The 60,948-nt window shown below is 42.0% G+C and overlaps 11 protein-coding genes across 11 annotated transcripts; 5 read left to right on the top strand and 6 right to left on the bottom strand.

Annotated features, from left to right (window-relative positions):
- Positions 1 to 1,666: 1,666 nt before the first annotated feature.
- Positions 1,667 to 4,377, top strand: GCK72_017888 (uncharacterized protein; the record flags this gene model as incomplete). Its single annotated transcript, XM_003112739.2, has 6 exons — positions 1,667 to 1,800; positions 1,874 to 1,981; positions 2,039 to 2,186; positions 2,419 to 2,683; positions 3,429 to 3,505; positions 4,114 to 4,377. The coding sequence occupies 6 exons, from the start codon at positions 1,667 to 1,669 to the stop codon at positions 4,375 to 4,377; spliced, it is 996 nt and encodes a 331-aa protein (XP_003112787.1).
- A 4,378-nt stretch (positions 4,378 to 8,755) lies between these two features.
- Positions 8,756 to 9,199, top strand: GCK72_017887 (uncharacterized protein; the record flags this gene model as incomplete). The annotated part of the gene is made up of 2 exons (XM_003112328.2): positions 8,756 to 8,990; positions 9,063 to 9,199. The coding sequence occupies 2 exons, from the start codon at positions 8,756 to 8,758 to the stop codon at positions 9,197 to 9,199; spliced, it is 372 nt and encodes a 123-aa protein (XP_003112376.2).
- A 749-nt stretch (positions 9,200 to 9,948) lies between these two features.
- GCK72_017886 (uncharacterized protein) lies at positions 9,949 to 10,389 on the bottom strand (the record flags this gene model as incomplete). The annotated part of the gene is made up of 1 exon (XM_003112273.2): positions 9,949 to 10,389. The coding sequence occupies one exon, from the start codon at positions 10,387 to 10,389 to the stop codon at positions 9,949 to 9,951; it is 441 nt and encodes a 146-aa protein (XP_003112321.2).
- A 2,520-nt stretch (positions 10,390 to 12,909) lies between these two features.
- GCK72_017885 (uncharacterized protein) lies at positions 12,910 to 13,872 on the top strand (the record flags this gene model as incomplete). The annotated part of the gene is made up of 4 exons (XM_053732297.1): positions 12,910 to 12,964; positions 13,015 to 13,228; positions 13,276 to 13,727; positions 13,775 to 13,872. 4 exons carry the CDS (start codon positions 12,910 to 12,912, stop codon positions 13,870 to 13,872), a joined length of 819 nt encoding a protein of 272 aa, XP_053581210.1.
- A 1,082-nt stretch (positions 13,873 to 14,954) lies between these two features.
- Positions 14,955 to 15,873, bottom strand: GCK72_017884 (uncharacterized protein; the record flags this gene model as incomplete). The annotated part of the gene is made up of 3 exons (XM_053732296.1): positions 14,955 to 15,055; positions 15,103 to 15,364; positions 15,748 to 15,873. 3 exons carry the CDS (start codon positions 15,871 to 15,873, stop codon positions 14,955 to 14,957), a joined length of 489 nt encoding a protein of 162 aa, XP_053581209.1.
- Positions 15,231 to 17,140, top strand: GCK72_017883 (uncharacterized protein; the record flags this gene model as incomplete). The annotated part of the gene is made up of 3 exons (XM_053732295.1): positions 15,231 to 15,316; positions 15,932 to 16,186; positions 16,912 to 17,140. The coding sequence occupies 3 exons, from the start codon at positions 15,231 to 15,233 to the stop codon at positions 17,138 to 17,140; spliced, it is 570 nt and encodes a 189-aa protein (XP_053581208.1).
- Positions 15,906 to 22,509, bottom strand: GCK72_017882 (uncharacterized protein; the record flags this gene model as incomplete). Its single annotated transcript, XM_053732294.1, has 5 exons — positions 15,906 to 16,602; positions 16,797 to 17,136; positions 17,199 to 17,381; positions 20,448 to 21,006; positions 22,270 to 22,509. 5 exons carry the CDS (start codon positions 22,507 to 22,509, stop codon positions 15,906 to 15,908), a joined length of 2,019 nt encoding a protein of 672 aa, XP_053581207.1.
- A 442-nt stretch (positions 22,510 to 22,951) lies between these two features.
- GCK72_017881 (uncharacterized protein) lies at positions 22,952 to 24,278 on the bottom strand (the record flags this gene model as incomplete). The annotated part of the gene is made up of 3 exons (XM_053732293.1): positions 22,952 to 23,028; positions 23,764 to 23,939; positions 24,097 to 24,278. The coding sequence occupies 3 exons, from the start codon at positions 24,276 to 24,278 to the stop codon at positions 22,952 to 22,954; spliced, it is 435 nt and encodes a 144-aa protein (XP_053581206.1).
- Positions 24,279 to 24,339: 61 nt separating this feature from the next.
- On the bottom strand, positions 24,340 to 25,562 carry GCK72_017880 (uncharacterized protein; the record flags this gene model as incomplete). The annotated part of the gene is made up of 3 exons (XM_053732292.1): positions 24,340 to 24,522; positions 24,571 to 25,257; positions 25,311 to 25,562. The coding sequence occupies 3 exons, from the start codon at positions 25,560 to 25,562 to the stop codon at positions 24,340 to 24,342; spliced, it is 1,122 nt and encodes a 373-aa protein (XP_053581205.1).
- A 466-nt stretch (positions 25,563 to 26,028) lies between these two features.
- GCK72_017879 (uncharacterized protein) lies at positions 26,029 to 27,247 on the top strand (the record flags this gene model as incomplete). The annotated part of the gene is made up of 4 exons (XM_003112397.2): positions 26,029 to 26,233; positions 26,279 to 26,524; positions 26,570 to 27,147; positions 27,197 to 27,247. 4 exons carry the CDS (start codon positions 26,029 to 26,031, stop codon positions 27,245 to 27,247), a joined length of 1,080 nt encoding a protein of 359 aa, XP_003112445.2.
- An 18,548-nt stretch (positions 27,248 to 45,795) lies between these two features.
- GCK72_017878 (uncharacterized protein) lies at positions 45,796 to 46,149 on the bottom strand (the record flags this gene model as incomplete). The annotated part of the gene is made up of 1 exon (XM_053732291.1): positions 45,796 to 46,149. One exon carries the CDS (start codon positions 46,147 to 46,149, stop codon positions 45,796 to 45,798), a length of 354 nt encoding a protein of 117 aa, XP_053581204.1.
- Between the last annotated feature and the right edge of the window lie 14,799 nt (positions 46,150 to 60,948).

Genomic DNA, 60,948 nt, shown 5'->3' with positions numbered 1-60,948 from the left:
ATTTGATGAAGAGTCCTTCCTCCTTCTCCAGATGATGTCATTCCCTCTTACATCAGTTGTTGCTCAATGGACCTTCCTCTCTCCATTTAATTATCTATTTCCCTTTTTGTTATTTCAGATGGGAGAGGCAGAGTTTTTTTTTTCAAAAACGGAACAGTTTGCACGTATCCTACAAACCCTTTTGTAAAAGTTTCTTTGATTTCGATTCTCTACAGTCAAAGTAAACAGACATCATTTTTCATTTCCCCACAAACTCTCAAAACCAGGATGCAGTTGTTCAGTTTTCAAACACAACACCTGGTCAAACGAGACATTTCAAATTTAATATCCGCATTTGATATCTTCTGACTTTCAACTGAATCATATCATTCTATCTCCCCCTAATCTGCAAATTTCTCTAATTCCAGAGAACTGGAATTTGATAATCTGCATTTCCGTCAGTAGTCATAGTTCGTGTTCTTTAAATTCCAGAATAGAGATTGTTTATGTCTTCTTCCCAATTAGGAACTACTGTTTTTTTTCTTTTCTCGACACTAATCCAGCCTCGTAAAAACTATGTTCAAGTTTGTTCGGTTTCTTGATTCCTTTTTACACTATTTTTTCTCACAATAATCCAAATTGGGAGGCGATGAGGCGGAGTGAGTGAGAGGACTGAAAGCGGATCACTCCCCAACATACATAAGGATATCGGAGTCAGAGAAGCGTGCGGAGAATCTATAAAGAGGCATAAAGGAGTGAAAAAGAAGACGAAGGGACGGAAAATGCAAAGTGGGGGAAAGGAGAGAATAGAAAGAAGAGAGATGGAGAACAAACATGTGTACTGTCTCCCTGTCTCTCTAACCTCTCTGACAGTCTCCCACTCTATCACACTATCTAGTTCACGATGTGAAGCCTCTTCTATGTCGTCAACAGACCGACCGACCGACTGCGCTGATGTTTGCCCGTCGAGGCGACGTCGCGGGTGCCGCACGCGATTCTCTGCGTCTCTCAATACACATCTAACTCTCTACTCCGCCTTTATCGCCTCAGGCAGGCTCCTCCTTCTTCATCTTTCGCTTCGTCAGCGCCCATTCTATTTCCTTCTCTCTTCTCCCTCTCCTTCTTCTCGCCTCCTCTGTATGTGAGCGATTCGATTCGCACGCTCGCATTACAGCGGCCCGAGCGGGCAGCCCGCGGCCTCGTCGATAAATCGAGGAGAAGAAGGAAAGAGAAGGAGAAGACTGGTCTGGTTTCCACTAGGACTAGAGGCAATGTAGATTCAATTCATTCGATTCTGTTCCGTTTCTCTTTCCTCTCTCTCGTACTTCTTTTCCTTCATCATCGATTATCGATTCTACACTTTTTGTACAGTTTGAAAGAAGAAAATTGCAATTATATCAAATGATAAAACCCATGAAAACAGGAGAGAGTGTTTCAGAACATTCTGGAAAAAAGTTTCACAAGACACAATGTTTTGAAAACAGGTGTCACACTTGAACAACTGTTTGATTAGTACTAAAGCAATATATAAACTGTTTGCTCACTCCTTTTCTCTTTTTATTTTTCTTCTTGATATTTTTATTCTCGTCTGATAAGATATCGTTGCTAGATCTCTTATTGATATTCCTGCTGCTACTCTGAATTCTAAATAATTTCAGAGTATTAAAAACCACCCCCGGGTCAAAAAATGGTGTTGTTTTTTACGTCCTGTCCAACCTCATCACTGGTGAGCCAGTCCCCCACCCCGTCGTCAACGATATCGACGACAACGACGTCAGATGTATTCTTAGAACATCAGAAGTCGCAGCCGATCCCTGTTAGGTAAGTTAGGATCCTGCGTTGGAATCTGAATCTGAATCTCAATTCTTCAAAATATGGAATTGTGCAATTTTAGAAACAACGGTCAATGGGACAACAGCGATCACCTCTCGTGTTCGCCGCTCGAGCGATTCCCATCTCCGCTCGCCACGTCAGCGGAGTCTGTTAACTCGATCAAGTCGAGGTAAGAAAATATACTAAATACTTGCTGAAATAAGTACGAAACCGATGAATACTACAGTTGCTCGTCGCGCTCATCGGCCGAACGTGAGACGGAACGTGCTCAACGTCGTCAATTGCTCAATACCAGCCTGAGTAAATTGCGTGAGGAATCAAATATGCCACTTCGGAAGCATCTTTTGATTTTCAACACCGTCAAGACAATCCAGGTGAGAGATTTGTGGGATGATAACGAGTTTTTTCAACGTACAGCTGAGCTCCGACTTATGGATCAGCTGGATTCACTGAAATGATCATGGATTTTAGAAGGGTTTTTGTAGAATTAGAATTCCATTGACGCAAACCGCAATCTGTGGTTTTATTTTTTGAGAAAATCCTGTAGATTTAGTGATATCACCTTATTTGGGATTTTGAGTATTTTCAAAGAAAAAAGAATTCCAGAAAGACTTGGATCAACTGGACGATGAGGAATTGTACTGCTCTCTTGTGGGTATGTCGAACGAGACGACAACGGCGATGCTGATGGAAGTCGATGGTACCGGTGACGAGTGTTGTTGGGGCAATGAGAAGGATTGCTACAACAATGAAATGATGATGATGATTACGAACGCCAACGATGTTGTCGACTCCGCTGTCAACTGCGGAGCACCTCTGAAACAAGAGGAGCGCGGCGCATCGTCCGACATCTGCGGAATGATGTTTGGAGGTAATAGATTACTTTTGTTGGTTGGTGTCGTATTTAGAATACTAAGAATCTCTCGTTTTTCTTCCTCCTTCTTCTCTTTACGAGGAGCGGGGCCCCTTTTGCCCTGTCGTGATTTATGGAGCTTGTCTTTTGCGCCGCGACGCCGTCGTTTTTGTTGGGTGGTGTATCGGCGCGCGCGGTAATTATGTACGTCCTTTTTCCTTTTTCCATATGGTCACAAAGAAGGATTGAATGGAGGAAAACGCATCACAAAACTGGTTTAGTTTCGTTCTGTTCTGACAAGAAAAAGCATAAATAATTGAGGCGATTCTGGTGTTTTGAGTACTGTAGTGATAGAGGAGTCCAGTGGGAAAAATCACCTAATGTTCTGAAATTCACGCAACAAACTAGTCATCGAATACTACAGTACTCTCTCCTTTTTCTCTTCCGCTTGAACAGATATCTTCATGTGTGGGGGTGTCTGTTTTTTTCACGACTGAAAGCTCAGCGTGTGCATAAACACGCACACACTTACGTCATGCCTAATTTGAGCCAGGCTCTTCTCTTTTTACGACTAACGAACACTCCTTTTTCGCAGCTCCAAATGCTATAAACAAGATATGTATGTGTGGGGGTGCGCCTCTATATTTTTATCGGTTTACGTCACGAAACCAATGGGGAACCCAGATGAAGAAGGAGATTAGATTAAATATGAATTCGAATAAGACGATTGGAAATGAAATGAAATCATTGTATCTATTTTCAGACGATCTCGAGATGGAGGAGACCGAGACAAAGACCTGGTCCTGGTCGACTGGAACATCGATCTTCGATTCTGTTCAGGTATGTTTTGTGTCTTATTTCTTTTCCTATTCAGCTCTTTTTTCTCCTTCCTAGAAGGGAGCGCCGGACAGACTAAACTTCAAAGTAGAATGTCTGCGTCTCTTTCTCTCTAGTCACGAGACTTGTTTATCGGGCCTTTCTCTCGTCTCTCCACACTTCTAATTCTGTCTTCTCAACGTCATAATCGTTGGCAGGCGGTCTGTGGTGTGGCCTTTGTCTGCGTCTCTTTAGGCAGTTAGGCTTCCGATTGGGGGTAGAGAAAGAAGAAGAAAAAAATAGAAGAAGGAAAAGAGAGGTCGAAAATGTCACATCACGTGTTGGAAGGAGGAGGAGATGTATGTGTGGCATGAGAAAAAACGAGAGAATTTTTGAAGGACACATTGAAAGAGTAGGGGGACATACGGATTGGAGTTTTTTGAAAATAACCTTGTGATTTACGGGGGAGGGAGAAAAAGAGAAAGAAAGAAAGAAAGAAATGTCTGGATGCAATTGAAACTGTCAAATCATGTGCATTCATTGTTGACTCATCAACAATTGGTTGAGAAGTATGACTGAAGAATGGGGGAATACCTTTTGTAAGGACAAGTGTCATTAAAAAGAATTTACAGGAATCAAAATCTGGCTCGATGGACGCTCTATTCAAGTGGTCCTCTTCTTGCTCCGACGCCGCCTACTCTTCACCGATCTCCAACAACTCATTCGGTGGATGGGCCAACTCTTCGCCAGTATCTGGCGAGAGCCTCTACGGTCTCTCGGACGATTCGACATCTTCGTGGTCCCACGGAGCCACTGGCTTCGACATGTGGGGTAACAGCGACCCACTCGGATCGGCTCGCTTCGACATGCACAATTTGCTTCTTTTGCAAGCTTAGATAGTTTGAGTAGTATCAAGAAGCAGTACAAAGAAGAAAATCAAGTCGTCGTCGAAGAAGTCGTTAGAATTCGATCGAAGAAGCTCGCCAGTTAACATCTCAAAATCAAACATCAAAGGACACACCACACAAAAGTTAAGAACTCTCTTTTTTAAATTCTCAAACTCTAAACCCACTCCAACACAATTCTTGTCATCTACCTTTTTCTCACAGCATATCCTGTACAATTCATCCATTTACTTTTAATTCATTCCCAAACTCATTTAGTGATTAGTTTTGTTTGGCATGATCTTTTTCATGTCATTCATATCGTTGTGAATAGTCTCTAGATTCCCTTTTTTATAATCTAATATTTTGGTGTACTACTGCCTAGTGATCTCCCGACCGGGCCTATCTCCCATTCTCTCTATTCGGTTCTCTCTCATTCAAAATGGTTCTCTTCTACACTTTTCCTTTCTATTCTGGTTTCCAAATCTCAGTTTTTGCAACCCCTCACAACATGTGCATTTCTTTCTTTTTTTAGTCTCAGCTGTTTTAGTTTTCCGGTGTTTACAATTGTTGAGCGTAATGTAATAAGGCAAGTGTACATAGTTATTTTTCCCTCTTTGAAATGTGTATCATATTATGGTAACTTGTTTGTATTCAAATCATCACTCACCTTGATCCATCTCCATCCTATGCAATCTCGGTTAAATTTACGTGTTCCCCCAAATTCCATCAAATGTGTGAAACGACAAAACCTCTCGATGGATTGTCACGTCAAGGTTGACGATCCCTTCCGGTGAAATGTAACTATACAGACCAATACCATGACGTGGCAATCTTCATGTGGTTAGTACAAAGAAGCCTCCTCTCATTGAACAAAACGCGGTTATACTCTTATCCCATTCTCATTTTGCCTTTTCTTCTCATCTCTTTGGTTCCCCCTCGTCTAGTCATCATTTCCCCTCTATCCCATTCAATCTTACCGTACTTGTTACACATTTCTCTGTTATATCTGCCCCTGCCTTAAAAATCTCTTTTCCCATCCATCCGTTCCCAAAACGAGTATTTGTTGTTTCCCCCACTATACACACACAAAAAGTTTAGGAGTGTAGTAGGTTACTGTAGTTAGGCTACTCAAATGTGTATCTGCATTTTCTCTTATCTAGAAAACGTCCGGGTCTACCCAAAAACTGTTCCATCTCTCTCCACTTCGTTTTGTTTTGTTGTCTGCGTTCAGGGATTGTTTTATTTTCTATTTCACATCTCCACTACCAAATCATCATTGTTGTTTTCTTCCCCTTTTCCGTTTGCCACCTCCGGGTCACAAATCATTTTTGTTCCAAACTTTTGCTATTAATTTTTATTTTCTCATCATTTGGCGAAACCGGTATTTCATTCCATCTCCATTTCCCATCTTCCCAAATTGTTCTCCCCGTTTTCTTCCCCCAAAAATGATAATGATTCAGTAGTCCCTCTCCATTTAATTTATCCACCTTTCTTGATTCCCCAATTCCTCCAACTCGTATCCATTTGCGCCGCGCGCAATCTCCTTCCCTTTTCTCAGCTTTACCATTTTCTGTAAGTGCCCATTCATCTCATCTCCTCTCTCTTTTTTCCCTTATGTTCTCTCACTCATTTTTGTATATATTTCCCTCTCTAAGGATCTTGTTCCATTAGTGAGTGTGAGTGAGATTTCAGTGAGTGTGTGTGACTGATTGCGCCGAAACTGTATCAAGTCTGAAAAGTTAGGCGCGCGCGTGTGGCGCGAGTGTTTCGGTTGGAATTTGTTGGACTCAGAAAAGAAAAGGATGTAATTTTGTAGAGAAAAAGAATTGAAAAGAATCCAACCTTCACAACAACAAACAACCGAACGCTTCGATCCACGACCCCCGTGTTATTTCTAGATCCCAATAAGATCTGAGAAACTATACCAACTTCCCCTAAATCTTTTAATTGTATATTCATCTACTCGCCTCCAGAACCTCATCCCCCTCAACATTGTATCACTGGACCCACCGGTGTCAAAGATGTTCCAACTTTTTCAAAATCTTTGACCGGTGAGACAGATCGACCCTCCAACTCATTCCATCATCTCAAAAAACAAAACATGCCAAAAGAAATACATGTATGAACGAAACAAAACAGACATCTTCCCGGATCCCAGTCATTTTTCCCCTTAATAGTAATCTAAGCCTTAATATTTTCCCCCCACAAACTCTCTCAATGTGCAACCTGTCAAAAACACAAAAAGCTCTTTAACATGGATTTAGTCGTGTATCGTGTATAAAATTCTCATTCTTGTCTGTCTTACCATCCGCCCAAAACATAATGTGATTCCCCACCTCCACTAATTCTCAGTCAAATTTTGCATTTTTGTGTTACCATCTCTCTCTTACCATCAAATCAACGTGTGTACCGGTGTACGTTTGTGAGTGAGTCTACTCCAAATTGGAGTCTCACGTATCGACGGTGTCCTTTCTTTAATCCGTGTTTTATTGACTTCTTCCTCTTCCCTTGTTTCTCTTTTTCTTTACTCTTCTCACATTCTCTCTCATCCATTCTTATTTCCACTCTAAAACCCGATCAACTCAGTGTGCTTTTGCCGAAAAATTTCTCTCGATTGTGTCGATAATTTATGTATTTTTGTTTCCTTCGTCTTCACATAATATATTGATTATCCGACCTGTCATTTCCCCCCATTAGTGTCTTACTTTCCCCCCTATCCGTTCCCTTTTTACGTTTGAACTCGATTTCATACGCGGTGTGAAGGCTATAAATAAATACGTCTCTTGTTAGAATCAATCGTTTTTTTTTCTCATTTCAATCACAAAGAACAAGACAAAGCGATTAACAAACAGAAGAAAAATTATAATGAGTGGAAACAGTACAACTAAAGAATTCAGACTTGATAAGGACAGAAATTCGATCGGTTTGGTGGGTGAGCATCTGAATGCAATCGAAAAGGAACAATACATTGTTAAATGATAAGATTTTGTACGGGCACTATACAACATTATAATTAGAATTTCAGAAGGGGAAATTAAGTTTGAAGTTAAAGACATGATTCTGGGCAACATTTTAGTCCAGATCTTAATCCATTCGATATTGACTTGTGTTTGGGTCTTCGAACCTTCTAGAGGGAAGAAGAACTGAAACTGTTTTTTAATAAGAAGGAACTCATGAATGCTTTAAAGGTTTCATTATTTACATATTACACCTCTCTCAAACATCTTGAGAAGATAAGTGTTCTCAATTTGATTCTATTCCAATTCAGTAGAAAGATCTCTTTGAACTCCGTTCATGCTTTGTTCAAGAGATCAGATAAATTGTCATCAAATAAATTGATTCTTCGAGTTTTCTTCATATCATCCTCAGTTTGTGACTTGTGTCTGATCTTCTAATTAACGAAGTACTCGACAGAACCAAGTTTGTTATTGAGAGAGATCTCGATCAAAACATGTAAACTGAAGTCCTCCTGGGATTGAATTATACGAAAAATGAGAAAAAATATCGTCTAGTATTAGTACAAAATTGTCTATAAAAGATGGACTCAAATGTAATTTATATCATTATTGCTTCATTTCTCGAACGAAATGAGCTGGGAAGATATCCAGAACTCGGCTCAGCTCTACTCAGCCCTTCTGGCTATTCCATTAAACCTTCTTCTCATTTTTCTGATCATCAAATACTCACCAAAAGAGATTGGAGCTTATAAATATCTGATGATATACATATCAATTTTTGAAATCATTTACGCAATCATCGATGTGATTGTTTCCCCAATTTGTCACTCTTACGGATCCACATTTCTTGTGATGGTAAACTTGAAAAAGACAAAAATATCTGGCTGGATCATCAGAATCCTTCTGTGTAAAACATTATATTTTGTTCAATCAATACAAAAGATGTTTCAGCTACTTACGCTGGTTTATACGGATGTTCAATGGCAATCTTTGGAATTCATTTTGTATACAGATACTTTGTGGCCAAGGGATCATCACTTCTCAAAACATTTCAATCTTGGAAAATAGTTATTTGGTTCTCTATACCTGTCATTATTGGTACTACCTGGAGTCTTCTCACTTACTGGCCATTAGCAAGAAGAGAGGCAACTGACCGATATGTGAGGGACAACATCAAAGAAACATTTAATCTGGAACTAGAGGACACTGAATATATTGCTCCTTATTTCTATGAGCTCGGAAAGAACGACACTATGAATATTTATTGGCCAAGTTTCATTGGAATTGGTGTGAACTTATGCATAATAGTGAGTCAACTAACCAAAATCTTAATAAAGCAGAGAGAGTTTTAGAACGCTTCAATTTTCACAATTGTTTATTTTGGCTACAAATGCTATAAAATTTTGAATTCTATCATTCCGAAATCTAGCATGTCTGAAAAGAATCGTCGTCTTCAGAATCAGTTATACGTTGCTCTCGTTACTCAAACTCTGATTCCTGCTATTTTGATGCATGTTCCAGTTTCTGTTATCTATATTTCCTCTTTTGTCTCATTAAACCTGGGATCAACTAGTGGAATTGCTCCACTTACTATTGCTCTTTATCCATGCCTTGACCCGCTCCCAACAATGTTTATCATCGGTCAATATAGATTTGTTTTGTATAGTAAGTAATTCAGGAATTCCAGTGACCCAGTTCTTTCAACCGCGAAAAATTTCCAGAGTTTGAATATTTCAGATTGGTTAATGTGGATTCCAAGAATGTTCTGTTGTAAAGAGCCACTTCCGGCAGCAGAGTTTCAGATGTCAGAGAGAAACAACACATTTGATGATCTCACCACCGGAATAACTACTACTGCTTTGACTCAGACTTGATCTATACCAATTACAGACAAAATAGTTTTAGAATACTTTTATCGACTCACAAAAAAATTATTTTCAGCTTTCCTTTCTTGAATAAAATTTGTATACTTTATCAACATTTGCTATTGAGACACAACTCGAACAAAACACAAGAGAGAGAGAGTTGGGAATTTGCTTTACGAACGAGGATTAATACCGGAATGTGTATGAAATATAAAATCAGTTCTGATACGTGTTATGGGATGTTTCAGAAAGGAAAACTATGTTAGATGCGCTCAACACCAAAAATATTGATTCAATCGATAAACATTTATTCGTCCTGGAAACCCAGTAAACAACTATATTTCGTCCAAGATAATGACTAGATATTTGTTACGGTATAAACAACTGAACAAACCTGTGACCACAAGGAACATCAGACGATTGTACGACGGATGTTCTAAAACTTTGAAGTGCACCGTGTGTACCGTAGAACCACACACAGAACTTGTTATTGGAAACTGAATACGCCCTAAAAACATACAATGCCGAACTGTAGGTCTCAACGGAATCAATTCTACGAAAATCTGAAAATTGAATTGAGGAATTCAGAGACAATATAATTACACAAGTCAGCGAGAATTCAAATGTGAACAATAATCCAACGCAGTTAATTTATTTTTGAACATTTATTCGATTAATTGGAAGAGTGAATAAAGACGGTTTTTCTGCAATTTGGACAAAAACAATTTGAAAAAGTTGGCAGAATAAGATTTAAAAAATTAAATGTGACCCCATGCAGAGACATTATAATCTTCAGGGACTTTTGAGGTCCTTGTGGAACTTGCATCGTCTGCGTGTCCGATCTTCGTCAAGTCCTTATTTTTAACTTTCAAAAACAACTTGATTGGGGTCAAGCAGAACTTCTTCAATCCTTCCCGATAGTTTTTAATAATGAAAATAGTTGGAAGAGGATCTATAACTGGATATAATGCAATAGTTATAGAAGTCAAATTGCTGAAGTTTCCCAGACTGATATTCAAAAGTGCTCCAGAATAAGTTATGAGAAGTGGGAGATGCATCAGAGTAATTGGGATTACTGTTTGGAGAACCAAAGCAATAAAGAATTGATGTTGAAGTGTTCGAAATTGTTTTGAGAATCCGCCTGCGTGAACACCAGCAAGCGACTTATAGCACTTCCAGCCAAAATAGAAAATTGTCATAAGTGATGAATCCTGAAACGTCAGTTGTTGAGAAGTTGAATAAACAGAAAACAAAACCATAATTGCCGTTGCTAAAGTTAGTGTTACCACTACATCAATGTCCAGCAGAAAATTTCCGTCTTCGTTATAAAAGTAAGGTCCGATATACACAACTTCATCAACAGACAAATTAAAATCTTCCATCAAGTTGTTTCTAAAAAAGTATTCTAAAGACACATAGATACATTAATGATCTACCTGATAAAATTAGTCATAACTTCTTTTGGTCCACAACAAAAGAATGATACAGTACCCCAAATCATCCCAAAAATTACAGGAATCAGCATCCAAAATACAATTTTGTTACCTTTGAAAGTTGATATCTTTTCGCTTCTGAAAATTATTTGATGTGCTAATTCACATGAAACGAGGAAAAGTACAATCATCAACTCACCCACTAACTGCCAGGTAACGATAGATGAAATGAATTCCAAAAATTGCCATTGAAGAACCGAAGAATCCACACCAAACTGCTAACATTTTAAGTGCGACGGAGTCATTGAAAATTGAATGAGCCAGAGGGGTCATGATGAAAAAAGATGGTCCATGAGAGTGCATTACAGGTATGACTAGATAGTCAATTATTGAATAAAACACTTCAAAGATTGATATGAAATTCATCAGATACTTATACGGGCCCAGCTTCTTCGGGGATTTCAGTTGAATCAGCAAAATAAGAACAGCATTGCAAAACAAAGAAAGAAAGACAAGAACAGTTATGAGACGATATTGAAATTCCAACCATTCAGAACCACTCATTGTTCTTGTTTGTGTGAGAAGACACTGTAATATGCGTGGGTGATGTTTCGTAAAAGATGCTCCAGAGGATAATACGTCAATGAGAAAACAATGTGATCTACTCGAATAAAAGAGGAAAAACAAGTTCATAAGATGGTGTATTATTCTATTATTCCAATTAAATAGATCCCGGAGGATTCAAGGGTCTAGACTTTCTACGAAGAGGACTTCTGGGAGTATCTCGGCTGCTTTCCGCTACAGTTGCGCAGCACTAACGCAGCAGTTATTCGTAGAGTTTACTCCTGCTGCGTCAGAGGCGCGCAAGTGTTGCATGAATGCTGCACAGTTGTTGCATCAGTGCTGCCGGCGTGCTGCATGCGCTCATTACTTCTCGTTTCTAATCAGTATATTTAATTTGTGAACAGAATAACAGAAACAACAATTAATATTTATTTTAAGAATATAAAATTTAAAGAAATAAAAGCAAAAACAAAAAACTTAGAAATGTCATTGAAGTTCCATGTTGACCGACAGTCGATGAAGTTTCCAAGTTTCTTATATCTGTAGACGTCCGGTGCCCCAAGCTCATCGACTCTAGAACTGAAAAAGAATATTTCAATGAAATTCGGTTGGGAAACAACTCACATTTTTAGATCATCTCTTGCTGAAAACGCTTCAAAAGTCCAAATTTTTTATCGAATAGGCGAATTATGTTGATCAGCTGCTCTCTCTGACTCGTTTTTGCCATCCAGACACATTCTTCTTCTGAAAAATAATATTTTCAAAAAATAGAGTAAAAATAAGTCGGAAAAATGATAAAACTTGTCAAATAGACAATAAATAATCATTGGATAAAATGGAAAAATGCAGCCAAAGTCCAATTTGCATTGGAGCGAATATACAGTTGCTGCACGACTGTTGTGAGATTGTTGCACAACTGGTGCATGCCCCAAAAACAAGAGAACCATCAAACGCAGCGACGTGAAAGCTGTGTAACTGTTGCATATGTTCTGATTTTTCCTAATTGCTGTGGAACTGTTGCAATCTTGTCGCGTAACTGTTGCAAAAGCTGTGAATGCTGCGTAACTGTTGCGGGAAGTAGCCGAGATACTATCTCATGACCGATAATTTCCTATAAATGTGGTATAAAACCAAGAGTCTATACGAAACCACACATCATTCTAATCATACTGTCGTGAAAATGATTGGAAAGAGTTGGACGGCGATTCAACATAACATTCAAATCGGTTTCGCCATTATATCATTCACTCTCAACTCAACTTTAATTCTTCTAATCCTTCGCCACTCTCCAAAATCATTGGGTTTATATAAGTACTTGATGATCTACATTTCTGCATTCGAGTTCTTATACTCTTTGATGGATATCATTGTAAAGAGTTTGTAAACGATAGAAAAAGTAGAGAAAAATTAAGAGAATGGGAAAGGCGCGTTAACCTAATCATAGGATTTGGAATGATCACCACATGAGTCTTTGTGAAAAATGATGATAATCTTAGAAATCAAAAACAACAATTAGACAACTTCCACTTAATCGAATTCTGATAATCTTTGATCTATGCGTTCAATTTTCCACTAAACGTCATGTTTAGAAGCACGTAGGCTTTTGATTGTTTACAGAGTAGTTTATTGAATTTTCTTGTCCTCACTCCATATTTTTGCAAGATTTTTTTGCTGACTCATGTTCCTCAGATATTCCATTCATATGGTTCTACTTTCCTTGTTATGGTCAATGTCAAGGAATCTCCGTTCTCTCTAAACGTCGCTTTATTCTTGGCTGGTTAGTCTCTCCCAATCCCAATGGAATAACTTTTAAAATAATTTTTTCAGCAGTTTATTGTGGATTCTTCGGCGCGTCGATGGCAATATTTGGACTCCATTTCATCTATCGTTATCTTGTGGCTTCTGGAAGTAAGCACTTGGAAAAGTTTAATATCTGGAAGACGTCTTTCTTTCTACTGGCTCCTGTAGTTTATGGTATTTTATGGGGATGGGTCGCATATTGTCCAGTAGGGCAGAACCCGGCAACTGGGGAGCATATCAGGTAAATATTAAATGAGAAGAGAGCTAGGAACAAATTTTCGTTTCCAGAAGTAACATCCTGGAAACATTTGATTTGCAAGTGGAGGATACTGTATACATTGGACCTTATTTCTATCAAAAACAACCGAATGGTACATATGAAATAGATATGCAATCGATTATTGGAATGTCTGTTGTCTATTTGATCGTCTCTTCCTCGTTCTTCACTATCTTTTATTTCGGAATCAAATGTTACAGATGCATCTCAAAACTAGTTCCTTCAAATGATTCCTACCGTACCAAACAACTTCAATCTCATTTGTTCTGGGCTCTAGTTACTCAGACAATGATTCCAGTTATTCTAATGCATACTCCAGTTACTCTTGTCTATGCATTTGCACTATTAGATCAAGATATCGGAATGCTCAGTGATTTTGTTTCAATGACGATTGCAGCTTATCCAGCACTTGATCCATTGCCAAGTCTTTTCATCATTCCATGTTATAGGAGAGCATTGAAAAGTGAAATTTAAAACTCTGAGTGCTCACAACAATGTTTTCACTTTCAGATTATTTGACTTGCTGCCCAAAGCCAAACGAAAGAGCTCAGGACAGTACTGTTACTGCACCGAGAACTGGGTCAATTATGAGTGTTGCTAATGCATAGAGAGGGATGGAATGATGGCTAGTTGCTATTTTCTTTCGTTTTTTCGCCAATATTACTTCCATTGATGAATCGGTTATATAAAAGTAATTATCGAGATTTCCAGAAACCATGAATTGGCTAATATATGCAATTCTCTCAATACCAATTGCACTTTTTTCTCAGTTTCGAGTTACTTTCATTTCAATTTTTCACTCATGTTTTCTCAATAAACGTTTTAATACCATCTGGAAACCAATCCTCACTAACTAAAAATATTCAAAAACAATTTTTATGGATGATCAACGTGGGTGTTGTACGAGTCTTCCTATTTAGTTAGTTTTCCGTTGATAACTTTAACATCCTGTGTCTCACTTCTTTGCGTCTAATTTTCTCTCAGAGAAATTGTATGAAAAGGTTATTAACTACAAAAATGGAGACCCAATCTCATCAAATAATTTCCAGAAAAGTTTGAACTATTCGAAGTTCTCTCAAAGTTTACCGATTTTCCCTAAATTTCTTTGCAGTCTTCAATAATATGTTTGTCATCTTGGTCCACTTCTATGGAACTTCGCTCTTCTCTTCCCTAACTCCCCTTATCGAGATTTCTTCAGACAGTGTTGTCGACTGGAAAAATTTCAATCAGTGGAAATGGACCGAGTTTAAACTATCACCTAATTTTCCATATCGCTAATTTTTCCATATTCGGTTCAAAATGCAAACATTTATTAAAATCACTCGATGTACGGGGAAAAGGGTGCAAAAGGTGGACTATTGGAGAGAAAAATGGGCGCTGTAAAAATACGTAAATACTACATAGCAATATATAACATTTTTCGTTTGGGGATGATACGAAATTGAAGGCAATAAATTATATCAACGTGGATGGTAGTTGTGGTGGTGAAAAATGGTGCAAAAATCACAAGTCAGGGAAATGAACATGAGAGGGATGAATTATGCATAGAAAGCATAGTAAATCTTTCGATAAAATTAGACTGGAAAATAGGATGGGTCTTATCACAAAACACGCTTGCTGGGCTCATTTTAACTAGATGGGAAGTTTGGGGGTCAATTTTTGGTATGGAAAATGTGGAGTGCCTAATAATTTATTCATCATTATCATTGAGAGTTGGATAAACTGGATCTTGAACGCCACGTTTCGATGGTGGAATGAGATGCTTCGGCAGTTCGGATGGAATTTCGTGTCCTGGAAAATAAATAATTACTAATTTGAAACTATACACGAATCTTTACCTTCCAACTTCAAATTAATCAAATAATTTGCCAATGCAAATTCATCAGCATCCAACATTCCATCCTTATCAATATCGGCCAACTTCCAAACTTTTCCGAGCACCGAGTTTGGCAGCTTGCTCTTGACCATGTGCTCCTTTGCGGCTCTTCCGCTCAAGTATCCATTGACTGGTCCGAGACTTTCGAATGTCGAATCGGCAGAAGTGCGCTCACGGTTCACAATCCATTCGCTCTCGTCGGCTCCCTTGTCGAATCCTTCTCCCTGAAATCAAAACGTTTTTGAAATTCTGAACACTTTTCCTGTTGTAGGGAAAGAATAAAATGTGAGGTAAAACATATATTAAGGTGAAGCAGCATAGTGAGAAAGGGAATGGATTTACACACATATTATACTGGTATTTCAGTAGCTGGCTCGTGTCACAAGTTTGCAAAACGAGGAAGCTGTGAAAAAAAGCTCCAAAGGGTACAGTTCGAGAAACAGAAAGCATATAGAGTCACATCAACTCATGCTTCATTTTGCTCCATTCAAAACCTATCCGCCACCAATATTTTCTAATAAACCAGCTCACCCAGCGAGTATCATACTAAAATAAATAAATTGAAGTTACAAAGGCCAACTATTTCACATGTCTTCTTGCAACTTACGCGTCCAAATCCGAATGGAGTCTCAGCTTCTGTTGTCTGACTGAAGGCACCTCCCTTGACAGTTGGATCGACTGGTCCATTTGCACCCACTGGTGCCGAGGCTTCCTCCTTTGGAATCTGAGCCATCAAACGAGCTGAAAAATAGAATTAGAATTCATTTATATATATAATTTACCAATATCAGTTGCCAACATTCCATCGACCACTTCCAAGAGCTTTGGCTTCAGCGGATTGAACTTGCTGAAATCTTGAGCGGCAAGCTTCTCCCTCATTTTGTTAACATCTGGGAAATCTCCAGGAGAAATGTTGTGCTCGCGTTGAAGTTGCTCGTAGATCTTGTCAAGATTCTGAATCAATTCCTTCTTCTTCTTTTCCTTTCCGATCATCGATGGCATCTGCTTACGAAGCTCAGCAATGATATATGCGTGAACTTTGGCAAGTCGGGCTCTCTTGATGAGATCGTTCAATTTTCGGAGAGCTGCGTTACGTGGCAATGCTTGTAGATCTTGGAACAAATCGTGTTGTTCATCTTGGAAAAGACGACGATTGATGTCGTAATGAAGTGGATGATCCCAGAACGATCCCAAGTAGACACGAGACACTTCTGGCGTCTTGAAAACCTTTCCCAACGACCACATCAGAGCTCCGTAGACTCTCATCAATTGTTGATGGTCGACCATGTCTGACTTGTTGAGGACGATGCGTATCTTGTCCTCATTTCCCGCCAAAGCCTCGATACATCTCTTGAATTCATCGGAAATGTCGAGCTTGTGTGCATCGAAGAGGAGAATGATTCGATCAACACGCTCTGCGAACCATTCCAAAACTCCAGTGAAATCGTATCCACGGTCGATTCTGAAAAATAATGTTATTTTTTCAGATTTTTTAGTGCAAAAACTTCAGTTTTGCAATGCGCCGAAAGTTTACTTGCTGAAGTAATCATAAATTGAAAAATGATACCTCAGCGAACGATATTAATAAACAAACTGCCTATCGTCTAGATTTTTTATCGAGCAGCATTACGAAAAGGAATGAAGTATCAAGTTTACCTTTGCTTCTCCCCGGAGAGAATTCCAGGAGTGTCGACAATCGTCACACTTTCGAGCACTTGATTCGGTAGAGTGGAACACTGGAATCGGTTGAGGAATGCATTTCCGAATCCAGAGAGAGCGCGGAACTGCTTCTTGGCATCGACGACGAGAGCGTTTCCAGGGATACTTCCCTCCTCGTCACCGTGCATAACCGCGATGAAGCGGTCGGTGGTTGGCTCTGGGCCAATACGGATTCCGGGAAAGTCGGACTCGAGAAGGTATCGGATGAACGTCGTCTTTCCGGTCGAGTATTGTCCAACAAGGAGAATCATCGGCTTCGCGTCGAAATCCGGATCATCTGAAAATAATAAATAATGCAAAAGAATAAAGAAAGTATGAGCGTTAAAGAAAAATAATTACCGAGAGCCGGGCTGTGAAAGTCGTGATATTTGTGGTATTCTTCCAATGGGAGCAATTTCTGCTTGTAGATCTTGCGGAGACCTTCAGAAACAGTCTCCAATACCTCCTTGTTCTTCTTTTTTGACGAATCGCCACCGAGCCACGAAAACATGCTTCTCGTTTTCTTTTTCTTTTGTCCTTCCTCTGAAAATAGGTGGAAATTGTATAGAGAATAACTCTTTGAGGAGAATAGCAGCGATTTTGTTAATTAAAGTGCGAAAAAGGCCATTTTCGAAAAGAGTTTAGGTAAATTTCACAGAAATCAACGGCAAATGAAGCGAAAATTAAAATATCCGGATTCTCCGAGAGGAGTACACGAACAGTACATGCGGACGGCGGGAGTTTGAAGTTGAGTTTTTCAGCGGCTAGCCGCGCGGCTTCCAGTTGAAATTATCAAAATAAAACCGCGAATTTAACAAAACAAAGAAAGTTTTAATAATATTTCGTAAACTAAAAATTTCTAGAACATTTCTGTTGAATATAAATAAAAACACCGACAGCTGGCTATGACTAAAAAGGAATTTCCCTTTGTGAAACCCAAAGAAAAAGTGAAAATTGCGAAATATGGGGCTCTATCCTCGTGTCTTCTTGTTGAAACGAAACTGAGTCATCATAGCCCAATGGCCAGTGTCGAACCAACAATCAGGCGGCCACAGAGACTCTCTCACACTGAGAGACGCAGAGTTAGAGAAAGAGTTGAATCGAGAGAGTGTGTTCAGTAGTTCATTGAGGGAACAGACAGATGAAGGGGGTAGAAGAAGATGACGTGGCGACGAATGGATGATGCACTGTTGGGAATCGTAAAACAAACAGGAAATATCAATAGAAAATGAGAACATAATGGTGAACAACCAATTAATGGCCGACAATTCGTTTCGTTTTAGAATTTATGGGTGGATTTTGGACGCGAAGTATTATTATGAAAACTAAATATAAAAAAAGGAGATCTTCTGGCGGAATCGAACTTAAGACCCTCTCTTGATTCTGGAATGAAATGTTTCTATCGATGAATTCAAATTTCTAGTTGATAAAACAGTGGCTAGGACTTCTTTATGACTGTGAGAATGGAAGAAGATGGGAATCTAATTAACGGAATATATATTCGAATGAATACAGGACGTAATATCATGTATTCACATCATCGTTGACGCTTCAAAGTGACAGATCGTTGACGACGAGAAGAGACGGAACGAAGGAAAAATTAGAAAGGGATCAGGTAGTTGAATTGAAGGGAATAATAGAGACTGACCGACAGACTGCGCAAAAGAAAAAGCTAGGGATCTAATGGATCGAGGAGGTCACAGACGGTCAAACACAAAATAATACGCGAACTGACCACCACCACCGATTGGGCCGAACTGCAAAGATCTGTGAGAAAAAACGAAAAAAAGAGAAAGGAGAACACACACAAGAAATGAAAAAAAGCATTGTGAATGGAATGGTTTTCGAAAACTAGCGCATTCTTGTTATGGTCATGTGGTTGAGAGCTAATAGAGGGGAAGGCAAGAAAGTGTTTATTGGTGAGAAGAAGAAGACATCTAGACTCCAAAATATTTACGAATGGTTGATGTGTAGAGTGATTGATCGTAGTTTTGGTATAAATTTGTGTCACTGTTACAGTATGCAATTTGAAGAGAGTCATTTGAGAGACTCCTGTTTAAGACTGCTCATATCTCTGTTTAGACTGAAACTATGAAAAAGTTGTCAAATAACAAAATGTAGGAAATTTCAAGTAGAATATTTTTGATTTTTGACAAACTCTTTCTTACAACCTTTCGTGCGAAAACATCAACCTATGGTCCGATGAAGGAGCAAGATCTCCAAATTTCTTATATGAATACATCTACGATACGCACTAAATCAAGGATTCCAACCTTTCTGAATTATACTTCAAAGAATATTTTTGCAGTTGACAACTTTTTAGTATCTAAATATCATTGACAAACAGAACATCAAAGATTGAAATCTCTTTGATACTTAGCTTTTATGTGATTCCTATTCCCTAGAACTCGAATTACAGAAAACTTACTATAACATTTTGAAAACATTTCGAAGGAAACATTTCAAAAGTCCGAAACTTACAAATCTAAGAAAGGAAGTTTTCTGGTGTACGAAACAAAATGAAGTTTGGTGGAAGAGAGGAGGAGAACCGAAAGAAGGCAGGAAAAGTTTAGTTTGAGTTTATATAACGTGAATGCTCTCGCTTTCTTTCTCTCGGAGCAAAGCATTCAGCATTAAACAACTGCTGGTGCACTATCGATTCCGTAGCGACGGGGTCAAAGTCATGATGCTGCATCAAGAAAAATGAGACAACCGCAAAAAGAGGGCGTTGGTTGAGACTAAGAAATGGAAGAAGAAGGAGATGAGGAGGAGGCGGAAAAGGAATCGAATCAAAATAAAGTAAGAGATGGTATGTCTTGAAGAGAATGATGAGAGAGACAAAAAAGAGAAAATTCGACGAAATGATTAGCTCGTTAGACCGTGCGAAGTCTTCTCTTCAGTTCTTTTTTTCTTTATTCTCACTCACCTTCGTTATAATAATTCTTCCATTTAAAACGAACACTATCCATTTTTTGTCTACAAACGTGGAAATGGTTCTTACCTGACACAATGGTACCACTCATAATGGGATGTTCACGTTGATAATAAGTTAATAATAGTACACAAAAATAAAAATAAAAGATCCGTAAATTCTTGTAATACTTACAATTTTGTTCGCGCTATGATGACGGGCGGTCTTGTCTCTTTCGCCTCTCGACGGAGCAAACATAAAACAGTTTGCACAATTATGTACAAGTTAGAAGAGCAATGTGTGGGTTCTAGTATTAAGAAGAACAGAGAAAGAGAAAAGTTGTATAGTCAAAGTATTATAAAAGAAAAGAGAGAATGTGATTGGCATTAACACGATTTTATCAATATGACCTGTCAACGAATGGTGCTCTCTTTCTGTGATAACGAACGAAGAGGCAAAGTGCATCAGCTCTTAAAATGACAAAGGAAGTGGAGGAGGTGTGGAGACCACCAGAATCCATTTGAGAAGAATTTTTCAATCAAACTGAGTGTTCCATAACCAAGGGGAATGTGGCAGAATGATTGAAATGAAAAGAATTCCAGACTGTGCGAAGGAAAAGAAATATGATGAAAGCATATTTTCCGGAAATGAAAAAAAGAATTCTGCCAGGCAAGGAAGTTCTGGAAGGGAAAGTCTACCTCTAACCGGTTCCATGTACTTTGCAAGTCTCGGAGATGGTTTTGGAGCCATCATAGATGCTCTTGCTACGGAAAGTCTTCGAATTGGCCGAGGTGGAGCAGCAACTTGGTCGACTGATCTCATCTTTGGAACAGGCTCTTCTTCTTCTTTCATAGATTCAACCTCAGAAACTTCTGTTGGTTTGAGTATTTCTTGAGTTACAGTAGTCTCCTCAATGACAGCGGTAACTTGGACAACTTCTGGAGTCGAGTCTGAATTCTCCTTGATGTTGTCTTCTTTCACTTCTTCAGTAGCGTCAGTTGGTTTCACAATTTCTTCAGTTTCCAGAGTCTCTTCAATTGCAACAGAAACCTCAACAATTTCTGGAGTCTTTTCTGTATGCTCCCTGACTTTTTCTTCCTGGGCTTCAACTACCAAAGTTTTGGTGTCTTCTTCCACAGCCAATGGAACAGTTGAAGAAATTTCAGAAACTTGAGGTGTTCTCTCTTTCTTCTCAATGACCTCCTCAGATTCTACGTTGAGTTCTTCAAAACTGGAGCTGGAAACAGAGCCAGAGATCTGAAAATTGACGACTAAATTATACAGATATTTCGAAATGGAAACGGTGAAAACTACTCGTAAATTGAACAACTGCTAAAACTATTTTCGTCTGGTTCACTGACACAGGTTGTTCGCGAGTAGACGCGTTACGGATGCGAATCTTGTGCGGAGTCTTTACGGATCCGTAACGACGCTTCTCGCGATAGGTCGTTCGCGCGCGACTCATATTTCTCATTCGCACACGGACCGTTTATGGATGTCCAATTTTGCTATCGACTGTGCGCGCACTGCTCGGATACGAGATCGCGTGAGGATGGTTTACGACGTCCTACTGAGGGACTCTGATTGCTTTCGCGCACGGATCGTATATGGATGATTGGACTAACTTTTTCTCTCGCGGCCAGCTCAATTTTTATTTTTGTTTCGAATATTTTTTTTCCTATTTTTTCTCAAATTTCTTTGATTTATTTACTTTTTCATGGTTTTTCAGGCTGAAAAAATTATTGGAGACCAATTCGAACAAAATGGACAACAATTTTGTTGAGGTTTGTCTATCAGCGACCTATATATACAGTATAGGACTTAAATTTTTCAGAATCTTGTCGGATGTACAAATCAAGGAATAAGGAGCCGCAAATTCAATATTTTTTGATAAATGATGCAGAAACAAACCACTTTCAAGCAGTTTTTCGGTGAGTGAGCGATTTATTTCCAGATAAAAATGAGAAAAATAAATTTTCAGAGCATCAAGTGTTGCCTTGACGGAAAAGGACGGAGGCAACTACAACAGGATTTTGGCTTCAAAAATGGACAGAATTATGGATATTGGCACAAAATCGACACAAATCGACAAAAAAATTAGGAATGTTTCAATAAATTTTATATTAGTTTTTTTGTTGATTTTTCTATCTTTCGTTCTTGAATTTTTAATTGTTTAAATGATTTTTTCTGAAATAAATAAGTCATTATAAAAAACTTTTGCTTTGAAACCCAAGAAAAATGGGAAGGGGAGGGCAGGGAGAGCAACCAGAAATGAACGGATCGCGCACGGATCCGTATACGGACGTTCGCAAACGGGTCGGTTATGGATCCATAACGAGTCTTTTTTTCGGTACCGATATGGACCGTGCGCGATCGTCCGAAGCATCCGTAACGGATCGTTTGCGAACGACCTGTGGATACATTGGAAAGGTTGCAATTAGGAAGAGAGATGACTCAAATTCATAAACTTTCATATTGAAAATTTCTTCTTTTGAACTATACAGCTTGGAAAATTCTCACCTCATTTTTCTGTTGACCATCGTTAGATGAGATTGTTTCATCCTGTTTTCCAGCATTATCATCTCCAGATTTCGAATCAATACTCACCATTTCGTCTTCCTTATTCTTTCCGTTTTCCTCTTCTTTCTTTTCTTTTTGCTCTTCTTCGACAGAGCTATTAATGACAATGACGGGCGGTGCGGGTGCCTCATTCATTTTGTGTTCTTCTCCTTCTTTTTCTCCAGTGGCCACAGACACCATTTGATGAATAATACACAAAAGATTGATTGCACAGTGAATAAGTAAAATAGGAGAAAAACGAAGTAGGCTATAACAGAAAAAGTGTCAAGAGATGCAGCAAGGCGGAGACAAGTTTCGCACACTTTTTTTCGTTATCAGTTTCTTTTTTTGCGACAATTCACTTTTGCGAAGAGAATGGAGAACAATGATAAAAGTTGAAGGGGAACATTCCAGAACATGATGAAATGCAGAAAAGAAACATTCAAGTGACTCACCAGTCTCAATTCCAAATGGGTTCGTTGATGAGAACCTGTCGACAGTCTTCTCGAATGGGTTGCTGCCACGTGGAACCACAAGAGTCTTGTCAAAATCTTCGTCGGTTACTGTAGGTCGGCAAGGTTGACATCCCATAAGGTATCAGCCGAAAACTATCACTATTAAAAAAGCTATTTGAAATAGAAAGTCAAGAAGATGGAGATGGATTTTTGGTGCCCAGATTCAAGTTGGAAGAAAGGATTACTGGGAGCATGAATAGAAAATCTAGAATGAATAGAAGATGAAAAAAGAGTTTATGGGTAAAGTAGGCTTTGAGAGGGGGAGGGGAGATGCTGAAAATAACTAGAAAACTAAAATCTTCTAGAAAGAGAGATTCCAATGATTAAGATGCTAATTTCTAGATTCCGAACCATGAAAAAATTCTTAAAACAGAAACTCGCGCCATAAAGCATAAAAAAGAAAAAGACACAATTGTGCGCGAACATTATTTTGAGTGGGGAGAACAAACAAATCACGATTTTTGGTTTATCTAGTTTGAAAAAAATCGTTTGCTTATAAAAGTCAAAATCATAAAGAAGGATTGAGATACATCTGGACAAAACTGTTGATAAAAAATTCATTCAGAATTTAGAAAAACGGATTGAACCAAAGAAGAATAAATGAATAGTTTGATGCGCTGGCACCCGCCGAATGGTCAATGTTTGAACATAAATGTGGCTGCTGCCTCCCGATGGAGCGGCACAGAAAAAGGTGAACAAAAAAGAAATCGATTCGGGATTCCCATATTTTATATACAAAACGTTTCCATGATTCTCAAAAAGATGGAAACAAAGTGATGACGCGTACAAGGAAACGAAATATTGAAGTTAGGAAATATGTTATAAAAACCGAATAGGGTTAGGAGTGGTGGCAGGATAACAGTAACATTTCGTATTCAGACTGATAATTAAAAATCAAACCAGGATTTAGCGTTTCTTATTCAAAAATTTACTCACTCACCGCCATCATTACAATCCTCGTTTCGGTTTCTTTCTTCACATTTTCTTTCCTGATAAAACGTGATTTCATTTCGATTGACACGTGGAACCGTCCGGAAGAAGTTATGCATATTGTCGAAAGAAATGAATACTTTCGAAAGTTTTCGTTCAGTGACTGCCAGAGTCAGTGGCTGTTTTCTATGCAAATCCTTTGACGTGACTTCATTGAATTCATGTTGCAGTCGTTTTCGGATGCGACGCGTTTTTTGATTTCATTCAAAATAGAACTTTATTGTGTCATACGTTTCAATATACATATTATAGTTCCCTACAAATAAAATGATAATATAATTACACTTCAACCCCTTCAAAAGTAATAAAAGCTGGAATCGCAACTCCTTGAGATGCTTGAACTTTCGTCAACTCAATGAAATCTTCAATCGCCTTTCCGAATCTCTTGACAGTATCCTCATCACTGAAATCACTCAATCCGAATGTCACATCTTCATTTGCTTCTTTCAATGAGTTTCTGCCCATTTGTTCAATCTGAGTGTTACTCGCCAGAAGAGAAATTGCAAAATTATTCTGGTCAAGTGCATCATGAACAGCTGAGGCGACAGCTCCTTGGAGGATCTTTTTTTGGAAGATCTGGCTCAGCAGTGATAGGACGACCCAATCCAATTCCTTGTGTTGCTCCAGATTTCACAGCATCCACCATTGCATTCACAGTGCGGAATCCCCCAGTTAAGTAGACAACTGTATTTTTGAAAACTGGACGGATCTGAAAATATAACATGGAAAATGTTGCCTGAATATTCCAACTACTCACCTTCTCCGCAAACTCCAAAAAGAATGCTTCACGCTGTCTTGTTGAATCTCTGATATGTTGGAAAGCCAATTGTTCATAAGTTCCACCGGACAACTCCACAAAGTCAAAGCCAATTTTTTCATAAGCCTTGCACATCTCAACTGCATCCTCTACAGTAGTTCCTTCTGATTGGAACTCAACCGAATTCGTTTTCAGTCCGATCAAAAATCCAGTAGAAGCTGGAATTTCTTTTCGAATAGCTTCATAAATCTCCAATACAATTCTCTGGCGATTAGCAACAGATCCTCCATACTGATCGGTTCTCTTGTTAGTAGTTGGAGAAGTAAATTGAGCCAAGAGGTATCCATGAGCTCCATGAAGTTGTACACCATCAAATCCAGTTTCATATGCATATTTGGCAGCATACACAAATCGATCAATAACCTCAGTTGTGATTTGCTCAACAGTCAATGGAATTGGTTTCCCAAATCCAACAAAACGAACTTCCTTATCCAATTGAACATCAGAAGCAGAGAATGGAGAGCTGTTGACTGTAATTGGAGTTTGTCGTCCTCCATGAGAAAGCTGAACAACGGCTAGAGCTCCATCTTGTTTGATAACTTTTGCCCATTGTTTGTAAGCTTCTCGACGAGCGGGAGTCTCGCCTTCTTTGAAGATCATTGCATTTCCTGGAGCTTCCAGATGAACCTGAAATGATTTTTTTTTGAATTAATAGAAACCATGTCGATTTGAAAACTCACTGGTGACACTTGAACGTTTCCCGTTAAAATTACTCCAAACTGTCCGTTTCCCCATTTATCGTACACATTGATGATTTCTTGAGTTGGGACACCATTGACTTTAGGATTGGTTGGCTCGAAGACAGATAGCATTTCAGTTAGAGCAGCCTTCAAGAAACGATTCTGAGCGATCTTTCCACTAGGGAACTTCAAAGTTTCACCGAGAATAGCCTTAGCGGATTCAGAAGCAACAGTTGGGAAACGGCGAACCATATTCTTTGTAGTGAGAGAGTACAGAAGATTGTCAAATGTGAGAAAGACATATCAAAAAGATCACCCAGCAGTTTAAATAGGGGCATGTAATTGATGATCTGAGAAAACAAGAGAGGACAGTCTGACGAAATAGGATGATAATACATGATAAGAAAAAGAGACCGCCGATGTTTTGCTTACAATTCTGAAGTGTTCTCTGGTGTTTGCACAGAACTTTTTGTTTCGGTACATTGTATCAAAAGGTTTACACGTTTTTTGAAGATATGAAGTTAATTACGTCATTGAAAATTCAAATTGTAATTGTTTTCGGCCAGAATCGTGTGTTTACAAACAACAAGAAAAGATTTTGAAAAATTCGACAACCACAGATTGCGTGAACTCTAATCCACATTGCAGAAATTTGCCACGCCAACCTCTCCGCCATGTGAATATCGACGCATCAGAACGTTCTTATTCTCCAGGCTCAATGTGGCTCTTCTACATATTCTTCATCATTCTCATAGCTATCACTATTTCAACTGAAACAAAAGCGCCTCCCAAACTAACAAAAACACCACAAAAACCCAACAAAACTCAAGTTTCATCAACAATAACTACGCCGAAAACATCCAAGAAACCAGTCACTCCTACAGAACTGGAGTTCACGAATAAAACAAAATTCGATGTCAAAGGTAAGAAAAAACACTAGTGGGACTACAAATAATGTCTACTTTTAGTTTGCCCGTTTGGATATAGCTCGTCGAATCAGAAAACTTGCGAACAACAACAAGACTGTCAGACTGATATGAAGTTAAATTCATACTGCTCGGAGACGGGAATTTGTTGTCAAGAGAACGAAGACGAGGACGATTCATTGTGTTACGATAAACGGTTGCCACTGTTTGGGGAACCAAAATGCACTATTGATTCGGAATGTAGAGATTATGGAGCTGTGTGCAAGTCAGGTCACTGTTGCCCGAATTGTAAGTGTCACTTTTAGATTTCAGAACTGTTCATCTGATTTTCAGTTCACTATACTGCTAATGAAACTTTCCGCCCACCCTCCCATTTTTATATCAGTAACTTCTCATGTTCCCCTGGAAAACCGATTCCGCCAGGATTTCAATTTGCATACTGTTCGAAAGCATCTGAAACTATTGCCTATTTGGGAGTTGTTGACAAATGTGGACGTATTCAACACATTGTAAATGACTCAAAATGTGTTTTCGACTTTGATTGCCCTCCTGGTAATATTTGTGTTCGCACCACTGCGGATGGAGTTTGTTTCAAAGATCCAGAAGACTGCGCGACCTCAATTTATTATAAGATTACTGTGACGTGTTGCTATACTTCTTTCGTCTCAATGATATTGTATTTCATGACAAGAGCCTGTTATGAACATCCGTTGAAGATCAGTGAGATGAATCCATTTGTGGATCTTCAACTGTATAGTGTAACTGAGGAAGCTGAAGACGAAGCGATGGAACGTTATGGAACTGAAAACATGAGCGAGGAGGAGATCACAGCAATCAGAATGAATGCTGCTCGGAAGGCGTGGGATGAAGATGTGAAGTCGATGAATAGACCTGCACTGGAATATGTTTTGGTACTATTTAGAAGTTGTTTATTTGTTTCGAACTGATTATTTATTTCAGAACTGGTGTGGATACGTGGTTGAGCATTCCGAGGAGGAAAATGAGAGTTAGGAAAAAGAAGAAAAAGAAGAGAGACATTTTTCAAAAAGATTTTTAGTCATTTAGCTTCTACGATATTACTATCTTTTGTGAAGAAAAATCCCCCATTATCGATATGTATTTTTATTTCGATAAACATTTATCTGATTACCTCTACACTGGATCTTTTAAAATTTCTCAGTGTTTATGTCCTTATCAACAATAAAAATTTGTGTTCACAGTTAGGGTTTAACTAACAAAACATGTGCTTTTCATCTTGTTCTTCTAACGTTCTTAGCGTTCACGTTCATTTAGTGATGAGCTCTCTTCTGATGTTATGTATGTGTGTGTGTGTGCAGAGATAGCCCACGAGAGCCCGTCGCCGCCCCCTTCGACACCGCGAAACTCTTTGGAGCACATTTGTTGTGTTACACAGTTAACCCAACACCTCCGTCGTCTCCACGGCGCTAGTGCTCTTTTCTCACACAGTGGATCTTGAGGGTTTCCGAATTTTCACGAAAGACGCAGACGTGTCCAGAAATCAGATTGAACTGAATCTCAGGCCTGCGGCGGAAGACGACATTTACAATGAAAAGAGGATCCGGACAAGAGGAATTGAAACGAAGACGCAGATGTAGGAAGAATCCGAGAGGACCTTCTTCTCTTTTCTCCACGATGATGATGATCGGAGCGCGAAATCTTCATTTTGACTAGGCTACCTCAATTCTCTATCGATTTTTCTCTCTTTCTCTAAATTCGAGATACCTGTCGAAATATCGGATATTCTCAATCCGAATTTCAAGATGATTAGTGTCTCTGATCTTCGAACATCATTTTCGCTAAGTGCAACATCTCTCAACACCTGTTCACTATCCGAGTTGACTTGAAATGTCAAGCGGAAGGGAGGGGGATATCAAATCTTTGAAGTCCGAAGAAATTATATGTTCCGGACAGAGAAAACATCTGTGGAACAACTCTCCTCTTCAACGATTATTCCATTTCGAAACCCCATCACATTCACAAATTATGAGGGGCCCCATCTCTTTTCCTCTTTCTGTTCTATTTTCTTCTCTCCCTTTCATTTTTCTCAACATTCCTACAAAGATTACTGCCCCCATTCCGTTTAAAATTATTAGCCAAGATCACTTGAGCAATTATGTTTCTGGAATTTTCCCCCTATTTACCAAATTACACAAAATCCAAAAAATTCAATCTTATTTGATCATACCTTTATCGTGCAAGGTATTCGGATGAATATTTTTAATATTGAGTTTTGAATTCGTTAGCATAAATTTGAAACTCTTGAAAAGATACGAAATCGTATCAAAGTAGTTTCAATCGAGTATAATGGCTTACTGTTGGTTTGAATTCCAGTTTTTGGTTCCGACCATTTCAGTACAATCATCTGCCGCCGTTTCACACATTTTTTCAACATCAAAACCAGCTTCAGAACTTTGATCAGCATCCTTCCTCTTAACCTTTTCCAGAGTTCTTTCATTCTCTTGTCAATCTCACATCGTCATCAATGTCCGTTCCAAAAAAACAACTCGCGAACCCATGTACCTCTTCCAATTGGTACACAACTCTTTCCAAAACTCGTGGGAGGGTGACCCGTTTTGCGGCAACGTCCTATCGGCTCCCCGGGATCCCCCACTCATTTCCCCCTCATCACCACTCCTTCGCCCCTTCATCAATCACCTCAGACAACGCTCTCTTCTTGTCTCGGTCTCATCAATTCGTTTGCTCTGTTGATATCTCCCCCTGCTAAACTTCTAGTAGTTGCTTGCCAACAGGTTCCCCTTCATCTATATCTCCCTTATCTCTCTCGGTGTCCTTCTGTTATATCCGTTGTTCCCCTTGATCCTGAAAAACAATTAATCAAGCCAATTGTTTTCAGACTACGACCCGGAGAGAAACAAAAAGTAGTATAACAATTATAGTAAATAAGAACAAACGAATCATCGAAAGGTATCATAACGAGGCCCTCTCGCAAATATGGAGGGCAACGAGAAGAAGGGTCTTCCACCGACTCAACAACAACGTCATCTGAATATAGACACGACAGTCGGTGGAAGCATTTCACAACCAGTCAGCCCATCGATGAGTTATTCAACTGGTCAGTTTTCTTGTTGAGCTATAAACCAAATCTAGAAGAAATCTATGTATGAATAGTTTACTCACGACAAACTAGACTTATGCTCTGATAGAGAAACATATGAACAATTCTTAAGGATATTATTTATTGTTTTAAAAAAGAACAAGAATCTAAAAACTCAACTCCAACTATTAATTTTCAGATCGAGAAACCGTAATGAGAAGTGCAAGTGGCCACGCAACAGTCGCCGAAACGCATCTCATCCGCTCGATTGGTTCACAGTCTCAATCTTACACAGAAGAACATTGGAGCTCTGAAATCACTAGTTTTGTTGCTTTGGCTCCACCGAAATTTATTCAAGTTATCAAGGCATATCGAGTTCATTCCACAGATACTATCAGTCTAGTTGTGGAAGTTGCCAGCGATCCACCAGCAATTTTCGAATGGTTTTGTAATGAGAAATCTGTTCTTCAAGTGAGTCACACAGTTTTTGAAAACCTCAGTTCTTATTCACTTTTATTTCAGGACCGTAACCGCTTCCAAGTTGGACATGGTATCAACATCAGTCGGCTGAAAGTCAGTCAACCAGAACAAGGAGTCTACAAATGTGTGACGAGAAATCCCGCTGGAGTGAGCACAAGTTATGGATACATCACTGTCAACGGTAAGTCTTTCTTTTCTAGAATACGTTCCTACTTTTAAAATTCCAGCTGACCGTGAACACTTATCATCTTCCAAAGAAGATATGCGACTCCAACGTCAACACTCTGTCACCTACCATCAAGCTCCTCGATTCTTGACCCAAGTTCCAAATCTATTTGTAACGGCCGGAAGCAACGTCATCATTGATGTCGAAGTCGATGCAAACCCACCAGCAAGATTCTCCTGGTTCGTCAATGGAAAAGAGTATAGAGACACGACGCACGGCGTCGAAATGTTCTCGCCGGACGTCAATCGCAGCGTCGTCCGATTCTCGATTCCAGTGGCCGGAGAGTACAAAGTGGTGGCTTCGAATGTTCATGGATCTGCTATGTCTTGTGGACATGTGGATATTCAAAAAGGTGAGTGTTTTCTTTTTTTTAAAGATAGACCTGTGAAAAGCGAGCAAGTAAATTCGTTTTTTGTTCCAGTCATTGAACTCGAAGAGTCATCAGTTACTACATCTACAACTGTATTTGATCCAATGACAACATCAATGAGAGCGCTTGGAAATGCCGGACGAAACTCTCGGCAAGCAGTCAATATGTTCGAATTGAATTACACCCAACGGTCAAGCAGCGTCCCAAGAGGTGTACGTCACATCGAATCCCATATTGAAGTGTCGAATATGACGACGGAGGAGAAGAGATTACAGCAACAACAATCGCGATCTGGTAAGTCGAGAACGGTTTTATTTGATTATAATGGACATGGCTTAGTTCAGTGTGATTTTTGATTTCTTTTGAAGTCTTTTTCCTTACACATTTTCTTTGCCATGCATGCTTTTGTTACAGATGCAGCCAGTATCGTCGAATCACGTTTCCAACAAAAACCACAGCCACCTAAACCGCCGAGGGCGGGTACTTCAAGACGGTTCCTCCCAGAACCACCTAAATTTGTGACCACTCTTCCAGCTGTGATCACAGTCAACGCAGAGGATAAACTTGTTTTATCTGTAGATGTTCAGGCGATTCCAGCAGCGGAGTTCGCTTGGCATGTAAACGGGTTCGAGGTCAAGAAAAGTCAAAATATTGTTTTGCTGAATGAGCATAACAAATCTACTCTTGTACTCCATCCACCAGTGAAACAAGGAAAATACAAAGTGACAGCAAGAAACGACGTTGGAAGTGAGTCAGTCACAACTCAAGTTCAAAGAATCGGAGATCTAGAAGAAGGTGCAAGAGGATCAGAACCACCAGACATTGTTGAGTCAGCTGTAACTGTTACATGCTCGCATGATGATGATGTTGGATCACATTCATCACTTCAAACTGTGAGGCGAATTCAAGAAATGCAAGATGAAGACGAAACAGATCCGATAAAACCGTTCATTGAGGCAACTAGTCCGAAAGTCAAGGAATCAGTGGAACATCCATTTGCAAATGTTTTGAATCCAAAGAAAAGAGAGGAGAGATTATTGTCTCCATCTGGAAAAGGAAAACATCTTCCATTTGCTCCAAGAATCACTGCTCATCCATCTGAATCTGTTTTCAAAATTCTAGATGGATCACCATTGAAACTTCGAGTGATGGCATCATCTCTCCCACCTGCAACTTTCTTATGGATGCTCAACAATTTCGAGTTGAGAGCAAATCAGAATATTACAATTCGAAGTGAAGAAGAGAGCGTGTCTGAGATTGAATTCCAAAAAGCACCGAGTGGAAATATAACTGTCACAGCTAAAAATCATTTGGGAGAAGACAGATGGACAGGAAAAGTTATTGTTCAATATGAAAGTCCTCCACCAGGCCAAAAAATTACAACAATCGAAAAATTAACTGAATCCTGGACACTAGAAGAGGCCGTGATTACACAAGTTGTTCCTACCGCAGCTGATCCAGGAGACCGAATTGTTATCATTGTGAGATTTGATGAGAACAAAACTTCCAATTGTGAGTTTGTTTGGACTATCAATGGAGTCAATGTGGAGAAGCTGGAAGAAAATTTGGTGGCTGTGGAGTCGACAGAATATGAATCTTCATTGATTGTCGAGAAATTAGAGGAACGACTTTGTGGAGAAGTTGTGTGCTTAGTGAAAAACCAGCACGGCGAGGTGTTTTCCTCATCCGCTCACCTTAGAATCCGTGAGTTTTATTTACAATTATTTCATACTAATATTTTCTTATCTTGCCTTGAATTTACAAAATTCGAAATCTTTCTTAATCAGTTCAACTAATGAAATTTAACATTTGAAATCTAGGAAGAATTCTTCCAACCATTCTATTCTTCCAGGCGACGACGATTCCTCCTTTGAAATCGTTCCACCAAATCTTCCAGAAGAATGTGCTCCAAAGATTGTGGAACCATTGCATTCGGCCAGTTTCCTTGATGGTCAACCAATGTCTCTTCGATGCAAAATCACTGCCAACCCATCAGCAGCAATCGTATGGTCAAAGGATGATGTGAATGTAGAGGAATGGGTTATCAACAAGGATGTAACAACTGCAGTTTTGGATGGAGGAGTCTGTGAACTTCTGAATCCGGAATGCTTTGCAGAAGATGCAGGACTTTACAAATGTACTGCAACTAATCCACATGGAACCGCTGAAACTGCTGCATTCATCAACGTTGAAGGAGCAGAATACATCAAGGATCATGAAGAAGCAGAAATCTCAGAATCTGTTCTGACGGAGGATGTTCATATTATTCTACCACCAAAATTCATTGAACTGCTAACTGCTGAAACTGACAACTTCCAACAACTCGGATATGTTCGATTGGTGGCAACTGTTCAATCTGTTGCTCCAATTACTGTATCTTGGCAAAAAGATGGTGTTGATCTTTACGAAAACGAGAAATACGAAGTTATGCAGTTCCCTGATGGAGCACAGATTCTTACTATTCGAGAGCCAATTAACTTGGATTCAGGAGTCTACACATGTACTGCTGAATCAGAACATGGAGTAAGCAATTGCAGTTGTCAAGTCGAACTTGATTTCAGTACTATAAAAGAAGAGTCTAGCCCAGAAAGCTTCGAAAAGATCGAAGCTTCTCCAGTTGAAGAAGTCAAAGAAACTGGAATTGACGATGATATTGAAGTTATTCTAAAAGAAGAAGTTAGTGGAACTGCTCAAATTGAAAAACGAGAGGAAGAGTTCAAACTTCTTGTCAAAGTTGCTGATCAAGTGGCAAGCACGTTGGTGGCAAAAGTGTTTCTGGAGGCGGTTCATGAGGCTGTCAAAAAGATCGTCGAGAGTGAAGACGTGAGTTTTTAAACCATAAATCTCAATTTCATTAGCAATATTCGAGGAAAACTGACAAAATTTAAAAAAGAAAAAAAACTCATTCTTAAAATAAATCTAATACTTCTGAAAAAAAAGTTCTACATACTTTTGAATCTCAGGAGGAAGAAGACAACCAATTTGGATCAACTCAAGAACCACGTTTCGAAACCAGCACGGATGAATACCACGTAAAAGAAAACGGCACCATCAAAATGGGTGCCACGATCAGCGGTCATCCGACACCATTCCTGGAATGGTTCTTTGGAGATGAGAAACTTCAAGTGTCACAGTAAGAATTATATTTTAATCCTATTCAGAAACATTTTTTGTTTTAGAAATGTGGCAATGTCTTATGAAGCAGGAACGTCTGCCATCATTTTGAAAAATGTGCATAAACGTCAGGCGGGAACTTATTTCCTTCATGCAAAGAATTGCCATGGACAGGCTATTCTTCCAATGAAGCTTACTGTGGACCCAGTTGGTACGTGTTTTTGTTTACAGGAATATATTCAGACAGAATCAAAAATTTCAGAAGCAGTGACTCACGTTCTTGAAACTTCCGTCCCTCAAGTGATTATTGAGCAAGAAATACAGTCAGCGAAACAAGATGAAGAACTTCGAAGAGCTGCTGAAAAAGTTTCAGAGCAGTTTGCACAATTATGGGTTCAAGATGCTCAGACTGAAGCAATCAGTCAGGCTAAGCAAGATGCGCCAATTGTGACAGAAGAAGTTACTCAACAAGAAGTTACAGCAGCCGAAACTGTTACAGTAGCCCAAGAAAAAACATCGTATGAAGAACCAACTCCAGAAGTCTCAAAAGAAGTTGCTCCAGTGCAAGAAGAAACTCCAAACCAAGAGACTCAAATTCAAGATGAAGTTAAAATAGTGGTTCCAGTACAAGAAGAAATTCAGAAGGTGGTTCCAGTGGAAGAGAAGAAAACAACTCCACCAAGAACATCCAGTCCTATGAATTATGAAGAGAAGGTGAAAGCCATTGAATCGAATCTTTTCCGTGTCAGTTCTCAAGAAACGCTTGAGCCAATTGAGGCTACAAACATGTTGTTGAATACAGCAATGCAGTTGAAGGTAAGTATTTTTTTTGTGAATTTCAGAATGACTGAGCTTTAATTTTTCAGAACGAGCATGTTTGTGATGAGACAACAACAGTAATTGTCACCCAACAACCACAGAAATTCGATCAACTCGTTACTGTCGTTGAGTCAAATATCGAACACCACGCACTGCGTCTCAGCACAACATCTTCATCTCCTTTGAAGTTTATTGATTTGGAAACAATAATTCAGAAACCAAGTACTTCTTGTGAAAGTATTGATAGAATGTTTGTTGAAAAATCGAGAAGAACAGCCAATGCTCAACACAGAATTGTTGTTCTTCAAGGAATGTCGAACACTTTCCACAATGCTATCACGTGGAGTTTGAAGAAAGTTAAGAAGCTTGTAGGAGATGCTGAAGCAAAAGCATATGCTGATGTGGAGGTAGTAAAACAAGATGAGACTAATGAACAGGTCATGACAATCATTGACAACGACACAATTGTTCCTCAACTTTTGCAAGTGGCAGCAGCAGCCAACAAGCTCAAGTTGGAAAATGTAAGTGTTGCATTAGTCAGAGATGGAGACCGTGCTCATCAAGAACTTGTTATCGAATATGAGAGTTCTATTGATGAACCAATGAACCAGGAGCCACTTCATAACACTTCACATCTGACATTCCATCAGCAACAACCAACTGGACCAGATCAACATGTATGGTCTAGAAGGTCGAAGTATGATGAAGATGAAGCTCATGTCGTGGCAGTTTTTGTCGAAGTTGATGCCAACTGTCCAGATCAAAGTGTAGAGATTGTTGCTACTGTCAATGCAGCGTATGAAGGTGACAGTCGACAAGGAAACGCTGAAGACGAACCATTCACAGAAGTCAGTCAATCTTTGGCAACTGAATCAAGTGCAGCTCCACAAGCTCCCAAGTTCTTGCGAAAACTAGTAAATTGTTTCGGAAGAATAGGAGAACCTGTTCAATTGAAATGTCTGATAGCAGGCATGCCACAACCAGAAATTGAATGGAGTGTAGATGGAGATCCAATAATTCCAAATGAGTAAGTGATTGAAAATAATTTGGGTAAAAATATCTCATGAATACTTTTTCAGCGAGTACAGCATCGTTTACGAAGATGGAGTCTGCATCCTCCGTATCGAATCCACTCTGATCGAAGATGAAGGAGAATACTGTTGCACTGCAAGCAATGCGGCAGGAACCGCATTCAGCAAATGTTATTTGAAGTTGTCCGGTTAGTTTATTTTCCAATAATTTCAACATACATTTGTACAATTCAATTTTTTCTGAAGGTTTCAATCTTCTTGAAATGTTCAGATTTAAATGAAACGGTACTGGCTGGCAGACGTATCTTATTTTAACCTCATTTTCGGGTCTGAAATCACTGTCTGTTGTTTTGAAAGAATTTAAAATACATACAAGAGTTAAAAAAAATCTCTGTTGGCCAGTTCCGTAGCACTTTCCATTGCACACACACATTCTGGGTTCTAAATATTCTCGAGATTTCTTTGTGTTTTGGAGAGTGAGTGAGACAAAATATCAAAATGAGGCGCAATCGATATCATTCTTCCTATTCATAATCTTTGTCAAATCCATATCCATATCTCTATATAATTGCCTTTTTGTCATCCCTGTATGCTTCTTCATATACTTTTCCTCCTCCTCTTACTATTTCCATCTATCCTTTCTACCTAATTTCCCTAACTTTTCTCATTTTCCGTTTAAGGCGGCCGCTACGAGTGCACTTCGTTTTGGTCTTGCTCGCTCCCTAAAACCAAGGGCTTTCTCAATGTTTTATTGGCTCCGTGCCTCCCGGAGTGTGCTCGTGGTGGTGGCCGTGCACGTTGTACATTTGTCTGTTGCATGATCTGTTATTAACATTTCCTTGTTTTTATTCAGAAGCCGATGATGATGCAGTTGATCTCCTTCGTCAATTGTCCGAAATCCGAATAGCTGATCCAACAGCCTCTACTGGTTATCCATTGAGTCTGATATCGGATGAAGAGAATACAAGTCATCAATTATTGTCAAACCTGTTGCTGACAGATAAAGAAGTTCCTGTCACTGCCACATACAATGACGACTTATCACGAGCTGAATCATTCCGAAGATTCTACGAATCAGCCGAAACCACAGTGAAAGTCACTGAACTTTTCCAAGGAGAAACCGTCGAAGCCATGTTCCAACAACCTGAGCAACCAAAACCAGAGCAGGTGTCTACTAGCAACACCGATCTGATGTTTGTGAATCAGAAGGTTGATGTGATGGAGTCTACTGTATCAACAGTAGGAAACGCCATCCGACAATCTGTATCCAGTTCCACTAACTCTTGGGATTACATGTTCAATGATCCATTCCCAGAAAGTCAAGCTGTGAATATAAATGTGAATGAACTTTACGAGCCCAGAGTGCCCTTACTTCCACAAAAACTCTTGTACAAAGGTCAAGAGATATTTGCAAATACCAATACTGTTGAACGAAATCGTAATGGAAGCAATGGAAGAAATGGGAAGAATGAAGGAGAAGTGGAGAATTTGAAAAAGTGTGTGGAAACACTACTGTTGTTTGATGCTGAAATGGATATGAATGATATTAAAGAGACATCTCCAAAGAAAGAAAAAGATAATCCATCGTCGAAGAGAGATAAATTGTTAGAAGAACAGATCAGTGCCACCGAAAAGATTCTCAAAGAGGTCGAGCGAGATTTGGATGAAATGGAGGTGATGGAGAAGTCATCTCTTAGCCCAAACAAGAGTCTCAGCCCAAGTAAACGAACTTACGAGTTGAAAGATGTCGAAGATATTGAAGCTGCAATTTTCAGTATTTCGGATCAACTTGCTGAGAAACAATCAAGTGAGGAAGCACTCAGAGAAGCACTTCAAGAAATGATTTTGAGTAAATCGAGCCCTTCTAAAGAAATCGTTTCAAAACCGGGACCCGAACCTGAGAAAGAAAAACTGAAAGTGGAAAAGATACCGAAGACGGAGATAGCTGAAATGCATCCTATTGTGAAATTGAAGCAAGCTATTTCTGCAATTGAGAACAGTTTATTAGAGGATACCGAGGTAACCGAGATTATGAAAAGAAAAGGAAATGACAAGGATAAACGGAAAGCAACGAGAATCAAGAGAGTTCCGAGTGCTCATTCCGCCCGAATCACTCCGATTACCACTAATTTGAGAGATCGATTGAATCAACTCCACCAACTGACTGTTTCTGAGGATTCTGGATCTGCTAAACAGAACGAAGAAGCTAAGGAAATTCAAGAGTTGTTCGTAAAGATTGAAAAAGAAATCAACACGATTGCCGAGCTATGCAAAGAGAAAATGACAAAACAAGGTGCTGAAACAGTGACCCACGTTCTCAATTCCGTTCTTCAACATGTTGCAAGTATCATTAATGTCATTCTGGTCGCTCAGGATCTTCAACCAATTGAAGCTCATACTCAATCAAACAACACAGAAGAGGTCACGGTATGGTATAGCTTCGATGTTCATCCAGAATCCGAAGACATCATTGGAATTGTTGATGAAGAACCAACAAATAGAAGACCGTCGTCTACTCCAAGAGGATCCACAAGAAGCAGCAAATTAACAACTTCTCAAGACTCTCAAGAGACAACTAAAATGACTATATCTAGTGAGGATACTATTGAAGCTCCAGTACCTGTTGCCCCACCAAGAAAAGGAAGATCTCTTTCGAGAGATAGAATATTAGAGGAACAAGAACCACCTCAAGCTCCACCGAGAAAAAGTCGGCAGTCAGAAGACAACTTGTCTCCAGAACCACCTGTCAGACCTCCAAGAAACAGAAGTAGAGCGTCTGGAGAAGAAATCTCTCCTGAACCAGCTCCCGTTCGTCCTCCAAGGTCAAGAAGTCGTCAATCAGGAGACGAGTTAAAGGAAACTGTTCCAGAAAGTCCTCCAGTTAGACCGCCGAGAAGCAAAAGCAAAACTTCTGAAATTCCAAGACTTCAAGTCGATAGCATGGATGAATCTCAATCATCAACCAGCTGTATTCATATCCAAAAAACCAACTTTGCCTTCACTAACTCAACTCATGAAACTTTCAATGCATCTGTCGTTGTTGACCTAAGAAACGTGGCACAACTGGACTGCAATGTCCAGACTCTCGATGATTTGGCTTCGATTCAAATGCTTTGTGAAGAATCAGATTATCCATCTGACACTGATCGATCACTTCTGTTAGCTGGAACTGTTAGGTATTTCAATCGTGCAAGTCCGTCTCTCCATGAAGTGTCACCATTCCCTAATCTGGAATCTGTTTCAATGGATTTAAAGAATGAGAATGAAGAAGAAAATATCCAAGATGTTTATGTGAATGTAGAACTTCATTCTGTCCCATCTCTCACTTCACTGGTAGAAGTGAATCCAAACACTCTTCTCCAAACTGTTACTTCTGAAAAACTGGATAAATCATCTTTAAACGCTACAGAAGAAGATGAAGAGGTAACAATGGAGTTGTCATTTATTGGAAGATCTGTTATGTCTACTGAAACTTTGGATGTTGTTCTTGAAGAAAAAGACATGAGTCAAATGAATTCTACTCTCCCATTGGATTACGAACGTGCATTTTCCTCAAATACCATCAGAGAAACTGATATTTTGAGTGATGAGAGTATTACTGTAGACTCATCATATCACAAAAGTCCAGAACCACCAATCAGAGATATTCCGAAAATTGAGATATTACCGGAAGAAGTCACCGAGAACTTCTCGTTGACTCATAAGCCGGCACGAAGAAGAGTTACTGGAATTGTTGTCAACTCATTAATTTATACGATATCTGCAAGTATTGCAGAAGATAACACGTTTGATGTAGACGTTGTACAGGAGCCTCAGAGATATAACATCTCAATTAAAGTCATTGAAGACATTGTTGACTTTACTTCACTCACAATAATGTCTGATTGTGAAGATGATCCACCTGCCGAAGTACTGATGATTCCACAAGATTCCTCAAAACTTCAAGCTCTTTCTTATGACGATATCAGTATTGCAACTACTAGAACTGGAATCACAGTCTCCATTGTTGCAAGAAGTTTGAATGATGGAATATACGCGTCACTTGAAGAAATCGCATGGGGAGAAGTTGAGATGACAGTACCTGACATCATGCAAATGAGTGCTGAAGAAAAGAGTTCAGTTCAATTCAATGTGACTGTTTCCGAGTCGAACTTGGAAGAAGCAAAGTCTCTGAAGTCCCAAATGTCCTTCAGAAGTTCTCAAAACTCAGTATCCGAGATTGAGAACACTCTCAGCTCTACTGGAACAATCAGTATTCCAAGTTATGTCGTAAAACTGGAATCTACTGCAACAATCACATGTGAACTCAACAACTATCTTCCCAAAAATTGCACTATTGACTGGTATTGTGGAAAGACCAAAGTAATAATTGACAACGAGCGATTCGATAGGATTAGTCACGATCTTCTCGAAGTGCTAATTATTAGAAGCGTCGAGCCGATTAATGGAAACTTGTACAGCTTGAAAATCAACGAAGACCTTTTCCCAGTTGCTTATCTCATCGTTGAGAATACTAACCTGACGACATCTGCCAACATTCTCACACGTCCTGAAACTCAATTCGTTATGGAAGGACAACCGACAATTATTACTATAGAAGTAGATGAACCAAGTGTTGTAGTTAATTGGCTGAAAGATAGAAGGCCATTGCATGAAAATGAAAGAATAAAGATAGAGACGGATGGACAAGGAAACCATCGTGTTGTGATTCCAGTGACAAGTGTTGGAGATCAAGGAACTTATTTGGCATTGACATCATCTCAAAGTGTTGCAATCACTTTAGTAGTCGAAGGTAAATGATGTTGGAACAGAAGAAGTACGGTAGACTGAACAGATTGTGGAATTTCCTTTATGCTTGAATTTTGTGTCGTCTACCTTACTTCTTCTTTACTTTTCTTATTTTCCAAACTAACCCAAAAACTTTTTTAAATTCAGAACGAATCGATGAGAAAGAGGTGACCGTAATCGCATCGGGCACTGAAAGTGAAGAAGACGATGTTCAAGAATATCTGGTCCCACCTGGAAGTACTGCCACAATTGCCTGTGAACTGGAAGAGTGCGAATTGAAACGATCAATCCGTTGGCTGCGAGACGGAAAAGATATTCGATTCGAACCGGGAAAAGTGGAACATGTGCAGAATGGATTAAAACATTATTTAGTTGTTCATGATGCTACAAGTGTAGACAGTGGATTGTACAGTGTGTGTATCTCAAATGTTGAATTCCGTGTTGCCCATCTTTGTGTCAATAGCTTGACTTCTACTTTACATGCTCTTAAGAGAAAAAGAATTTCTAACAACTCTCTTCACAACTAATTTATTCATGGTTTCCTCTCTCTTTGATCTTGAACTCTTTTCTTTATTTTTCCTTCATTTGATTCCAATCGTCTCTTGTTATTTTTATGATATCGAATGCACTCATCATTTTATTTTGTCTTCACAAACTTTCCGAAATATTGAAATATTTTTTCTAATTGAAAAACAACAATAAAAATCTGAATAAAACATGAAATAAATAATTATTATGACAAAATGATGTGTGTCTTTTAGAAACAGAACAATCGGAAGAGCAATGCGAGGAAACCGTCATTCCACGTGGCGTCGTTGCCACAATTCAATGCCAGACCTCAGAACCACAGACGGCGATTCAGTGGTGCAAGGTATTTTTTTATGATATCCCTGGAAAAATTCGAACTAGTTTCAATGTATTAGGGAACATTCGTACTAGGGAAAACTGTACAGATGAAACAACTAATGTGTTTTGAACGGCATTTCGTTTGGTGACTATTAGAGAATTAGAAAAATTGCCGCTTCAAGATTAGCTGTTGTACTGGAAAAGTGTGTTAATGATTTCAATCTAGTTAGGTGTCATAATCAGTTGAAATTGTAAAGATATTTATTTTTTTAAACCTGAACTAGAGATATGTGACAGGAGACCGTATTTTTCAGTAGTTCAGTATCGCATCACCATACTTTCGTTTATATATTTTTAGTAACGCTTTAGAAATTGCTTTGATTTCACAAGAGATTCTCGCTATTGGTCTGAAAAGAAATACGGTTTCTGTCATTTTGTTCCTGAAAAACATAACAAAAACAATTGCAGGATGGTACTATTATTCCATCGGACATTTCTCGTTTTGAGTTCCGTTCTTTGGATAACAATCAAAGCCATGAAATGGTTATCTCGAACATCTCATGGTCAGATGCAGGCGTTTACTCCGTCATCATAAACGGAAAAAGTACATTTGTGTCGAAAATTGTTGTCGTTGGTGAGAAATTATCATGAATCAAACTCAGCAGCACATAGTATACATTTCAGAAAGTGAACTGATAACTCAATCTGTTGAAGAGGAGATCGAACCAGAAATCGATGTCTCACTTCATGTTTTAGAATCAGAACAGATTGTTGAGTCGAATGTTCCACAGTCTCCAAAACTAGATGCGTCTCATGAAACATTGATTCCAGCCACTCAGGAAACACAGGAAGCAGCGCCTGTTGTTTCAGCTGTGGAAGAATTTGTGTCAAGAGAGTCAGAGGAATTTGAGATTATTGAGAAACTTCCAGAAGAAGCAGCCCTTTTGGAAGCGTCTCTCATGGAACAGAAAGCTCCTCAATACGAAGAAAACACTTTGAAACAGCAAAGAGAGGAGGGTGAGAAAATTGAAGTTAAAGAGAAATCAGCCATCTCTGAGACTCCAAAAGAAACTCCAATTGAATCAATACAAGAAAGCCAAGAACATGAAGTTCCAGAACAAGCAGCTCTTCTGGAAACATCAGTTCAAGAAGTTCCAGAGGAAGCAGCTACTTTGGAACAGAAGAAAACAGAAGAATACATCACGGATTCCACAGATGCAGCCAAGTTGGAATCCGTTGAATCATCAGGTGGACAACCAACGATAACTGAAGAAACTCCAGTGCAAGCAGCAGCTCTGGAGGAGGTTCAGAAGACAACCGAAGTTGATCAATCAGAAGAAAAGGTTGAACAACCTAAAATTATTGTACCGGAAAAAGCAGCACTTCCGGAACAAACTCCACAACAACAAGACGTTGAGAACAAACAAGAAGACACCCCAAATATGGAAAAAGAAGATGAGAAGCATCTAGAGAGGATAGAATCCGAAACTATTGAGAAAGCAGCAACTCAACAAACTGATTCATCTGAAATCCGTGATGCTGCATCGGAAATCGCTCACTTGGCGATTGATGAGGCAGTCATCGAAGCTTCAAAAACTTCGAAAGGGGTGGAAACAACGGAAATTGAAGAAGAACAAGTACGAAGTGTTAGTGTTGATCTCACCTTCAGTCGAGAATCGGAAAGAATTGTATCTGATGTCATTGTTGCAGAAGTAGGATATGATGAAGATGGTGAGTGTTTTATAATTCGTTTCTTCTACAATTTCTTGTTTTTAGAGTGCTCTACCATTGCCGACACAATCACTTCTCTGTCATCAAGTCCCCTCTACACGACCCCTGTTTTCACTGGGAGACTGCCTTCATCTGCATGCTTCTCACATGACAAACTCATGTTGGAAGTGATGTTTAGTGGAGTTCCTCAACCAACAATATCCTGGTTGCTAGATGATCATGAACTTATTTCTGATGGGTTCGCATTAAAATAGTTTAGGGAAAATGTTTTACTTGTTTCATTACAGAGAGAGAATCGCAATCAAATGTGAAAACGGAATAAGTTCAATCAGATTCTTCAATGTTGATAGAAACGCTGGAGGAATTCTGAAATGTCGAGCTACCAATTGTGCAGGACAAGTGGAAACTGTTTGTGAAATCATTGCCGCTGATGAGATATCAACTATCAGTGATTCCTCGATGACTTCTTCGACACGCCCGCATTTTGTTACTCCTCTACCTGAGAGGTTGACTCATACCGTCAACGATCATATTATCATAAAATGCAAGTTTACTGGACAACCATTGCCTGCCGCAATGTGGGAAAAAGATGGAGTTTTGTTAGATTTGCAGTAAGTTTTTTTTTCATTAAACTTTGCTGGTTACAGTATTCAAAATGTTTTTTTTTTCAGAAAGTATCAGGTCACAACCGAAGATGGAATAAGTATTTTGAAAATTGAAAACGCTACTTTGGATGATAAGGCCACCTACACTTGCACTATTGCCAACGAAGCCGGATGTGAATCCACTAGTTGCAGAATAGACGTGGTTGATGATCATCTGGGAATGGAAAGAACTGGATTGCATGTGATGTGTGAAAGAGATCAGAATGATGTGGAATTGGATATTCTTGTCCAGTCACCCAATCATCTTGGTGTAACTTTTAGTTTTCCGCCTGTTAACAGAACTCTGGCAAGACAACCACCATATTTCCTACTCCCGCTTTCTGATAAGATCGTGACAGATGAGAACTGCACTTTAAAATGCGTTGTGATGGGAATTCCATTAGTTATTATCAAATGGACGGTGGACGGAGAAGTCGTTCAAGATGATGAGTGAGTTGTTGAAATCAACATTTTATGAAAATTATAAGGATCAGGGGAATTCGTATTTGCTATAAATGAAATAACATACTTTAAAACTATCAGTTTCTAAGAATCCATGTTTTCAGAAATCACGAAATCCACTTTGAGGATGGAATTGCTCTACTTCGAATCAAAGGTTTGAAGAAAGACAATGTTGTTGTCAAATGTGAGGCGACGAACTGCAAAGGAAAAGTGACAACAAGTTGTGTTCTGTCGAAGGGGATGGTTGAAGAAAGTGAAGCTGGAGATTTACAGAAACCAAGCTTTGTATTGGAGTTAAAGGTAGTTTAACAGAAAAATGCCTTACAACTCATAGAATTGTATATTCAGGACTGTTTCACAACTGATGATCACGCGACTCTGAAATGCATAGTAATGGGAACACCATTACCTGACGCAACGTGTTCTTTTGACGGGACAACGGATGATTCAAAGTGAGTTTTTCTAGGTCGGTGCCAAAAACAAGCCAATTGTTATTGTCAGAATCCGATCTGAAGATGGTATTGTGTTGATAGAAGTGAACAACGTGACGGAAGATGGGGTCGTTGTGGAATGCACAATTTCTAATGAGAAAGGAAATGTCACATCGAAATGTGTTGTCAAACGGGTCACACAAGAGCAGAACAGCTATCAAAGACCAGTTTTTGTTTTTAATCAAGCAGGATCCGTCAACAATGATCGAGAACTCTCAGTGAAGGTTGGAGTCATTGCTTCTCCAGAACCAACATTATTCTGGAAACATAATGGAGTTGATATTGAAGAAGGCGGCGATTATTATTTAATTTGTGAAGATGGTATTGGGATTCTTAAAGCATTCAATATTAATGACGGATCTCATGAATTTACGTGTACTGCTATAAATGAGTATGGGCAAGCAAAAGTCACTATACCAGTGGAAGTGGGTACTAAGACGGATAAAGAATTAACACTTGTGAAAGCATTGAATGTAAGTTTGAAGATAATGGTATGATAGAAAATATTCATTTTTGTAGGATTTAACGGTTGTGGATGACCTTGTACAATTAAAAATTGTAGCAGAAGGCAGCCTGCCTATAGAGTTCAAATGGTTCGAGAATGATTCAATTCTGAAAGATGATAGCAATCATAGAATCTCAATTGACGGAGCAATTTCAACCCTTCAAATGAGAACAGCAACTATTGGAACAACAAATGTTCGATGCGAAGTGACCAATGACTCTGGAAAACTTGAGACTTGTGGCACAATTGAGAGAATCAACAACACTATTTCTGATTTTGTTCTGACGGATTCTGAGTGAGTTCCAGTTGAGCTAAAAACAGAAAATTACATAATATTTTACTCAGATCCAAACACTTTCTGACATTTGGACATGAATACTCTGGTGACCAAAAACATGCAATCTTGAAAGCAGTTGTTGTTTCTCAGGAAGACGCGCAGAAAGTATGCGATATCAATGGCGAGTCAATGTAAGTAATAAACCTGACAAATCATTATTGATGAGTGGCATGTATTTCAGACCTGCTGAGTTTTTGGACGAAAATTCTATATCGATTAACCTGGATCAAATTGGGAGAAATAAAAAAAATCTGACATTTCATATTGCCGACGGCAGTGGGAAAGTATGCGAAACAAAGACAGTGCAACTTGGCAGTGATGAAAACGAAGAAGAAGAAAACTTTGAGATAAACTACTCGTTGAGACTAGACACTCAGAACGCAAACACGATTTGTGTCTTTGGAAAAAGTGCAGAGAGGTCGATCGGAGTGAACCCTGTAGAAGAGGACACAAGTACAAAAAACAAAACATCCGAACAGGATACCTCTGATATTAAATTCGAACAACCAGTTCCAGTTCCGGAAACTCCAGCCGAACAAGCTGCTCCAGTCGCAGAAACTCCAGTCGAACAATCTGCTCCAGTTCAAGAGACTCCAGCCGAACAAGCTGTTCCAGTTCAAGAGACTCCAGCCAAACAAGCTACTCCAGTTCAAGAGACTCCAGCCGAACAAGCTGCTCCTGTTCCAGAAACTCCAACCGAACAAGCTGCTCCAGTTCCAGAGACTCCAGTCGAGCAACCAGTTCCAGTCCAAGAGAACCCAGCCGAACAAGCTGCTTCAGTACCAGAAACTCCAGCCGAGCAACCAGTTCCAGTACAAGAAACTCCAGCCGAACAAGCTGCTCCAGTTCAAGAGACTTCAACCGAACAAGCTGCTCCAGTTCCAGAAACTCCAGTCGAGCAACCAGTTCCAGTACAAGAGACTCCAGCCGAACAAGCTGCTCCAGTCCAAGAGACTCCAGTCGAGCAACCAGTTCCAGTCCAAGAGACTCCATCCGAACAACCAGTTCCAGTCCAAGAGACCCCAGCCGAACAAGCTGCTTCAGTTCCAGAAACTCCAGTCGAGCAACCAGTTCCAGTACAAGAAACTCCAGCCGAACAAGCTGCTCCAGTCCAAGAGACTCCAGCCGAACAAGCTGCTTCAGTTCAAGAGACTCCAACCGAACAAGCTGCTCCAGTTCCAGAGACTCCAGTCGAGCAACCAGTTCCAGTACAAGAGACTCCAGCCGAACAAGCTGCTCCAGTCCAAGAGACTCCAGCCGAACAAGCTGCTCCTGTTCCAGAAACTCCAGTCGAGCAACCAGTTCCAGTACAAGAGACTCCAGCCGAGCAAGCTGCTCCAGTTAAAGAGACTCCAGCCGAACAAGCTGCTTCAGTCCAAGAGACTTCAACCGAACAAGCTGCTCCAGTTCCAGAAACTCCAGTCGAGCAACCAGTTCCAGTACAAGAGACTCCAGCCGAACAAGCTGCTCCATCTGACGATTCGAGAGCTGATGAACCAGTTCCTGCTGTAAAAGAAGCTGAAATGCTGGACCAAGCCGTGAAGACAGAAAAAGTGCTTCTCACTGACGTTGACGTTGATCTGTTCTTCTGTAAGGCGGAAGTATTCAGCAGTCTTGAACTTGATCTGCTGATGGAATGTTCAGAGTTCATCACAGAAAATGTTCCACAAAAGGGAAGAGAACAAGTTCAAATCGAGCAACCAGTTCCAGTACAAGAAACTCCAACCGAACAAGCTGCTCCAGTCCCAGAAACTCCAGCCGAACAAGCTGCTCCAGTTCAAGAGACTCCAGCCGAACAAGCTGCTTCAGTTCAAGAGACTCCAGCCGAACAAGCTGCTCCAGTTCCAGAAACTCCAGTCGAGCAACCAGTTCCAGTACAAGAGACTCCAACCGAACAAGCTGCTCCAGTTCCAGAAACTCCAGTCGAGCAACCAGTTCCAGTACAAGAGACTCCAGCCGAGCAAGCTGCTCCAGTTAAAGAGACTCCAGCCGTACAAGCTGCTCCAGTTAAAGAGACTCCAGCCGAACAAGCTGCTTCAGTTCAAGAGACTTCAACCGAACAAGCTGCTCCAGTTCCAGAGACTCCAGTCGAGCAACCAGTTCCAGTACAAGAAACTCCAGCCGAACAAGCTGCTCCAGTCCAAGAGACTCCAGCCGAACAAGCTGCTTCAGTTCAAGAGACTTCAACCGAACAAGCTGCTCCAGTTCCAGAGACTCCAGTCGAGCAACCAGTTCCAGTACAAGAAACTCCAGCCGAACAAGCTGCTCCAGTCCAAGAGACTCCAGCCGAACAAGCTGCTTCAGTTCAAGAGACTTCAACCGAACAAGCTGCTCCAGTTCCAGAGACTCCAGTCGAGCAACCAGTTCCAGTACAAGAAACTCCAGCCGAACAAGCTGCTCCAGTCCAAGAGACTCCAGCCGAACAAGCTGCTTCAGTTCAAGAGACTCCAGTCGAACAAGCTGCTCCAGTTCAAGAGACTCCAGCCAAACAAGCTGCTCCAGTCCAAGAGACTCCAGCCGAACAAGCTGCTCCAGTCCAAGAGACTCCAGCCGAACAAGCTGCTCCAGTTCCAGAAACTCCAGTCGAGCAACCAGTTCCAGTACAAGAGACTCCAGCCGAACAACCAGTTCCAGTCCAAGAGACTCCAGCCGAACAAGCTGCTCCAGTTCCAGAAACTCCAGTCGAGCAACCAGTTCCAGTACAAGAGACTCCAGCCGAGCAAGCTGCTCCAGTTAAAGAGACTCCAGCCGTACAAGCTGCTCCAGTTAAAGAGACTCCAGCCGAACAAGCTGCTCCATCTGACGATTCGAGAGCTGAAGAACCAGTTCCTGCTGTAAAAGAAGCTGAAATGCTGGACCAAGCCGTGAAGACAGAAAAAGTGCTTCTCACTGACGTTGACGTTGATCTGTTCTTCTGTAAGGCGGAAGTATTCAGCAGTCTTGAACTTGATCTGCTGATGGAATGTTCAGAGTTCATCACAGAAAATGTTCCACAAAAGGGAAGAGAACAAGTTCAAATCGAGCAACCAGTTCCAGTACAAGAAACTCCAACCGAACAAGCTGCTCCAGTCCCAGAAACTCCAGCCGAACAAGCTGCTCCAGTTCAAGAGACTCCAGCCGAACAAGCTGCTTCAGTTCAAGAGACTCCAGCCGAACAAGCTGCTCCAGTTCCAGAAACTCCAGTCGAGCAACCAGTTCCAGTACAAGAGACTCCAACCGAACAAGCTGCTCCAGTTCCAGAAACTCCAGTCGAGCAACCAGTTCCAGTACAAGAAACTCCAGCCGAACAAGCTGCTCCAGTCCAAGAGACTCCAACCAAACAAGCTGCTCCAGTTCCAGAAACTCCAGTCGAGCAACCAGTTCCAGTACAAGAAACTCCAGTCGAACAAGCTGCTCCAGTTCCAGAAACTCCAGTCGAGCAACCAGTTCCAGTACAAGAGACTCCAACCGAACAAGCTGCTCCAGTTCCAGAAACTCCAGTCGAGCAACCAGTTCCAGTACAAGAAACTCCAGCCGAACAAGCTGCTCCAGTCCAAGAGACTCCAGCCGAACAAGCTGCTTCAGTTCAAGAGACTCCAGCCGAACAAGCTGCTTCAGTTCCAGAAACTCCAGTCGAGCAACCAGTTCCAGTCCAAGAGACTCCAACCGAACAAGCTGCTCCAGTTCCAGAAACTCCAGTCGAGCAACCAGTTCCAGTACAAGAAACTCCAGTCGAACAAGCTGCTCCAGTTCCAGAAACTCCAGTCGAGCAACCAGTTCCAGTTCAAGAGACACCAGCCGAACAAGCTGCTCCAGTTACAGAAACTCCAGTCGAGCAACCAGTTCCAGTTCAAGAGACTCCAGCCGTACAAGCTGCTCCAGTTCAAGAGACTCCAGCCGAACAACCAGTTCCAGTCCAAGAGACTCCAGCCGAACAAGCTGCTCCAGTTACAGAAACTCCAGTCGAGCAACCAGTTCCAGTTCAAGAGACTCCAGCCGTACAAGCTGCTCCAGTTCAAGAGACTCCAGCCGAACAAGCTGCTCCAGTTCAAGAGACTCCAGCCGTACAAGCTGCTCCAGTCCCAGAAACTCCAGCCGAACAAGCTGCTCCAGTTCAAGAGACTCCAGTCGAGCAACCAGTTCCAGTTCAAGAGACTCCAGCCGTACAAGCTGCTCCAGTTCAAGAGACTCCAGCCGAACAAGCTGCTCCAGTTCAAGAGACTCCAGCCGTACAAGCTGCTCCAGTCCCAGAAACTCCAGCCGAACAACCAGTTCCAGTTCAAGAGACTCCAGCCGAACAAGCTGCTCCATCTGACGATTCGAGAGCTGAAGAACCAGTTTCTGCTGTAAAAGAAGCTGAAATGCTGGACCAAGCCGTGAAGACAGAAAAAGTGCTTTTCACTGACGTTGACGTTGATCTGTTCTTCTGTAAGGCGGAAGTATTCAGCAGTCTTGAACTTGATCTGCTGATGGAATGTTCAGAGTTCATCACAGAAAATGTTCCACAAAAGGGAAGAGAACAAGTTCAAATCGAGCAACCAGTTCCAGTACAAGAAACTCCAGCCGAACAAGCTGCTCCAGTCCAAGAGACTCCAGCCGAACAAGCTGCTTCAGTTCAAGAGACTCCAGCCGAACAAGCTGCTTCAGTTCCAGAAACTCCAGTCGAGCAACCAGTTCCAGTACAAGAAACTCCAGTCGAACAAGCTGCTCCAGTTCCAGATACTCCAGTCGAGCAACCAGTTCCAGTTCAAGAGACACCAGCCGAACAAGCTGCTCCTGTTCCAGAAACTCCAGTCGAGCAACCGGTTCAAGTACAAGAGACTCCAACCGAACAAGCTGCTCCAGTTCCAGAAACTCCAGTCGAGCAACCAGTTCCAGTTCAAGAGACTCCAGCCGAACAAGCTGCTCCTGTTCCAGAAACTCCAGTCGAGCAACCAGTTCCAGTTCAAGAGACTCCAGCCGAGCAAGCTGCTTCAGTTAAAGAGACTCCAGCCGAACAAGCTGCTCCTGTTCCAGAAACTCCAGTCGAGCAACCAGTTCCAGTTCAAGAGACTCCAGTCGAGCAACCAGTTCCAGTTCAAGAGACTCGAGCCGAACAAGCTGCTCCAGTTCCAGAAACTCCAGTCGAGCAACCAGTTCCAGTCCAAGAGACTCCAACCAAACAAGCTGCTCCAGTTCCAGAAACTCCAGTCGAGCAACCAGTTCCAGTACAAGAAACTCCAGTCGAACAAGCTGCTCCAGTTCCAGAAACTCCAGTCGAGCAACCAGTTCCAGTACAAGAGACTCCAACCGAACAAGCTGCTCCAGTTCCAGAAACTCCAGTCGAGCAACCAGTTCCAGTACAAGAAACTCCAGCCGAACAAGCTGCTCCAGTCCAAGAGACTCCAGCCGAACAAGCTGCTTCAGTTCAAGAGACTCCAGCCGAACAAGCTGCTTCAGTTCCAGAAACTCCAGTCGAGCAACCAGTTCCAGTCCAAGAGACTCCAACCGAACAAGCTGCTCCAGTTCCAGAAACTCCAGTCGAGCAACCAGTTCCAGTACAAGAAACTCCAGTCGAACAAGCTGCTCCAGTTCCAGAAACTCCAGTCGAGCAACCAGTTCCAGTTCAAGAGACACCAGCCGAACAAGCTGCTCCTGTTCCAGAAACTCCAGTCGAGCAACCAGTTCCAGTACAAGAGACTCCAACCGAACAAGCTGCTCCAGTTCCAGAAACTCCAGTCGAGCAACCAGTTCCAGTTCAAGAGACTCCAGCCGAACAAGCTGCTCCAGTCCAAGAGACTCCAGCCGAACAAGCTGCTCCTGTTCCAGAAACTCCAGTCGAGCAACCAGTTCCAGTTCAAGAGACTCCAGCCGAGCAAGCTGCTTCAGTTAAAGAGACTCCAGCCGAACAAGCTGCTCCTGTTCCAGAAACTCCAGTCGAGCAACCAGTTCCAGTTCAAGAGACTCCAGTCGAGCAACCAGTTCCAGTTAAAGAGACTCCAGCCGTACAAGCTGCTCCAGTTAAAGAGACTCCAGCCGAACAAGCTGCTCCATCTGACGATTCGAGAGCTGAAGAACCAGTTCCTGCTGTAAAAGAAGCTGAAATGCTGGACCAAGCCGTGAAGACAGAAAAAGTGCTTCTCACTGACGTTGACGTTGATCTGTTCTTCTGTAAGGCGGAAGTATTCAGCGGTCTTGAACTTGATCTGCTGATGGAATGTTCAGAGTTCATCACAGAAAATGTTCCACAAAAGGGAAGAGAACAAGTTCAAATCGAACAACCAGTTCCAGTTCAAGAGACTCCAGCCGTACAAGCTGCTCCAGTTCAAGAGACTCCAGCCGAACAACCAGTTCCAGTCCAAGAGACTCCAGCCGAACAAGCTGCTCCAGTTACAGAAACTCCAGTCGAGCAACCAGTTCCAGTTCGAGAGGCTCCAGCCGAACAAGCTGCTCCAGTTCAAGAGACTCCAGCCGTACAAGCTGCTCCAGTCCCAGAAACTCCAGCCGAACAAGCTGCTCCAGTTCAAGAGACTCCAGCCGAACAAGCTGCTCCTGTTCCAGAAACTCCAGTCGAGCAACCAGTTCCAGTTCAAGAGGCTCCAGTCGAGCAACCAGTTCCAGTACAAGAGACTCCAGCCGAGCAAGCTGCTCCAGTTAAAGAGACTCCAGCCGAACAAGCTGCTCCATCTGACGATTCGAGAGCTGAAGAACCAGTTCCTGCTGTAAAAGAAGCTGAAATGCTGGACCAAGCCGTGAAGACAGAAAAAGTGCTTTTCACTGACGTTGACGTTGATCTGTTCTTCTGTAAGGCGGAAGTATTCAGCAGTCTTGAACTTGATCTGCTGATGGAATGTTCAGAGTTCATCACAGAAAATGTTCCACAAAAGGGAAGAGAACAAGTTCAAATCGAGCAACCAGTTCCAGTACAAGAAACTCCAGCCGAACAAGCTGCTCCAGTCCAAGAGACTCCAGCCGAACAAGCTGCTTCAGTTCAAGAGACTCCAGCCGAACAAGCTGCTTCAGTTCCAGAAACTCCAGTCGAGCAACCAGTTCCAGTACAAGAAACTCCAGTCGAACAAGCTGCTCCAGTTCCAGATACTCCAGTCGAGCAACCAGTTCCAGTTCAAGAGACACCAGCCGAACAAGCTGCTCCTGTTCCAGAAACTCCAGTCGAGCAACCGGTTCAAGTACAAGAGACTCCAACCGAACAAGCTGCTCCAGTTCCAGAAACTCCAGTCGAGCAACCAGTTCCAGTTCAAGAGACTCCAGCCGAACAAGCTGCTCCTGTTCCAGAAACTCCAGTCGAGCAACCAGTTCCAGTTCAAGAGACTCCAGCCGAGCAAGCTGCTTCAGTTAAAGAGACTCCAGCCGAACAAGCTGCTCCTGTTCCAGAAACTCCAGTCGAGCAACCAGTTCCAGTTCAAGAGACTCCAGTCGAGCAACCAGTTCCAGTTCAAGAGACTCGAGCCGAACAAGCTGCTCCAGTTCCAGAAACTCCAGTCGAGCAACCAGTTCCAGTTCAAGAGACTCCAGCCGAACAAGCTGCTTCAGTTCCAGAAACTCCAGTCGAGCAACCAGTTCCAGTTCAAGAGACTCCAGCCGAACAAGCTGCTCCTGTTCCAGAAACTCCAGTCGAGCAACCAGTTCCAGTTCAAGAGACTCCAGCCGAGCAAGCTGCTTCAGTTAAAGAGACTCCAGCCGAACAAGCTGCTCCTGTTCCAGAAACTCCAGTCGAGCAACCAGTTCCAGTTCAAGAGACTCCAGCCAAACAAGCAGTTCCAGTCCCAGAAACTCCAGCCGAACAACCAGTTCCAGTCCAAGAGACTCCAGCCGAACAAGCTGCTCCAGTTCCAGAAACTCCAGCCGAACAAGCTGCTCCTGTTCCAGAAACTCCAGTCGAGCAACCAGTTCCAGTTCAAGAGACTCCAGTCGAGCAACCAGTTCCAGTTCAAGAGACTCCAGTCGAGCAACCAGTTCCAGTTCAAGAGGCTCCAGCCGAACAAGCTGCTCCAGTTCCAGAAACTCCAGTCAAGCAACCAGTTCCAGTTCAAGAGACTCCAGCCGAACAAGCTGCTCCAGTCCAAGAGACTCCAGCCGAACAAGCTGCTCCTGTTCCAGAAACTCCAGTCGAGCAACCAGTTCCAGTTCAAGAGACTCCAGCCGAGCAACCAGTTCCAGTTCAAGAGACTCCAGCCGAACAAGCTGCTCCAGTTCCAGAAACTCCAGTCGAGAAACCAGTTCCAGTTCAAGAGACTCCAGCCGAACAAGCTGCTCCAGTCCAAGAGACTCAAGCCGAACAAGCTGCTCCTGTTCCAGAAACTCCAGTCGAGCAACCAGTTCCAGTTCAAGAGACTCCAGTCGAGCAACCAGTTTCAGTTCAAGAGACTCCAGCCGAACAAGCTGCCCCATCTGACGATTCGAGAGCTGAAGAACCAGTTCCTGCTGTAAAAGAAGCTGAAATGCTGGACCAAGCCGTGATGACAGAAAAAGTGCTTCTCACTGACGTTGACGTTGATCTGTTCTTCTGTAAGGCGGAAGTATTCAGCGGTCTTGAACTTGATCTGCTGATGGAATGTTCAGAGCTCATCACAGAAAATGTTCCACAAAAGGGAAGAGAACAAGTTCAAATCGAGCAACCAGTTCCAGTCCAAGAGACTCCAGCCGAACAAGCTGCTTCAGTACAAGAAACTCCAGCCGATCAAGCTGCTCCAGTCCCAGAAACTCCAGCCGAACAAGCTGCTCCAGTTCAAGAGACTCCAGCCGAACAACCAGTTCCAGTTCAAGAGGCTCCAGCCGAACAAGCTGCTCCAGTCCCAGAAACTCCAGCCGAACAAGCTGCTCCAGTTCAAGAGACTCCAGCCGTACAAGCTGCTCCAGTTCCAGAAACTCCAGTCGAGCAACCAGTTCCAGTACAACAGACTCCAGCCGAGCAAGCTGCTCCAGTTAAAGAGACTCCAGCCGAACAAGTTGCTCCAGTTACAGAAACTCCAGTCGAGCAACCAGTTCCAGTTCAAGAGGCTCCAGCCGAACAACCAGTTCCAGTTCAAGAGACTCCAGCCGAACAAGCTGCTCCAGTTCAAGAGACTCCAGCCGTACAAGCTGCTCCAGTTCCAGAAACTCCATTCGAGCAACCAGTTCCAGTTCAAGAGACTCCAGCCGAGCAAGCTGCTCCAGTTCAAGAGACTCCAGCCGAACAAGCTGCCCCATCTGACGATTCGAGAGCTGAAGAACCAGTTCCTGCTGTAAAAGAAGCTGAAATGCTGGACCAAGCCGTGAAGACAGAAAAAGTGCTTCTCACTGACGTTGACGTTGATCTGTTCTTCTGTAAGGCGGAAGTATTCAGCGGTCTTGAACTTGATCTGCTGATGGAATGTTCAGAGTTCATCACAGAAAATGTTCCACAAAAGGGAAGAGAACAAGTTCAAATCGAGCAACCAGTTCCAGTTCAAGAGACTCCAGCCGAACAACCAGTTCCAGTCCCAGAAACTCCAGCCGAACAAACTGCTCCATCTGACGATTCGAGAGCTGAAGAACCAGTTCCTGCTGTAAAAGAAGCTGAAATGCTGGACCAAGCCGTGAAGACAGAAAAAGTGCTTCTCACTGACGTTGACGTTGATCTGTTCTTCTGTAAGGCGGAAGTATTCAGCGGTCTTGAACTTGATCTGCTGATGGAATGTTCAGAGTTCATCACAAAAAATGTTCCACAAAAGGGAAGAGAACAAGTTCAAATCGAGCAACCAGTTCCAGTTCAAGAGACTCCAGCCGAACAACCAGTTCCAGTCCCAGAAACTCCAGCCGAACAAGCTGCTCCATCTGACGATTCGAGAGCTGAAGAACCAGTTCCTGCTGTAAAAGAAGCTGAAATGCTGGACCAAGCCGTGAAGACAGAAAAAGTGCTTCTCACTGACGTTGACGTTGATCTGTTCTTCTGGAAGGCGGAAGTATTCAGCGGTCTTGAACTTGATCTGCTGATGGAATGTTCAGAGTTCATCACAGAAAATGTTCCACAAAAGGGAAGAGAACAAGTTCAAATCGAGCAACCAGTTCCAGTTCAAGAGACTCCAGCCGAACAAGCAGTTCCAGTCCCAGAAACTCCAGCCGAACAAGCTGCTTCAGTTCAAGAGTCTCCAGCCGAACAAGCTGCTCCTGTTCCAGAAACTCCAGTCGAGCAACCAGTTCCAGTTCAAGAGACTCCAGCCGAACAAGCAGTTCCAGTCCCAGAAACTCCAGCCGAACAAGCTGCTCCAGTTCAAGAGACTCCAGCCGAACAAGCTGCTCCTGTTCCAGAAACTCCAGTCGAGCAACCAGTTCCAGTCCAAGAGACTCCAGCCGAACAAGCTGCTCCAGTTCCAGAAACTCCAGTCGAGCAACCAGTTCCAATTCAAGAGACTCCAGCCGAACAAGCTGCTCCTGTTCCAGAAACTCCAGTCGAGCAACCAGTTCCAGTACAAGAAACTCCAGCCGAACAAGCTGCTTCAGTACAAGAAACTCCAGCCGAACAAGCTGCTTCAGTACAAGAGACTCCAGCCGAACAAGCTGCTCCAGTTCAAGAAACTCCAGCCGAACAAGCTGCTCCAGTTCAAGAGACTCCAGCCGAACAAGCTGCTCCTGTTCCAGAAACTCCAGTCGAGCAACCAGTTCCAGTCCAAGAGACTCCAGCCGAACAAGCTGCTCCAGTTCCAGAAACTCCAGTCGAGCAACCAGTTCCAATAGAGACTCCAGCCGAACAAGCTGCTCCTGTTCCAGAAACTCCAGTCGAGCAACCAGTTCCAGTACAAGAAACTCCAGCCGAACAAGCTGCTCCAGTTCAAGAAACTCCAGCCGAGCAAGCTGCTCCAGTTCAAGAGACTCCAGCCGAACAAGCTGCTCCATCTGACGATTCGAGAGCAGAAGAACCAGTTCCTGCTGTAAAAGAAGCTGAAATGCTGGACCAAGCCGTGAAGACAGAAAAAGTGCTTCTCACTGACGTTGACGTTGATCTGTTCTTCTGTAAGGCGGAAGTATTCAGCGGTCTGGAACTTGATCTGCTGATGGAATGTTCAGAGTTCATCACAGAAAATGTTCCACAAAAGGGAAGAGAACAAGTTCAAATCGAGCAGCCAGTTCCAGTTCAAGAGACTCCAGCCGTACAAGCTGCTCCAGTTCAAGAGGCTCCAGCAGAACAAACTGCTTCAGTACAAGAGACTCCAGCCGAACAAGCTGCTCCTGTTCCAGAAACTCCAGTCGAGCAACCAGTTCCAGTTCAAGAAACTCCAGCCGAACAAGCTGCTCCAGTCCAAGAAACTCCAGCCGAACAAGCTGCTCCAGTTCAAGAGACTCCAGCCGAACAAGCTGCTCCTGTTCCAGAAACTCCAGTCGAGCAACCAGTTCCAGTACAAGAAACTCCAGCCGAGCAAGCTGCTCCAGTTCAAGAGACTCCAGCCGAACAAGCTGCTCCATCTGACGATTCGAGAGCAGAAGAACCAGTTCCTGCTGTAAAAGAAGCTGAAATGCTGGACCAAGCCGTGAAAACAGAAAAAGTGCTTCTCACTGACGTTGACGTTGATCTGTTCTTCTGTAAGGCGGAAGTATTCAGCGGTCTTGAACTTGATCTGCTGATGGAATGTTCAGAGTTCATCACAGAAAATGTTCCACAAAAGGGAAGAGAACAAGTTCAAATCGAGCAGCCAGTTCCAGTTCAAGAGACTCCAGCCGTACAAGCTGCTCCAGTTCAAGAGGCTCCAGCAGAACAAACTGCTTCAGTACAAGAGACTCCAGCCGAACAAGCTGCTCCTGTTCCAGAAACTCCAGTCGAGCAACCAGTTCCAGTTCAAGAAACTCCAGCCGAACAAGCTGCTCCAGTCCCAGAAACTCCAGCCGAACAAGCTGCTTCAGTACAAGAGACTCCAGCCGAACAAGCTGCTCCTGTTCCAGAAACTCCAGTCGAGCAACCAGTTCCAGTTCAAGAAACTCCAGCCGAACAAGCTGCTCCAGTCCCAGAAACTCCAGCCGAACAAGCTGCTCCAGTTCAAGAGACTCCAGCCGAACAACCAGTTCCAGTCCAAGAGACTCCAGCCGAACAAGCATCTCCTGTTCCAGAAACTCCAGTCGAGCAACCAGTTCCAGTTCAAGAGACTCCAGCCGAGCAAGCTGCTCCAGTTAAAGAGACTCCAGCCGAACAAGCTGCTCCAGTTAGAGAAACTCCAGTCGAGCAACCAGTTCCAGTCCAAGAGACTCCAGCCGAACAAGCTGCTTCAGTACAAGAAACTCCAGCCGAACAAGCTGCTCCAGTCCCAGAAACTCCAGCCGAACAAGCTGCTCCAGTTCAAGAGACTCCAGCCGAACAACCAGTTCCAGTTCAAGAGGCTCCAGCCGAACAAGCTGCTCCAGTCCCAGAAACTCCAGCCGAACAAGCTGCTCCAGTTCAAGAGACTCCAGCCGTACAAGCTGCTCCAGTTCCAGAAACTCCAGTCGAGCAACCAGTTCCAGTACAACAGACTCCAGCCGAGCAAGCTGCTCCAGTTAAAGAGACTCCAGCCGAACAAGTTGCTCCAGTTACAGAAACTCCAGTCGAGCAACCAGTTCCAGTTCAAGAGACTCCAGCCGAACAAGCTGCTCCAGTTACAGAAACTCCAGTCGAGCAACCAGTTCCAGTTCAAGATACTCCAGTCGAGCAACCAGTTCCAGTTCAAGAGGCTCCAGTAGAACAAGCTGCTCCAGTTCCGGAAACTCCAGTCGAGCAACCAGTTCCAGTTCAAGAGACTCCAGCCGAACAAGCTGCTCCAGTCCAAGAGACTCCAGCCGAACAAGCTGCTCCTGTTCCAGAAACTCCAGTCGAGCAACCAGTTCCAGTTCAAGAGACTCCAGCCGAGCAAGCTGCTCCAGTTCAAGAGACTCCAGCCGAACAAGCTGCTCCATCTGACGATTCGAGAGCTGAAGAACCAGTTCCTGCTGTAAAAGAAGCTGAAATGCTGAACCAAGCCGTGAAGACAGAAAAAGTGCTTCTCACTGACGTTGACGTTGATCTGTTCTTCTGTAAGGCGGAAGTATTCAGCGGTCTTGAACTTGATCTGCTGATGGAATGTTCAGAGTTCATCACAGAAAATGTTCCACAAAAGGGAAGAGAACAAGTTCAAATCGAGCAACCAGTTCCAGTTCAAGAGACTCCAGCCGAACAACCAGTTCCAGTCCCAGAAACTCCAGCCGAACAAACTGCTCCATCTGACGATTCGAGAGCTGAAGAACCAGTTCCTGCTGTAAAAGAAGCTGAAATGCTGGACCAAGCCGTGAAGACAGAAAAAGTGCTTCTCACTGACGTTGACGTTGATCTGTTCTTCTGTAAGGCGGAAGTATTCAGCGGTCTTGAACTTGATCTGCTGATGGAATGTTCAGAGTTCATCACAAAAAATGTTCCACAAAAGGGAAGAGAACAAGTTCAAATCGAGCAACCAGTTCCAGTTCAAGAGACTCCAGCCGAACAACCAGTTCCAGTCCCAGAAACTCCAGCCGAACAAGCTGCTCCATCTGACGATTCGAGAGCTGAAGAACCAGTTCCTGCTGTAAAAGAAGCTGAAATGCTGGACCAAGCCGTGAAGACAGAAAAAGTGCTTCTCACTGACGTTGACGTTGATCTGTTCTTCTGGAAGGCGGAAGTATTCAGCGGTCTTGAACTTGATCTGCTGATGGAATGTTCAGAGTTCATCACAGAAAATGTTCCACAAAAGGGAAGAGAACAAGTTCAAATCGAGCAACCAGTTCCAGTTCAAGAGACTCCAGCCGAACAAGCAGTTCCAGTCCCAGAAACTCCAGCCGAACAAGCTGCTTCAGTTCAAGAGTCTCCAGCCGAACAAGCTGCTCCTGTTCCAGAAACTCCAGTCGAGCAACCAGTTCCAGTTCAAGAGACTCCAGTCGAACAACCAGTTCCAGTCCAAGAGACTCCAGCCGAACAAGCTGCTCCAGTTCCAGAAACTCCAGTCGAGCAACCAGTTCCAGTTCAAGAGACTCCAGCCGAACAAGCAGTTCCAGTCCCAGAAACTCCAGCCGAACAAGCTGCTTCAGTTCAAGAGTCTCCAGCCGAACAAGCTGCTCCTGTTCCAGAAACTCCAGTCGAGCAACCAGTTCCAGTTCAAGAGACTCCAGCCGAACAAGCAGTTCCAGTCCCAGAAACTCCAGCCGAACAAGCTGCTCCAGTTCAAGAGACTCCAGCCGAACAAGCTGCTCCTGTTCCAGAAACTCCAGTCGAGCAACCAGTTCCAGTCCAAGAGACTCCAGCCGAACAAGCTGCTCCAGTTCCAGAAACTCCAGTCGAGCAACCAGTTCCAATTCAAGAGACTCCAGCCGAACAAGCTGCTCCTGTTCCAGAAACTCCAGTCGAGCAACCAGTTCCAGTACAAGAAACTCCAGCCGAACAAGCTGCTTCAGTACAAGAAACTCCAGCCGAACAAGCTGCTTCAGTACAAGAGACTCCAGCCGAACAAGCTGCTCCAGTTCAAGAAACTCCAGCCGAACAAGCTGCTCCAGTTCAAGAGACTCCAGCCGAACAAGCTGCTCCTGTTCCAGAAACTCCAGTCGAGCAACCAGTTCCAGTCCAAGAGACTCCAGCCGAACAAGCTGCTCCAGTTCCAGAAACTCCAGTCGAGCAACCAGTTCCAATAGAGACTCCAGCCGAACAAGCTGCTCCTGTTCCAGAAACTCCAGTCGAGCAACCAGTTCCAGTACAAGAAACTCCAGCCGAACAAGCTGCTCCAGTTCAAGAAACTCCAGCCGAGCAAGCTGCTCCAGTTCAAGAGACTCCAGCCGAACAAGCTGCTCCATCTGACGATTCGAGAGCAGAAGAACCAGTTCCTGCTGTAAAAGAAGCTGAAATGCTGGACCAAGCCGTGAAGACAGAAAAAGTGCTTCTCACTGACGTTGACGTTGATCTGTTCTTCTGTAAGGCGGAAGTATTCAGCGGTCTGGAACTTGATCTGCTGATGGAATGTTCAGAGTTCATCACAGAAAATGTTCCACAAAAGGGAAGAGAACAAGTTCAAATCGAGCAGCCAGTTCCAGTTCAAGAGACTCCAGCCGTACAAGCTGCTCCAGTTCAAGAGGCTCCAGCAGAACAAACTGCTTCAGTACAAGAGACTCCAGCCGAACAAGCTGCTCCTGTTCCAGAAACTCCAGTCGAGCAACCAGTTCCAGTTCAAGAAACTCCAGCCGAACAAGCTGCTCCAGTCCAAGAAACTCCAGCCGAACAAGCTGCTCCAGTTCAAGAGACTCCAGCCGAACAAGCTGCTCCTGTTCCAGAAACTCCAGTCGAGCAACCAGTTCCAGTACAAGAAACTCCAGCCGAGCAAGCTGCTCCAGTTCAAGAGACTCCAGCCGAACAAGCTGCTCCATCTGACGATTCGAGAGCAGAAGAACCAGTTCCTGCTGTAAAAGAAGCTGAAATGCTGGACCAAGCCGTGAAAACAGAAAAAGTGCTTCTCACTGACGTTGACGTTGATCTGTTCTTCTGTAAGGCGGAAGTATTCAGCGGTCTTGAACTTGATCTGCTGATGGAATGTTCAGAGTTCATCACAGAAAATGTTCCACAAAAGGGAAGAGAACAAGTTCAAATCGAGCAGCCAGTTCCAGTTCAAGAGACTCCAGCCGTACAAGCTGCTCCAGTTCAAGAGGCTCCAGCAGAACAAACTGCTTCAGTACAAGAGACTCCAGCCGAACAAGCTGCTCCTGTTCCAGAAACTCCAGTCGAGCAACCAGTTCCAGTTCAAGAAACTCCAGCCGAACAAGCTGCTCCAGTCCCAGAAACTCCAGCCGAACAAGCTGCTTCAGTACAAGAGACTCCAGCCGAACAAGCTGCTCCTGTTCCAG

The sequence above is a fragment of the Caenorhabditis remanei genome, chromosome V (assembly GCF_010183535.1).
Source record: "Caenorhabditis remanei strain PX506 chromosome V, whole genome shotgun sequence".
Classification (NCBI taxonomy): domain Eukaryota; kingdom Metazoa; phylum Nematoda; class Chromadorea; order Rhabditida; family Rhabditidae; genus Caenorhabditis; species Caenorhabditis remanei.
This window is presented reverse-complemented; position numbering and strand designations above follow the sequence as displayed.